Here is a 72,089-nt window from a genome sequence, read left to right as displayed (position 1 = left end):
AATAACCCAAGATTAACCGATTTTGAAATTCAAAATGGCCACCATCCCTGTGTTCACTCAAAGGAGAAAAATACAATTTTCGAATTTCGACAATGTTCGCCATGGTGAATTATGTCTACATATAGGGTTGAAGCATATGACAATGGACTGTCAAAATACATGTAAAAAATAGCGCATGTTTTTACTTTCTTTCACTTTGCAAATACTTTGTAAATCACATTTTGCTGTGTTGTCTATACTTGTTGATTGTAAGGGACACTTTGTGCCCAATTCATCAAATTTAGGGGAGACTTGACAGTTTAGGTGCAGTATTAATGTTGATTTCGCCTTCGTAGGAAGCACTTCCCCAAAATCATTACGATTGTCACCCAGTTCACTTAGTTGCGCTGTCTATGTCGTATGCAGCACCCGATGATGTTCGTCAACTTGTGATGTGCTCAGCCGCTCTCCGTCTTCTGTCTATTTGTCACTCACAGATTTGCCCGACTCAGAATTTAAAGGGAAACAGTCGTCAGAACTGCGCCTGTTTACAAACATTGTATTTCGTGCTCGATATCTAAATGCACCTCATCATCACAGCTGCAACATTGAAAATATATCGATTGTGGTAGTCATGTTTGAACTTTCATCAATCACCATCGTACCTTGGATACAGTGTTTACGTTGGTCGTATGGATCCCATACAACCTAAGAGCGCAGTTCCGACGACTGTATCCCTTTAACTTATCTGTTCCCTTGGTGCGAATTTGGGGAATTAAACCAAGGAAAATATGCGGTGATCAAACGATTGCTTTTCATTGCAATCGAGATCATCCCTGTATGCAGCGTGCCTTCACAACGCGTACGCTAAAGCTGGAAGTTTCCATAATACCGTCATTCATGATTGACACAGTTTCAAGTTCCGCTTTCGAAAACTTTACCGCTGTGTCAAAACATGAACATAAAATTGCAGTAGTGCGACTCTGTACTTGCATACCTATGTATCGATTGTCGTGAATGTCGCTAGGCGTGAGTGAGATTTGACCCACATTTCAGGACCTCTGACACTGTTCAACAAGTGACGCGACTTATACATGTAAATTAAACAGGCTTCATGAATATACGTGCATGCTTTTGCATATTTAATGAATGGTCTGTGTAGGCGAAGGCGTGAATGGGCCCATTTCTTGTTGTCTTGGCGTGCCCCTGCCTTTGCAACACTGCACTGCGCCATCCATTCCCACAACGGCAGATTGTCAAATTCAACATAGAATAACATCAAATCCCTGAGTCTTCCAGCAAGACCATCAACACATAGATGCACTACAGGAAGCATTAACAAGAGCACATGTCAAAATTATACCGTCAATGCCTGTCCCAAACCTACATACCATATTGAACAATGTCAATGTCAGCAATCTAGTCATGATTCAAACCGATATATATTTCAATGATCAATGCATTAAGTCAATTGATGGAAAATCCAAGCTGCCGCTCATAGCCTGGAATGTCAGATGTATCTGTAACAAGACCCCAGAAGTTATCCTTTATGATGAAAAAGTCAACCCCACCTTTGTGTTCTCTACATATATCCTCTCAAAATCAAATTGTCAACTGCTTGTAAGAAATAGTCTCATATGCTGGTCGACAAGAGTATTTTGGAATTACCATCGCGTATTTAATAATAAGCCGATAGTTCCTCGTCGACGGAAACCGTTTCGAACAATTTACAACCGCTGCTTTCATCAAAAATACTAATCCTTGTAAGTATTTAGGATACACTATTTACTCAATCTGGTGCTTCCACGAGATCTTGCAGTTCCTTTTATGTTACAGATTTGCTACACCTTGACATGAAGCGCATTTAAAAATCTGATAAAACAAACAAAAATTGTAAACTCGGTTTGTATTGAAAACTTTCGTTTCTTTAGATGTTTATTACCACAGTGGGCTGCACAAAGTCTTACAGTAACTGAACACGTACTAAATTGCTAATATTAAAATCTGACTCCATTCCAAGGGCCAAGAAGACAAAACTTCCAAGGCCACACTTCAAAATAAAGCAGTTATGCGTCCAATACTTTAGATGGACATTTGAATGACTCTACAGTTCATAGCATCATAGAATAGCATCATAGAGTCATACATGTCTTATTTTCGACCGACACAAGACATTTGGCATGGTACAAACAGATTGATAAAACCTGGATTGTTGAGTATTTCAATTTTGGTTTGTTTGTGGAACGCACACAGTATACCAAGATTTATTAGGTTGGTGCAACGATCCAGTGACTCCAAGAGATCAAATGAGTAGTGTATACACTCTGTTGCACATAAAAGTACTTCCACTGCAATTAGGTTGTAAACGCACACATGTGCTGAAGGCATTCAAGCTGAATTCTGTGTTCTATGCTTACAAGTATGCGTGTCGCAGTTCTGTTGATCTGCCTGGTAAACATAGGTGAGTTGGTGAGAATTTTCGCAGTTTACTGCACTTTTTTATACCGGTGAATACTAACGCTGGTTTTATTTAGCATCTGTTACTGTTGTCAACGTTTGTTTTGGCCATGTAAATTTTCGGGGCTCAAGAGGCGGAAGTAGACTGTGTACAATGTAATTGATGGTGAAGTACTACTTTACAGGCACTGAAGGACTCTGGCAACAAGTCGCGATAAACCTTATGGCTGTGGTCTTCAATATGACGACTCTTCAGCAGTACAAAGCTCTCCTCGCTGCAAACATCTACTTGAACTGCAACGCCATTTTCAACATCTTTATTAAGGTAGAACGCGCCTCGGGGACAGCTAGTTGGACTCATAATCACACATCGCACAGGCGTTACGATCTATCCCACGAACATCGCTAACGTCCTTATTCCCTCCAAAACCTTTTTAAGGTAGATGCGCTTCCGGGACAGATACTTTGACTCTCAAACTTTTACAATTCTTTCTGATCTACGACTCATTTTAGAGCTCTTTGAGAAAGAAAAACTTTCAGAGTCTTCGTTTTTAGAAAATCGAAAACTTTATTTATACCCCATTGAGTTAACAAAGAGATGGAAGCCATTTTGAATTTCAAATGTCGCAAAATGTTGAGTGATTTGTATCGCTAGTTCCAAACTTTGCACGGTGACCCCTGATTTTTATTGTTTATTTGATAAGAGAATGGTTGAAAGGTTCATTTAGGAAAGTTTGAAAAAAATTTAAAGTCTTTCACTGTCCAGGCGCATACTAACTTAAACGAACGATGTGATGCTGGAGATTCTAAAACAGCTGAGGCCTGGGAAGAGATGTGTTTGTGTTTTCTGTTGCACGACTCACCTCATTTGATACCGTGACATTAATCTTTACACATTTTAAAACATTATCCGTGGATTTTATAAACCGTTTCCGTGAATACACTCTATTACTTCCGTTTAGTATGTTGACATCGAACTAGACAAAACACTATTTAAGTTTGGCATTTTATTGCTTCAATAACATAGGCCACCGGCCTTTCGTTACACAAACTATAAAAGAAAATACATAAGTCTTTTGAAGGGGCAAAGGTGAAAACACTATCAGTAACAATTACAAATCTACCGAAAAAGAAAACTACAAAAAGACAGACACACTCGCCGTACTATTTACTAGGTAAGTTAAAAATAAGCAAAAACAGAATTCAGTCCCGACTGAACTAGCCTATATTTGAGCCATGGTAAAGGAAATACGTATTCAACAAGAAATTATAGACATCTTTACTAGAAAAAGGTGTCAAGGCTTACAAGTATCCGTTCTTTCTTCTTGTTGTTGCTTAGAGTACTGTACGGCAACGTTTATATAAAAAATATCCGGCAATGCTGTCGGTAGAAACTAGTTATTCAACTGTGCCTCGGAAATGCGTGCATAGTGCCGACTTTAAGCACTGTTCCTGACCCAATACCCATGGAATTTAGGTCGATTCTAATAGAAATTTGCCTTTGCCTTTGCCAAGCGTAGATTTGCTTTAGTGTTGCTATTTATTTTCAACCTTTCAAGAATTCTGTGTGTTTACTACTAACCAGCGAATCTACCACGAGCTTCAGGAATATATGGTTATAGGAATATGGTGAGAGCACTCCACTCCATTGTTAAACGGCCGAGAAAGCTTGTGGTAGTTTCGGCGGTTATTAGTAAACAGCAACACAAAATCTGATAGTGGACAGTTTATTATCAGTGATTCATCGTTTATGCAAGGATATTCAGTATAAACAAACGTTATGCATAAAACACGCACAGTCTGGTTTGAGTGTGTGTGAGTGGACAATGCCATACCCATCGAAAGATGGTCCCTTCTATGTCACGTGTGCAAGCTCCAAGCTTGGAGCTTTTTTCCCATGATTCAAATTATGGAGATGATAAAGCCCTAAAATGCAACTTCCCGTACTATTTTTATGAGTTTTTTGTAAAAAATCGCGTGAGTTATAAACGGCGAAAATAGCTTTTCCGGGGTAAGTGACCACATGTGAAAAATCATCCTTTGTGAACTTCCCCTTTAATCTACACGAACCTGTTGATAATATTCCAGTTTATGACATATCATGTGAGAGGACAGGAAACCACAGCCACTATGACGTACATGGCCATGTGGATTTGCCCTCTTCATATCAAGTCATAGTTCGTGAGGTAAGGTGTAAGTTATTGTTCGAAACAGGAAACAGTTTTGACGTGATTGGATTTTTTACTAGTTGCCACTCAATATCGAGCACTGAAATTCCGTCAGGTGTTTTACACACTACTATGTAAACAAAACAACCCTCATAACGGTCATTCAATATTTGAGGAGGAAAAGTTAAATGAAAAATTTACATTTTGTCGTGATTTTTGAAGCCTTCTTGTTTTAATAGTTGAACGTGTAAACAGTATCAGGAAACAAAGCGAATACAGGAATTGTCTGATAAGAGTTATCCACTGCAAAATGAATTTATGCTGCTACACCAAATATGTTACAAATATATAATATCAACAACATGGACGTGCAAGTGTGTACATACATACATGCATACATACAGTACATACATACATACATACATACATACATACATACATACATACATACATACATACATACATACATACATACATACATACATACATACATACATACATACATACATACATACATACATACATACATACATACATACATACATACATAGTACGTACACATATGGACTTACGTACATACTCACTTCCTTACCTACTCACATCTGCATCTACGTAGTACGTACAGACGCATGCATGTAGCAATTTAACTATTACCCATTTATCCATTTGTTTATCCATCCACCCGACTTAGTGTCCTGTACTTACACATCTGTTACAGGACACGCCTATCGGCGAAGTTATTTTCACTTTTCCACGAGAACAGGCAAAGCCTTTGCCAGAAGGTGACCTAAAGGTAAAAGACATAAGCACACAATTGCAGTCATAATTAAAGCTGCAAGCATAGACCCTCCAATGTTGCAAGCAGCGTTGCCAGGACTCAAGCAGTTAAGCAGTGATTGAGATATACAAAAGCACACATACTAATGACTATACGAATAACTAAAGGGAAAACTGATTTTTGAAAGGTTATGCAATTTGCCTGTCACGTGATAGTTATATAAATAATGGTGACACAATGGTAACCAAAATCTTCCCCTATATCTAGGCTTTCCGAAAATATATAATTTACGGGGTTTTGAGCTTATTAACGTCTAGAGAATTGTTCGCTTGAAAGGTTAATTACTTGTCTTGGAACCTTAATTAGAGCCACTATATCAAATCACTCAATCAATTGGTTAATATAATCAATGTTTGACTTGGTGCAACGAAGCATGAATCTCGAAAACACGCTTCATTTTAGATTTTTCAAGAAAGGAAAAAAGGAACCATCCCAGGAATCGTAAGATATCCTACTAACACAAAATGCTGACATCTGCATATGGTAGGCGAGGTTCAACTTAACAGTGACTAAAAGAATACTGATAGTAGTTGTTCATCACTGATTTGGACATAGAGATCCTCTGATGACTCAAAGACTAAACCCTTCAAATATTTGTTTAGTAGAGATGTTCATCGCATCACTTGAGCTGGAATAAATTACCACCTCATTTGAAATTTGAGAGCATGAATGAAAAATTGAGTTCGTACTTGGTTTTCATGTAGAGTCTAACCACTGGTAATGCAACGTCAGAGACTTCCATCAACAGAGACAGTTCTACAAGTTTGCTCCCTGCTTTTGAAAGTGTCAGGATTACAGATGGCAACAAGGTAAGCTGAATATCATCTATGCTTATGTCCATTGTAGTCGGACGAGTGGATAAATAAATATACAGAAAGATAGAAAACAAACATATCGTTAAAGAGCTAGATAAATAAAAAGATATGCATTCCAATAAATCGATAGAAACATTTATTACATAATGCGCACCAATGCAAAGTTTCTATAGAGCAAAGTATATTATCTAACATTACTGGGCTCTTATGCTTTGATTTGTCACAATAGAATGAGCGATTTCGAGTGGATTCACAAACAGGTGACATTTCTGTGCAGGGATACCTTGACCACGATATAGATTCCGAATATGTCCTACGAATCCTACTTCAGTCTTCTCAGGTATGATATTGCAATAACTTGATCATAAAAAACATGTTTTCCTAAAATTAATTTTGGCCTCAGACTGAGTATTAGATCATGGATATCGACTTCATGTAATTTTCTTGATAGTGTGTTTGGTGCGCGGTGCAAAAATACCCTATTCCCATATTGCGTTAAATTAATTTGTAGAATTGTGGTCATTGTAACGTATGAGGTAGACCTCTCATTTCTCAATGTGCTATTCTGGTACAAATGAACTTGTGATCTAACTGCATCAGTAACCTAAACTGTCCTTGTGTATTATTTTTGGTATTAAGGCTCCTACATACAAAATAGACACTTTCAGATTTTTATTTTTCTCAGTTAAAGAAGTCCAAAACTCTGATAAATTATATATGTTCTGAAAACCCATACATCGGGAAATCCGACTGTGCACTGTACACAGTTATTTTTTCAAGTTGCATAATAGTCACATGACAAGTTTTGCTGAACCTTCAAGAAATTGTTTGTTTTCCCTTTAGTGAACACCTTGCGAGATTTCCGGTTGAAAGTTGCGCATTAACAAGCCTTAGCAATATTAATCAAATCAATGTTTGGAATTTCCTTTGTTTTTTTGTTTTGCACTATTGAAGATGTTAGACTAAGTTGCTTTCAAGGAATGGACATTGTCGCGCCATATAATTTGAATGGGAGACTCGGAGGAAAAATCGTAGACATTGATTTGAAGAGTATTACCAAGGCTTTTAATGCACAAAATTCAAGCGGAATATCTTTGGACGTGTTCGCTAAAAAGAGGAAAACCCGACTTTTTGAAGGTTCAGCAAAACGCTTGTCATATTATTACTATAAAACAATGCTTTTACAGCAGCACGCGGCACTCTTAAAATGGTAAACCAACATTGTTTAGAAGCCAAGTACATGTGCACTTGCTTATTAACATTTTGTTCATGAACATGCCAATACGTTGTAGGGTTCGAGAACTCCAAGAGTGAATTCATGCCCGAGGTAGTATAACATCGGGAAAAATGTTTATATGACAATATACACACATATACTGCTTCTGTACATTTGTCAAATACATATACATTAAGTTTACATGTATGTATACAAATCAAGTAAATCAATACAGTGTTCACTTGGTCGGCAAAGATCTTTGTTATGTATGCTCTTGTTCTCAAAGATATATTTTGTTATGTATAACAACATATTGAGGTGTTCCAACATACATTACGCTCCATATACATCCATAAAACAGACTAGATCCATGTCAAGCATTTTACTTTGTGCTGATGTAATATGAATACACAAGACTATTCATTACATATGATATTTACCTTGTTCGTTCGACTGAATGTCATCACGTCAATGTCATATGTAGAACACAAGTCGTTCCACATACACCTTAAAAATAATCCTTGAAGACGTGGAGGGATGGCCACCATTCTACAACGAAACATGTGCAATGCCGACGAGGGAGTCAAGAGAAGGAATTGTAAGTACAGCATTTTTTCATTTTTATAAGACTCATGAAGGAGATTTACTGTCTTATTTTAATTATGTGTGATCAGTATTCTCATGTAAAATAAATATAGATCTTTCGACATTTTCAAATATAGGCATAACTCTTCATGACATGTTTACGGTAAATTTCGCATTAAGGACATATTTGCAGAATCAAGTCTTTACAACTCTGGCTGATCTGCTGCGTAATGACTCATTTTGAGCCGAGATGACCAATTAATTTTCTGTAGTTTAAATTTGTTAAAAAAGAAAAAAAATAATTTCTGCTATACCAAAATGGTATTTGTCTAAAAACGATCTATTAAAGTTTCTTTTAAGAAGGTTTGAGAAAACTTTAAAATCTTCAATGTCGAGGTACGTTCTACCAGAGTCATATGAACTGCTTAGTATTCTAAGAGTAGTAAGGGTCAAAAGCGATTATCTATGGATCTGTTTGTTGATGTTATAAATTAGGAGACTTTCCATTAATACACTGACTTCTTTCTCCGGATATTACACCGAAATGTTCTTATATTACTCGACCCTAACGAAATAGTTTGGACTGGTTACACACGGAAAATACCCTAGCAATGGTCAAACGAAATGATTTGTTCGTGTATCTTTTTTTAGCGAAACGCACACCTTAATAATTATTCACTAACAAAATATAAAACTGATAACGTCACACCACCAAGCATTCCCGCGCCATTTTTTCACTGTTTCACATCAGATCGACAAATTTCGTCAGTTAGGTTACAATCACATCGACATTGCGGAAAAGGCGTATTTGTTAGTCTTTTATTACGCGTTCTTGCCGGAGTCGATAAATAATGGTAAATTGCGGGCAAACTGTTCCACTTTTACATGTATAACTTTCTATGGCTATCAAGAATATCTACGTTGAATTAGAAGGACGAAATGAAATATACAAGCAGTACGTGTCCTGAAGGTTTGAATCCATATGCACAGCTAACGTTTGGTAAACTACTATTTATTACATAAGCATCGCCCATTAGTCAACACTTCTCCTGTCAAAATATTTGTTATAAAAAGGAGGCTATTAGTCAACGTTTCTCCTGTCAAAATATTTGTAATAAAAAGGAGACCATTATGAAATGAGTGACACACGGTTATTTGACAATAGATATCCCAATGCTGCTGTAATTAAAATAGTTCATCATTGTCTTTTCACAAGACCTTACCGGTTTCGTTCTCCTTTGGGAAGTCGAAAATGCCTCTTGACAGCCAGCTTATTGCACCATATATTAATCCTACAAGACTCAAGGCCGATTCCAATAACGGCAAATGTAAGTCACAAACGTCTGTCTTTGTCAATACCACGCTACTTGGGCCTGATTATGAGCCTGCCCCCTCTCTCTCTCTCTCATATATATATATATATATATATATATATATATATATATATATATATATATATATAATATATATATATATATATATATATATATATATATATATATATATATATATATATATATATATATATATATATATATATATATATATATATATATATATATATATATATATATATATGAATGACACAAGTGTTCTGTTACAACAATACACTTCCTGTCTCAACTTCACAGAATCTTACAATAAAGATAGCAATGAAATTATATATATTACTCTGTCGTGATCGATTATTTCAAGGGACACGAGCTACTTGATCCTAAACAGGAGATGCAATCTTTGCGTGTTAGAACAAACTGTAGATAATTAATGTTGATATCTTAAATGATAGATATTATCATTTTGTGTTTGACTTTAATATTTGTCCTTTATTGGATCACTAGAAACGAATTTACGCGGTGACGGCGTCAAACGCTAGCGCTCATTTGGAATTTGCATTCAATTCGTGATGTTGTCCGGTGGAGCGATACTTGCAACTAAGTCATTATTGTTTGTATGAGACCTCTGTAGAATCAAGAAGAAGGTTAACCTTTGATTAAGATTAAATTGTTATTGATATATCCGAACTGCATGATGCTGTTTATAAAGTTTATAACGTGATGATCAGTGTCGTAAATACTCGATTTTTTTGTAGGTATGTTAACAGTGTATCAACCGCTTGACACATGGTTTCACATAAACAACCGAAATGTCACAGCGTCTGATATTACACTAAAAGTGGACACGTCAAGCAGCCTTGAAGTCTACTGCAGCATATATTTAAATAAGGTAGATCTGTTTGTCATTAATGTAACATACAGTTCACACTTTGTGCTCACATACTGGTAAGTGGTGTTTATACTAACATCTAACAATGTGTGCGTCTTGCTTCATGTATACAGACAATTGAGAATTCGTTCGCAAATAAACAAAAGCATCCAATTCATGCGGTGTCCTCAGTACAGATTACATTGTCGAAGAAAGGTGAAATCAAAAGTGAAAAGACAAATGCACGGTGTCCAAAGTGATAGAATAATTAATAGGTGCCATTCATATTAATCATTAAACTGTACAATCTTCTACACGTCAAGTCGGGCTCATTATGCAGACAGAGAAGAGTGAATTCGCAGATAAACAAAAACATCCCATAATTGCGGTGTCCGTACAGGATAACACGATTAGCAGTCGCGTAGGCCGTAAGTTGTGAAGTGCCTATTTTAATGTTTAGAAAGAATTATTTGTCAATAGGAAATCGGTGGTTGCCACTCAAAGTCGATGTGGTACCAAATTTTAATCTCACATAAAGCGTAGTAACCCCCATAGTGTACGGTAATGTCAGACAACCAGTTCTTGCAAATATATAATTTAGTTTGAGTCGACTGTGAAGACATCTCGGTCGATCATTTTAACTCAAAGTGAAACTGTTTTGTCAGCCGAACCTAGCGACGAATAACACATTATTGTTTTTGAAAACGCACCCATCTAATGCAATTTACTCCTTATCAGCTTTTGTAAAATGCAATGTTGCTTGTATAAAGCACAGTAAAAAATTATGATTCGAGATTTAAAATTTCGCCTATCCTTAGCTAGTCACCTTCGCCTTGAAACATTTCTGAACACTATTCTCATGTTTTCTAGGTGTCATATTAGCTTTCGCACCTGAAGCCTAACCCTACACTAAATGCCATTGTTTTTCGCTAGTACAGGCAGATTTTCCACCAGATGCCCTCTATAATGAAGAATGGTTCAACAGGACCACTTATGGCAGCAAAGCTCTTCGCCCCACTGCATTACTGAAGGCAGTCGCTAAAAATATAAATACACGATTACCTTCGGAGCCAATTCTCCTGACATTATATGCGAAGACTGAACCATTCTTTACATATGACGTTTGGATGGATTATATAGGTAAAAATACGATACAACTATGACAATATAGGTGAGACTTGGTAATGAGAAAGACAGGTTACGGTATGGATATTCGAATGAATCCAATCCGGGAAGGACACTAACTGAGGGTCCCTGCTGAAGAGTGAACTCGTTGCTGCGCAACCAGTCAAAATACGGACAATTTACTCAAATACTACATACAGCAATTAGAGGTTATTACCCAATATCGCCTGTTCCTGTGTCGTATCAGCATGAGTGTCATTTGTGCTGCGTCAGACACGAGACGAAGTCGAGTGTCTGACGCAGCACAAATGACACGAATGCTGATACGACACAAGGAACAGGCGATATTGGGTAATAACCGATTTATCATATACCCATGCCCATAATTTTAGGGAATTTTTACTAATAGAACGAAAAACCTTTAATTTTGAGGCTTTACTTTATTACGCCTTGCGCATAAATATCAGAATGTTTATGTGAACAGGCTTCATTCATAAAGTATACGACGAAGATGTCAACATCACGCGCGACCCGACATCGCTGCAAGTCGTCCATATCTCAATGAAACCCAAGAAGAAAGACTCCGGGATACAAAAATCATCATACAGAAGGAACATTTTAAGGTGCAATATGCTATTACAACTGTCAAAAACTGCACAGCTTTAAATCTATCCTGATTTCGATCGTCGTACGCCACGGAGCTCGCGCGGAGAGGACGCCATTTTGTTAGTTTACCTTTAAAGTTGCCATGTCAACAGTCGTCGCGCGCGCGACATCGCTGTCACGCCACGCGCTCACTACCTGTTCGGTGGCGACCGTGCACAGTGCCGGCGCCGTGCGAACGGCAGAATGTTTGCTAGAACTGGACCAAAAAAATACCATGGGAAAACATTTCAAGACTCAACGTGATATTTCCGTATTTTGCAACCAGAAATACCCGTGTTCCTCGAAGCCCTTCAAGTTTTTACGTCGGCGATATCGCTTCGCAGGCGGGGAGCGGCAGCCATTTTGTTGTTTACGTTGTTTACCACAACAAACTGCTTATGTAGTTCGGGAAAACTCTAAAACTGATGACGTTCATCGTGCATATCTCGACGTTTACCGTGAAATATCACGGCTGATATTTTACGTTGAACGTCACTAGGATGTAGCAATAGGGGCATGGGTATATGATAATTTGACTTATCTTGAGACCCTAAAATGATATACACGTTTGACATTTTAGAAAGGTTAGGTCCGTACACGTTTAGTTGGTACATTGCATGATAGGTCTGCACGTCTAGCATGATAGAATAAGACTTATGGTGAGACCCTAAAATGATATGCACGTTAGACATTTTAGACAGGTTAGGTCCTTACATGTTAGGTCGGTACATTACACGGTAGGTCTGCACATTACACTGTAAGTCTGCACGATCGGCATGATATTGACTTATCTTGAGACCCTAATATGACATACACGTTAGACATTTTGGATATATTTCACACATCAGGTCCGTACACGTTAGGTCGGTAGTTACAGGATAAGTGGGCACGATTGGCATGATAGAATTTGACTTATCTTGAGACCTTAAAATGATATACACGTTAGACATATTAGATACGATAGGTATCATGCAAATCGTGGAGACCTATCGTGTAATGTGACGACCTAACGTGTATATCATTTTAGGGTCTCAAGATAAGTCAAATTCTATCGTGCCAATCGTGCAAACCTATCGTGTAGTGGTCTGGAGAGAAATAACAGAATGGTTTGCGGAGTGCGGAGTGCCGACTTAATATCCGCGGACCTAACATGTCTAACGTGTATATCATTTTAGGGTCTCAAGATAAGTCAACAAACGTCAAATTCCATTATGGCAGAACTACAGACCTATCTCGTAATATGACGACCAAATGTGTGCGGACTTAACGTGTCTAAATGTCTAACGTTAATATCATTTTAGGGTCTCAACATAGGTCAAATTCTATCATGCCAATCGTACAGACCTATCGTGTAACATGCATACCTAATTGGTGTGGACCTAACGTTTCTAAAATGTCTGACGTGTATGTCATTGTAGGTTGTCAACATCAGTCAAATTCTATCGTTCCAATCGTGCACACCTATCATGTAACGCCAAAACGTGTACGGAGCTAACACGTTAGGTGGGCATGTTACACGGTAGGTCTGCACGATTGGCATGAGAGAATTTGACTTATCTTGAGAACCTAAGATGATACACACGTTAGACAATTTAGACACGTTAAGTCCTTACACGTTAGGTTTGTATATTGCACGATAGCTTTGCACGTTTGACATTTTAGAGTTCGAGCTATTGTCAAACCCTGAAATGACATACACGGTAGTCACTTTAGACAAGTTAGCTCCGACCTAAGGGAGCGTTCAGTTTTTACGGCCGGGGGGGGGGGCGGCAAAATCTTGTCGCCGGTGTTCAAAAAAATATAGACCCCCCTGCATTTTTTGTGAAAAAAAGATGACCCCCCCTTTGTCAGACGAAAAAAATTGATGACCCCCCCCTGAAAAATAACCAAAACCCATATGTCAAATTTACCCGCATGGTTTGGATTTGAACTCCGTTACGCGGCGCACTTTATTCGTGTAGCAGAGATGCCAGTGCACAAACTTCTCAGCCACATCCATTGAAACGTCTGTTAATTAGGACGACTGCAAGGCAATTTTTAACTTCATTTCCATAGACAACTCATGTCCATGGACATTGTATAAAGTAAACTTTATTGGAGTGGTTCGCCAAAGGCAGCCCTCCGGTTAAGAGGGTCATGGGCCATTACGTAAAGTCAACTTTATTCTAGTGGGCCACCAAAGGTGGCACGCCGGTAAAGAGGGTCGATCATGGCTATTGCATAAAGTAGACTTTACTGGACAGGGCCGCTGAAGGCGCGCGGCCATTACCATTATTCAGTGCGTGATCCCAGGGGGTCCCTCAAAAATGTTTCTAATAGAAGCCGCGGCTTCAATTGGGAATTTTACGGTAAGATTGCCATGGGGTATTACATAAAGTCAATTTATTGCAGTGGGCCGCCGCAGGCGGCCCGCCGGTAAAGAGGGTCAATCATGGCCATTGCATGAAGTAAACCTAATTGGAGTGGGCCGCCAAAGGCGTCTGCCCGTTAAGAGGGTATAATACATAATGTATATTTATTGTAGTGGGCCGCCGAAGGCGGCCCGCCGGTAAAGAGGGTCGATCATGGCCATAGCATAAAGTGAACTTTATTGTTGGTATTATGTTTTTGAAAATGTGGTGACCCCCCCTTTCCTACCAGTGAAAAAGCGATGACCCCCCCTTTGCGGATTCCAAAATTACGATGACCCCCCCCTGGATTTTGCCGGCCCCCCCGGCCGTAAAAACTGAACGGTCCCTAACATGTCAAGCATGCACGACTAAAATGTAAAAATGTCTAAAGTGAAAAATCCAGACTTCTGCATGGCCATGGATGCGGTGCTGCCAAGTTCTAGGTACATTTTTTAGGAACAACACCACTTTAAACGTTCTTGTGTTCATCAGTGATATGTGTGAGCAGTACAAATTGTTAATATATTGAAGAGTCAATGGAGGCTGGTAAACACCCTGATTTGCCTAATCATTTATTTGATTCCCATATAAAGTGAATCAAGTGTATTCGACCCATATAAAAACATACAGCGACCCTATTCAGAATATGCACAAAATATCATTGCCCTTCGAAAATGATTGCATCAGTGATAACTGATGAGCCTCGTACTCCTTCTATAAAAACACTCGTCAGACCATTCTGTTATTTCTGTCCAAACCACTATGATTTCGTATGCAATCTAAGCACTGAAAATTATAGTACGATACAGCATTTGATGATACAACCTCCTAGGAGACGGCACAATATATTCGTCTCATACATATAACCTTTCGTTTTCTTGTGTAATCAAAAGGTTGCCCCAAAGGAAAATATGGTATCTTGTGCGACAAACCTTGCATATGCAAGAATGATGTTGAATGCAGTGTTTTCAATGGTGCTTGTAAATGTAGAGTCGGATGGTATGGACCTGCATGTGATATTCGTAAGTTGATGCCCCTTATGTCGTTGAAAAATGTTCCTCACAAGCAAAAGTGATAAATCACTTTTTTACGCCATTTGATTATAATATGTTTCCTAGTATGTCAAAACATAGTCCCTACCAGCTGACTACTCAATTATATGTAAGATGTGTGATTTAGGTTATCAGAGAAGGCATCTTGCGATTAATGACGATAAACCACAAATGCACTATTAGGTTTAAATAAGTCTCACGCAGAACAATAAAATAGCGTTAGCTCTGACATAAGGTATAACATGTGTTCAAATGCAAAATTTGCAAGAAATGGCTGAAGCTTGCACAAGTACGTGCAATACAAGTAAACGAACAATCTAATAATGCTGTTTACCTTACCGTCTTGCTTTGTGAAAGTGAATCGAACATCATTGACCCCGAGACAATCAGCTGTTCAAAAATATCTACAAGATCTAATCTTTGTTAAACAGAGAAATTACTCATAATTAATGATCTCAATGCAAAACTGCTAAAGTAGCTTTCTAAATTGGTCTCCCAATATCAATATGAAAATAAATCTTACCTCTCGACTTGCAAAAACCCGTAACTATCCGATATAGGTGTATCTTGTATTCATCGTCTCTAACTCAAATTTTCACACACGTGAGCTATCGTCGTAATTCTGTCAGTCTGTTTGTCAGTACCTATTTCTGTGTACGGAACTTCCATTCGGATTCGAACCGAATCTGCTGCTTAGATTTTGTTCGGAAACCTTATTTTTTGATGGGCTTGGCATAATTATTGATAATTTGAATAAAAACTTAAATACATGCCTGTGAACCCTCGCTCATGTGTAATAGGTTCGATTGAGTCGATTATTATTTTCTTTTTTACAGCGAAGCCTATGATAGAGATATTTCCAAAGCATCAAGATGTTGAATACGGTACTATAGCGTTCTTAACCTGTCAAACTCGTAATATACCATTGCCCGAGGAGATTGAAGAATGGTGGCATATGACGTCATGGTCTCTCAATGATGAATATCTTGTCTACCTTTCGAAGTATACTAAACAAGGATTCTCCAATGATCGTCACATTATTGGGTAAGACTGTACACGTCGCAAAGATAATGCAATTTCAAGACTTACGTATTTTACCATCTACTACTTGTAAAAGGATATCTGCTAAGATGTAGTGTTTATTAAGTTGCAACTTTCTTTTTACTTTGAGTGTCAGATATACCCATTCGTTAACATCATATAACGCCCATTTGCAATGTATTGTTCGTCAAACGATGCCATCTTAACAACCTTGTGAACTTGTAGTAGTCATATGTATGTGTGGTACGAGGATTGGTGGCTTGAAGCATCCGATGGCATGTATGTCCGCTGTGAAAATGAGAAGGCCGCTGCACGTATCACCAGATTTTTGCCTGAAGATGGATAATACATAGCAGATGAGGTTTTATTCAGGAATATTTTTGGCCAAAATTTGCAAATTAGCTTAGACAATAACAAAAACTGTCAAAACGTGTCCAATGTTTTGACGTGAGGTAAACATATTCCTTGGAATATCTTGAATCTCGTTGTTTAGAGTTTTTAGAATTTCTCCCATTGTTCTAAAATATCATCAAAATTGTTATCTTTTGAAATCTCTGAAGCTACTCATCAGATAGCTTTCTAATTCATTGAACGGGTTCCAAGTGGATGCTTCACCCTTTTTTTTGGAAATGATGATGACATTGACTTGTGTAAATTTTTGGGACAGTATATCTATTTAAGCATAAGCTTCAGATGTAATTTGCCAATGGGAATGTTTCGGGCTACTTTTTGCATTTTTGGTCAAACAACTTTATTTGAACCTTTTATCCAAGGAATGACGTATAGCTGAATTTTTCAAAGAATGAAATTTGTGACGTATGTCATATTTTGACAAATATCGTCAACATTTCGTAGAAAGAGTTTTACTTGAAAAGTCCTGTTAACAGTGCAGGTTCCTGGGGATTAACTTTTACTATTTTACTATTGCAATGGTGATGAAATTTGCACTTATACATTTCAATAACCAATTTGCTCATTTTTTAAAATTTTATATAATTGTCCCAAACAAGTGAATTGTGGAGTTCAAAGTTGCATTTTAGCTGCCAAAGGAAGACTGCATTCAGATATGATTCATGGTGGAATTTGCTTATGAAAATTTGTGCTGCCTAATATATTATTTATGACCAAACAATTTTCTCTGCAAGTACAAAGTTTCCTTATATGGCACGATCACATCTACATACATATACTCTTGAGTTGTTTGCAGGACCTCTGACCTGCAGATAACAGTAGGAATCACTGATGAATGGACTGGCCACTACCAATGTGAGGTAACTGATAAATACAATCGCAAATATGTTGCATCTGCAACTATTTCGACGGGTACGTATTCCAAAATGAATCATCATAATAAACCTACCCACAAATAAGTGTTTCGCTGGTGACTGTTCACTTTGTCAGACACAGCTATTCATCGACATCTAATTCCTTTGCTACAAAACCTTCCTGATCCGATGTCCGTACATAATCATTTAACCGAGAGTGGCGGTCAACTTTTGTCGTATTTGAAGAGGTTGTATGAACTAGCGAAGTTCATCGTTAATCTGTCGAACCACAAAAATTACGATGCACGTGGAACATATTTTCAGCTGTGCTTGAATATTTGCCGAATATACTTGAACGTTCCTTTACTTCTACGGACCTAACAGCTTCCAACATGCGATAACATGGCTCACGATATCACCATAACATATGACACGATGAACTTCACCTTGATGAAAAAATTTATACAAATACTATACCTATTATTGCTAAACTAACTTGGACTTCTAAACAGCATAACTGCTATTTCACTTTTAACTTCACCTTGATGGAATATTTAAATATATCTATTAAGTGCGTCACATGTTATTTCTTGATATTGACATTGCATTTTTGATTAAAGATAATATAAACAAAAATTGACCTGAAGGTGTTCCAACAAGTTTTAGAAAGTTCGTTTACTGTTTTGATTACTAGAAAATTTCTTTCGTTAATATGCTACTTTAGAATCTGTTTGTAAAGACATGATTGCTACATTCTCTTGAAAGTCGTAATTGGATCTGATTCACGTTTAATGTCAATCTTCCCATGTATTCTTTATTCTTAACTTCACGTTGTGGTTCAGTTTGTCCAAAGAATCTTTTCGGACGATACTGCAACATGTCGTGCGACTGCGTCGCTGGTTCGTCGACTTCCTGTGACCGATATCTCGGATGTGTCTGCAATCCTGGCTGGACAGGAAGATACTGTCATATAGGTAGAGTATGGTTTATTATATAATACGTCTTAAATTCTACTAGAAGTGGGCAGAGAAAGAGCTTTGAGTGAGTCGTTGAAGTTACGGAATACAACGATGCTATTTTAAGAGAAGGAGTGATATCGTAGATAAAATGCATGCTCATAATGATAAGTTAGAGACTGTTTGCCGTATATAAATATGATTGACAGTAATTAACATTTACGTGATAGAAATTTGCCGATCTGATTTTGCTGAGACCATTAGTTGGGTATATGAAATAATGAGTATAGAAATGGACATCCATAGTAATGGGGTCATCATGAACCACTAAACTGTAAAGTCAAGCAACTATAACTTTTGACAAGTTTCACTATTTGTTTTTCTTAGTACGTCAATTGCGAGACCTTTCTCCAAAGCATGTTTAGACAACCACTATTAAGCTTGTCAGCAGGGCATAGACACATCTGTGAAAAGCACTGTTATCCTTTACATGGGAATTCTAGTCCGGACGGAAATTCACATGTTAACAAGAACGTAGCATTCTACACATTTACAAACTGAGTTAACGAGTGGAATACCATATACAAGCTCTGATAATGGGGAGTAAAGCAATAGGCCTAAATTGTAGGCGACATTAAGCTTACTATTACCTATCGCGCTGGATGTATGCAAAGTCTGAGCATGCGCTTGCGTAACCCAGTGTACTTATATGCCATTTTGCAAACACACTGTAATGATTATTTCCACACTTGCTCGTAAAGTTCGACATAAAGAGGTGTACACAAATACAATTGTTCTCAGACACGGGAATTTATTTGCTCATAATCATGCCCTTCAGTATTGACGTAGACGCTGTGCATTCATGTATCTCTACCCAAACTATGAATTTGCCTAAAAGTGTGTGATTTCGTAGAAACAGAAAATGGTTTCTGTTTTATCGGTCACTCATACCTGTAGAAATAATATATGTTTATTTTTATGTTCAGATACAATCCCACCAACTTTTTATGGGTGTCCAAAAGAGATTACAAAAGTCACAACAGGTGATGAGACAAAAGCCAACGTAACTTGGCTAGCACCGACTGTGGATGACAATTCGGATAACGTCACTGTACTCAACAATTATACACCAGGCGATGTATTTCACATTGGAACGACAATTGTCAGATACACAGCCATAGATTCGACGAATAACACAGTATATTGTAACTTTAAAATCAAAGTCATGAGTAAGTAGCTCCATATTAATCAATCTATGTATCCATGGATGGATGGCTCAATGGATGGAAAAACGCATTTATGTACATATGAAAGCACTCACGCAGGCACGCCCTCTGTCTGTCTGTCTGTCTGTCTGTCTGTCTGTCTGTCTGCCTGCCTGCCTGCTTGCCTGCCTACCTGCATCTATCTATCTATCTATCTATCTATCTATCTATCTATCTATCTATCTATCTATCTATCTATCTATCTATCTATCTATCTATCTATCTATCTATCTATCAGTCCGTCGATCGATTGATCGATCGATTGATCGGTCAATCTATCTATCTATCTATCTATCTATCTATCTATCTATCTATCTATCTATCTATCTATCTATCTATCTATCTATCTATCTATCTATCTATCTATGGATGGATGGATCGATCGATCAGTGTTTCCGTGTTTAAACAAATAAATCGTAAAATTCTTTTCAGTAGTTTTATTTTAAACGTTTTTCTGCAGATCACGAAGAGTTACGGGTCGGTCTCCTGGTTGGGATTGTTATTGCTTGTCTGGTTTTCATCGTTCCGTTATGCATTTATCTTGGATACCGCTACAGGCTTCAGCTGTATTTGTTGCTAACGGTAGAAGTAGATGACTTTGATGATGGCGGTAAGTGTTTTGAATGGTTTTGCACAAGGGTCTTGGCGAAAGATATATGCTCAGTGGGTTGAATGGACAGGAGGATGTGACGACACATTTTGAAAATTTTTCTCACTCATTCTTATTGTATGACGTTAACATACCCAATGTTTCGGCAAACTCTCAAAGTAAAATAGATAATGGCAGAACGAGTACGTCTTTGTCGACTCTAGAACACAACACAATCAGAGAGATGTTATAACATTCATGCAGCCAACTTGTACGATTATTTTGCAGGTGACAAGGACTACGACGCCTTTGTATTGTACAGCAGCAAAGACGAAGATTTCGCCGAAGATATTATGAAGAGACTCGAAAGAAACGGCAAATACAAACTCTTGTTCCATCATAGAAACTTTATAGCGGGGAAGTGTAAGTATTAAATATCAGCAACTTCATTTTAAAGGCAATCACATTTGTACTGAAACAATGAGGTACCTAGGGTAAGTAAATAAGTTTTTCCCGTCATATCATCAGTGACTCTGTCTTGTAAAAGAAAATTGCCACCGAACGCGAACCTTCAGGTTCTATCATTCTGTGCGAAGGGCTATAATCAATGATTAACATTGTATTTCTAAAGGTCTTAAGTGGTAGTGTTTGCATATGACTTACTTAACTTCAGAATACTATAAGTCTGTCATTCTTCTCGTTTGCTGAACAGCCATTCTTGATAACATCGAAGACTCGTTCGACAACAGCCGTGCTGCCATTTTGGTGATCTCGCCAAACTTCCTCGAGAGTGGCACATGCGAACACGAAGCAAGGATTGCCCTGGACAACTGGATCAACAGAAGACAGAAATTGATTCCCATTGTGAAGGGGAACATCGAACAAGCGAATCATTCCCAGGTTATCAACCGAATTGTCAAATTCATAACATATATGCCATGGCCTGAGAATGGTTCACAGATAGAAGAAGATAGGTTTTGGATAGAGTTAGAAAATGCCTTGGATAAAAATATGCAGAAGCAATCAAGATTTTGTCTTTTCAAAAGGATATTAGCAAGCTTGTTCAGATGCAATGGAAAAGGGTATAGAACCTTACCAAATCACGTAGTATGAGTGACGCGTTTTCTGGCGTTATTGCACCATTGTAGTTGTCGTTTTTTGAAGAATTGGAAGAACAAATGTGACTTCTAACAATGAGAAGAAAGCCTTGTCTTTTATCCAATGTATTAATAATCTGTTAACCTTATAAATCTCAAAAAGAAATGTGTTAAAGGTTTCATTTACTTGGACAGCACGGTTTACATTCTATTACTATTCATTCAATGAATCAATTAAAGTCAACTGTGCAATTCTCACACTTTGTATCATAAGATTAACTTTCGAGCAATACTTTGTTTGAAAAAAAAGTAGTATCAAATTTTTGAGCCAAATCTTAATATTAAATTAAATCAAAATTTTACATGCGACGCTATATAGGAGCTCTCCAGTGGCAAGTTGTCAGTTAACTGACCTATAATATAGCTATATAATAAGAACTTATCTTTTTAGATATTTGATTATGTCGAAAGTGATACGTATACAGAATTTCATTATATAAGCATGAAATAGAATTAAAGGGAACGTTCGCGCAAAGCAACTCGTAAGCTCGCGTGTAAGCGTAAATCCTTTTTTATACAACTCAAGATTGTTGATTCACTATGATCTCACATGTTATTTCATGTAAGAATATAATTCAACCTCTATTTTCTCAATAATTATACAAAGCTTTTTGATATTAGTGTAAGAAGGGTATAGTTATTCAATGATTCTGCTATTGAAACATGTGTAGTGTATTCTGCATATATTGCCAATTACAAATAAAATAAAATAACATAAATTAAGAATTAGCATGATTTGTGCAGAAGACACACAGAAGACACGGATCCAAAGAATATTTGAATATTTCTAACTTTTTATGTAAGGCACATAGTTTGCAAAGATATATAAACTTTATGCAAAAAACCATTGATTCCTTTCATCATAAACTGGACTCAAGGAGATCACATGTTTGTACTTCTGTTGCATGTATAGACGAGAATTACGCTACCAATGTGCATTTATCAGATACTTGACTTCTGATATTACCAATGGATGCCGATGGTAATAACACTAGTTTACGAATTGTGTACATTGACAAAAATAAATTTGACATGTGCCCAACTGTTTAACTATCGCAAGTGGACATCACGTATCGAATCAAACCTGTCCATTTAAGGTAACTATCGACTGTAATTGAGAGAATTTCAGTTTAAAATTTTACACAATATCCTGTATACGAATGTTGACTGAGTTAAAATGAACATACCCACATTTGATAATGCTCTTTGTTCTTTCTGCAAAAACAAAGACGAAACTTTACTCCATATTTTACATGATTGTCAACATGTGCAACTATTTTGGGAAGCATTTTCATGTTATGGGGACAAAATTAAAATTGAGAGTAAGACCAAAATATGGCAGATCATACTAGGTGATCCCAAACTTTCTAGTATTGTGAATTTCCTACTGCTTATTGGTAAAAGGTACATTTATATTTGTCGTTGTAAAAAGACCTTGCCTAACTTTACAGCATACAAAAGATTTGTGAACTCTATACAAAAAACTGAGTATCACATTGCCTTGAGAAAAGATAAAATTTTTGCCCATAATAAAAAGTGGAGAATTTACAGTACTAATATCCACCAAGACCCTAGCACAACAGACATACACAATAATGATGTATGATCACTACTTTATTGACTTCTGTAATGTCTTTTTTTTTCTCAGATTTAACGAGACATGTATTTGAAAATTTTTGATAACTCCAATAAAAACGTTAAAAAAAAAAAAAAAAAAAAAAAAAAAAAACCTGTGCATATAAGAAAGGTTTTTATGACAAACAACGGTCAGACAATTTTAGGTTTAGTTAAAAATTTTAACTGGTTTCAAATCCCTGCACTGTGAAGCTTACTAGGGGGATCACTTTGTCTATTCATTGTTTATTCACAAGCACTTTTGTAACATTTTAGGGAGTCATGTATTATATCACGTCAAATTTGCATCGCGAAGGTCATATTCATGCCTCTTACCAGCTCTTTCACTGTCAGTCTCTTGACGATGCAAGTAAGCTTATTTATTACGAACTCGGTAGCTATCTAGCCAAAGTTGACCTCAAGTCTGCCTATCGTTCCATCAAAATTGACCCTTCCAACTATTAGCCACAGGCCTTGAATGGACTTGTCAAGGTCAATCTCATCCTACTTACCTCTATGACACCCGCCTGCCATTTGGTGCAAAACTTTCTCCAAACATTTTCCATGTACTAACTCAGAGTGTCATACGGAAGATGGCACGGCATGGCTTTGATGCTATGGTTGTTTACCTAGATGATTTTCTCCCGATTACAAATCTTTCTTAGAAGCTCTAACTATCCTTCTCAGTATACTTAGAAAGCTAGGTTTTCGCATTGCCTGGAACAAGGCAGAAGGCCCTACTCAGCGTTTAGTTTTCCTTGGCGTGGAAGTTGATACGTAGCCTACTTTAAGTTTGCTGCCGCAAAATTTTACAATCTCCTTCATTCCTTTCCCGTTAGCAAATGGGCTAGCCGCCTCCAGCCTGAAACTCTTGCTTGTAAATTAGCATTAGCACGCAGAGTTATCAAAGGAGGTAAAAGTTTCCTTCGCCGTATTCTCTGCCAGCTAAGCAAATACCATGCTTCTCTTCGCACAAAATTATCTTATGTAAGGATTTCCACCTTGACATACAATACCTGCCTTTTTTCAATGGTGCAACTAAATTATTGACCCTAGCCCTATCACAGATGTTCATATCGATACGTCTAATTTGGCCTCTGCTATCTTCCACAAAGGGTACTGGTAGTATACTCTTTGGTCTTTGGACTGGTCAAATGATGCTTCTCTGCATATTGATCATAGGGAAGTTTTGTCCATTATTTTAGCTGCTAGGCAAAGCATTTGATGAATTCTACAGTCCATATCTTCACAGATAGCACTGTCGCCATGACCTGTATTGACTATGGTACTTCAAGTAATCCTGTGGTTATGTCTACCCGAAGGTATTTGTTTTGGTTGTCAGTCCGTTACAATTTCAATATTAAAGCGATGCATGCCCCAGGTGAAGATAATGTTCCTGATGCAATATTTCGACAGCATCAACCCGGACAAGCTTAGCGTTTTTATTTCCTTCTTTGCTTTCAGTATAGCCCAGCAGTACCTTTCTCGGATTTCATTTCAACATTTCACAACCATATGTCTGTTTCTGCTGCGGTAATTCTTCATCCTCAGATCTTCAACTCGTGCTGGTTTGGTATATTCACTCCCGGTTATTTGGTCTGAACCTTTGATTTAGTTTTCTTGGCAGTTTGTCTTGTAATGTGAAACATCATGGGTCTTGCAGTGTGGAATTTCTCCTTAACTTATTAGTTGTAATTGGCTGGATAGGTGACTCTTACAGAAATTATTTACAGCCACCCCTCCCCCTCCACATTCAGTCAATTAGTCTGCCCCCAACGTACCTATGTCTTATTACACCCACAGATATTTTAGGTTTTGGGGAGTTTCGTCCATAGATTAGATATCTGTTAGTTATAGTTAGGTTAGCAGTGTTTACCCATAAGCCAGCAAACCTCATCTGTATTGTTTAGCTGCATTTGCATTCCAATTGGGTAAAACACGTGACCTGGAGTTAATTAGTTCGTAATTGATTATTCTTGAATGAATACACCTACTGATCCAAGATACCTGTACGTGTGTGCGTATGCTTGTTGTCTGATCATTGATCCCCCTATTTTGCCATTCTCAGCTTAGCCAGTCTTCCTCTGGTGCAACAAGGATTTGATGCTTAGTGAAAATCTTTAACTAGTTTCAAATCCTTGTGGAGCTTGCTAGGGGATCACTGTGTTTATGCATGGTTTATGCACAAGCACTTTTGTAACATTTTAGGGAGTCATGCTATATCATATAAAGTCACATTTGCATCGTGAAGGTCATCGCCTTTCATGTCACATTTACATTGTGAAGGTCAGGTTTACATTGTGAAGGTTATTTTTCCATAAGAAAATGTATTGCATTTCAAGTCACATTTAAATTGTGAAGGTCATATTTCCATATGCAACAATTTGCCTTTATAGGCGGGTCACTTGACCCATTCCTAAGTCTGTTTAGCAGCAATTTTCGATGCCATCCTGCTAAATGCTGCTTCAAGCCGTCAGCCTTTCCCTTCCTACCCACCCTTGCTTACATACGTTTGTCAGTGACTTCATATTTTTTTTAATAATTGTAATGTTTATAGTTTCTTTACTAATGTACCTATGATTTCCGATTCATTTCAGCTCATTATCACATGAGTTTATACCATTAGCGATATTTACTATATATTTTAATTTTATTTGAAATAAAGTATTTCTGCTATTCAGCACTGCCTTGGCCGCAGTGCAAGCTTTATGTAGGTACTCGATGCTCTTTAAGTGGCTAACTGACTTTCTTTATGAGAATTTATATTGCTTGATTTTTATCTTTATCTGTAGGGGAGTTTTAGGACTTTGGTCCATAGGTTAGTTATCTGTTGTAGTTAGGTTAGCAGTGTTTGGCCCGTAAGCCCTTACCTCATCTGTATGTTTAGCTTCATTTACATTTCAATGGGCGTAAAACACGTGACCTGGAGTTTATTAGTTCGTAGTTGATTGTTCTTGAATGAATACCCCTCCTGATCCAAGATTTACCAGTGTGCATATGCTTGTTGTTTGATCAGAGACCCTTTTTTGTCATTCTCAGCTTGGCCATATAGTCCTCTGGCGCATCTAGGATTTGAACGGTGTTACCACTCCAACAGGTAGTGAAAAAGGTGCACATGCGCAATAGTCCGAAGGTCCTTGGGGCTAACTGCTGCGCCAAAATGGTTACTGGTATACGTGTCGAAATTCCGTTGGTCTTCTTGCTCAACATAGGTGAGTTGGTGAGAATATTCGCTGTTTTTCAGTACATTTCATACAAGTTGAATGTCGACATTAGTTTTTGTGTAGAACCTTTTATTATTTTCACAGATATGTACGGTTTTAGTCAAAGGAGGAAGTAAATGTTATCGACGGAAAAATAGCAGTGTAAAGTCACTGAAGGAATTCAGCGATTAGTCTAAAAAAACCCTATAAATCCAAAATCTCTCCCCATTGCAAATATCTATATGAACTACAGCATCATTTTAAACATCTTTTTAGCCTGGTGTTGGGGATTCTGAGACACATAAGGCCACGAAAGAGATGTGCATTTCCTGTTTTCAAACCTACGCATTTGATACCATCGCAATAACCTCTGCCAATATTTCAGCTCTATCTGTAAAATAATATTTTATTCTGTTTCTTATGGTCTGATAGATCTTCTACAACACGACAATCATGTTGAAAATTCTGTTCCGACCAAACCATCCGATTTTAAGCCCTGCAAAGCAAACCACAATTGTTTACTTTGGCGCGGCCAGGCAAAAAATCAACAGGAGATCAGAAACAACTTTATCGATAAAGGGAGTTTGTTTTTAAGTCTCATTTCCTTGTTTACAGTGCCGTAAATCAACGTTTAAAAACACAGTGGAGAACCGGCGATGCTACCGGAACGAGCTAGTAGTAGTTTGGTGGTGTCTCCGTCATTACGGCTTTATATAGCTGTCCATGGAATTTTAGCTCATTGACAATTACAGTGGTTTGCTTTGAAGCATTGGCATTACACTAAGTAGACATATTGTCTAAATTGAGGTGTTGCCAACACTGTCAGATGTAATTATCAGCTGAGCAGTAATTACAGTCAACCACTGAGAAATCAACTCGGCCAAAGTTGAAACATTGCCTTGCAGCAGGTCAGACGTAGTCAAAACAACCACACCTGAAAGCAAGTGATAAGACTTTGACAGTGATTGGACATATGTGGTGGTGTTGTTTAGACTACGCCTGACCGTCTGCTAGACAATGTTACAACTTTTGCAGAGTTGATTCCTTTATGATCGACTCATGTTACCGCGTAGCTGTTAATTGCATCCGACAGTGTTGGCAACACCTCGATTTAGACAATATTATTGTCTAGTTTGTCTAATGCCAATGCTCCAAAGCAAACCACTGTATATGTGAATATGTCTTTTGCTTGGCGTAGGAATTGCTATAATGTTAGTTTATAGTTAAATATCCAAAGAGTTTTCCGTCAAATAGCTTTATTAAATCTTAGTGAATCTGTCACTATTATTTCAGTTTCTGATATAACATGTGAAAGAGCAGTAAACCACACCCACTCTGACGTTGATGGTCATATGGATTTGCCTTGTTCATATGAAGTCATCGTTCGTGAGGTAGGTGTAAGTCAACATTTGTGAATGGGTCGCAATTCAGAAAATAATGGCTTTTTACGATTTACCATCCGATATAGAGCACTTACAGATATTTCCAACTTTCATCTACACTATATTATCCCTTATCCACTGAGATAAACATCATTAAAATGACACATGAAAGGTAATATTTTGAAACTTCCTTGTTTTTTCAATACAAAACAAACAGTATCTTTGAAGGGAAAGTAGAGAGGAAAAATTATCGTGTAAAAGTCAAACACAGGAAAAAATAGGCTGCTTAGCCATCCAGGATGTTACCAATGTCATAAGCAATGCATGTACAGGTACATACATACATACATACATACATACATACATACATACATACATACATACATACATACATACATACATACATACATACATCCATCCATACATACATCCATCCATCCATCCATCCATCCATCAATCCATCCATCCATCCATCAATCCATCCATCAATGCATACATGCATGCATGCATCCATGCATGCATTCAGGCAGGCATGCATGCACGCACGCACGCACACACACACACACAAATACACACATACATACATACTTACACACATACATACATACATACATACATACATACATACACACACACACATACATACATACATACATACATACATACATACATACATACATACATACATACATACATACATACATACATACATACATACATACATACATACATACATACATACATACATACATACATACATACATACACATATACAACAAACAGACAAACGGACAGACGGACAGACAGACAGACAGACACGCACACATTCACTCATGCAGCAATTGATCCGTTCGGCCATTTATTTGTTTGTCTATCGATCTGATGTTGTAACCATAGTTATCTATTTCAGGACACGCCTGTCGGTGAAGTTATTTTCACGTTTAACCGTAAACAGGTAAAACCCATGCCATCGGTGGTTATCTAAAGCTTAGATTCCGCTAAAAGCACATACTTGCGGTAATCACGAGTTATTCAGAGGCCAGCATATAAATAAACGGCAACTGCTTACTTGTTGATAATTTCATTGGAATATAAAGCATTGAAAATAAAGGAATCAGCTCTTCGAACAGCGCAAGAAGCATGCCATTGATTTTGACTTTATCTAAGAGAGAGAGAGAGAGAGAGAGAGAGAGAGAGAGAGAGAGAGAGAGAGAGAGATTTAAAAAAAGACTCATTTTTGGTTGCCAAATTTTCTGCCACATTGTGAATGTTACAATATCTGACCTTGATGAAACGAAGCATGCAACTAAAAAACAATTTAAATTCAACGTCCGTGCCGGTAGATGTCATAGGACACATGGCGGATAATGACGTATATTACCTATCTCATACTAACCCACTGAAAATTCTGACTCCTGCGCATGTTGGGGCGAGGTTTCATTTAACACTTCAATCACATGAAATAACTAAAGCACATGCTCATCGCTGACTGTATAAAGGTGTCTGATTAATGCAATGGCAATCTTATAAGAGGCTGAGCTTTTACCCTCCCTGCGTGTGTTAGGTAGAGATGTTCATTGTGTCGTTCGGGTTCTCATATACTGTCAAGTCATTTCAAATGTTGACACATGTACACATGAAAAGTTGAATTCGTATTTGATTTTCATGAAGAGTGACGTCATTGGTAGTGCGATGTCCGAGTCGTCCATTTACAGAAACAGCTCTTCGAATGTGCACCAAGTCTTTGAAAGTATAAGGCTTACAGACGGCAACAAGGTGAGCTGAAATAATTTACCGGAAATACTTACAGTGTACTTTATATGGATGTCTGCATACATACATGAACATACTTTGCTGGTCACTCACACAAAATGTCACATATGGTTGTGTTTCGATCGATTAGTGAATGAATGGATGGAGAGAATGATGGAAAAAAGTAAGACTTATAAAGAGATAGACTGATCAAAGGCTAAATAGCCAGCCAGTCAGCCAGCTAGATAGACAACTATACAGGTAGATATAGATATCTACATTAGATAAATAGCTAGATACACTAATAGATTGAAAGTGAGGAAAATATATATCAATATATAATTATAAACGTATCCTGAGTATTTTTATGATATAGATATATACTAATTCCCATACCCCGAAAGAATGTCTGTTGTAATGGCTGTTGTTCTTTGTTCTGTCACAACAGAATGAGCGATTTCGAGTAGAGTCAGAAACAGGTGATATTTCTGTGCTTGGATACCTCGACCACGAGATAGATTCCGAATACGTTCTAGGAATCCTACTCCATACTTCTCAGGTATGATATAGCAATAATTTAATCAAAGCTGAGTTCGTTTTTTGTTTATTGAATTATGACTCACAATGAGTTGTAGGTCATGCTTATTGACATACCTGTAATGTTCTTTATTTCGTTGTGTGTTTATGCCTGCATTTGAGGTGTCTTAAGTGAATCGAGGTCATTATTGCTTAAACACGTACATCCCACCTTTTACTTGTCAAAAAAGGAAAATACATGTACACTACCCGTATGCAGCTTTCTGGTTCTTATTGTTTTTACGATGGAAGTTCATCATTAATATAAATTAAGCTGCACTCGTTCTTGAGGGTTTAAAATATTTGTGCTATCATATAATACTAACTTATACCTTTTTGCTAAATGATCATCTTATCAATCTGATTATCAATTCCAAACTATACTGTAACATCAGGAAAAGAAAGTGCATCATGTGATGTTAATGGATAGATTTAATCCTCTGAACGTGCCACCATGAGGCAGTTTTAATGGACTTATAAAAGCGGTATGTAGCCGGGTGATCAAGGGTTGCAATTAAAATGTTAAAAGAAAGGGTAGAGAAGACCATAGGCAGATAGTTTTTGAAAAATCTCAAATCGAAGATGGAGTATAGCCCCTTCATAGAATAAATCTTGGACTGCTTCGCTCAATTTTGCAAAGGGCTTTCACCCCTATTCTAATTCTTATTCTATTCTAATTCTCTACTCAAATAATCATGCAAGACATACTCCATGAATTTTAAGTAAATTCGATTTTCCGAAAGTTCCCATTTTCCGAATTTATACTAAAAGTCTGAATACAAGTTTCTGCATTTTATGTCTCATACGCCTCTGGTCTTTGCAAGCCAAGAAAGGCTTGTCTTACCATATATTTTATAAGCAAAATGGACAAAAGAAATTTACATGCTAACTTTTCTGACAGAACGACTATAACTTCAATTTGTGGTAACGCGTTTCCCAAAAGTATGATATTTGTAGTGCCTTGAATGTGTGACTTTTAAGTATAGTATTGAACGGTTATTCTGACAGTGTTACTGAAATATAAACGTACATTTTCTAGATATGACTCAACAATTATTTAAGTTATTTAGACACGTAAGATTATTGCTTAGCAGCAGAACTTAAAAAGGTTACAAGAAACGTTACCTTCATTGTATTATTGAAATATAAGGGAATTGTTTATAAATTAGACTGTGAGTTGCAATGGCGGACAATATACTTCATATTTTAATTTGCCGTAGAAATGAGACTAAGAAACTGAAGTTAATGTATGTAACAAAATTACCAAACATGTCGAAAACATACAGTTACCGTTACGATAGTTAACACAAACAAATATAAATACTTGAATATCGATGTATCCGCTAGCAATGACGTGATCGATTTTTAAAATTATTTTCTCAAGTGGAAGAAGTGGGGAGGGTCTGTTACAACCGATAACGTAGTAACTAACCGATAACGTATCAAACCCGATAACGTAGTAAAAATATACCGATAACGTAGTAAATCAACCGATAACGTAGTAACGAACCGATAACGTAGTAATTTTTTCTAACCTATAACGTAGTAAAAATTTACCGATAACGTAGTAATTTTTCCTAACCGATAACGTATCAACAAATTTACCGATAACGTATCACATCAACTGATAATGTATTGGATCAAGAGATTCATGGGAATAGATTCATAGGGATAGATCTATCTTCGATCCATCGATCAATCTATTGATAAATCGATAGATCGACCGATTGATCGATCGATGCACTGATCTATCATTCGATCCATATTTCTATCGATTGAATGATTGAATGAATTGATCGATTGCTCAACTAACAGAACGATATATATTATATATTTTATATATAAATATATATATATATATATATATATATATATATATATATATATATATATCGATAGATAGATCGATGGACGGATAGATAAATAGAGAGATACTGTATCAAATCAACCCATAATGTAGCCAAGTGAACAATAACGTGTCAAATCTACCAATGACGTATTAAATCAGCCTATTATGTATCAAATCAAGCAATAACCTAGCCAAGTCAAAGAGTAAAGATTCCAATCAACTGACAATGCATCAAGTCAACAAATAAATTATTAATCGACCGATAAAGTATTAATAAATGGAAACTAACTGACTATAAATGAGTGTTGTATCTTTCGTATTTTGTCAAAATCAATCAGTCACACCGTCAGGGTTACATATACTTGGAGTATACTGTTTTCGTGATATAACTCAGACATCACGAATTTCATCAATTTTGGAAATGCGAACTAACTAATAAGTATTCCTGCAGGATGCATTCAAGATACGACACACATGTGAGTGTCTTTATCGACACACTTTCTAAGGAGGACTTGGAAAAAAGTTTCCAACATGACCGATTATAGAATTTCGTTACTTGCATCGTCATTATATCAAAATGACAATAAGTCTTTACAATGTAACTCTCATTCTGGGACTGAATTACAGGTATATCAATTGAATTCCTTATAATCAAAATTCATTAATTTTGCAAGTTACTCCTGTAAACAAGCCAAGTCAATAGATTTTGTATACAACATATAACTTTTTCTTTCCTTTTAATCCTTTTTGTCGTGATTCACGTCGTCACATCTTATTTGAAGTAGGAATACGAAGACATCGCAAAATAAAAAAAGTTTGTTTCTCATCCTCGCGCTAGTCAATTGAGACCCGCCGCGTCAACTTTTTTCTGGTCATTGGAAACAATGAAAACAAAAACAAAAACAAAAATACACGACGATATTGCATAATACAGTGCTTATAAAACATAACTGTAAACAAAATAACTCACACTAACATTTCATTCAGAACTATACAGATGTCACTGTTATATTAAGTTGACAAAACTGCATTGCTCAACTAAAAGTCAAACCGCAGAACTGTTGCTGTAAAAAATACTAAAGCAACACTGCTGTGCATTTATTTCTTCGTGCATTCCTTTGTCGTTTTCATGTTTTTGCGTTCTTGAAGGTTAAAGAATTTAAAAAATTGAGAAGAACAAGAAACCGCGTCACCGCATCATTTCTGCAATATGTCCAGGATGAGAAACAAACTTTTTATTTTTCTTGGCCTTACCAGAGTTACTAAAAATATTAGGTTCCTGCATATTAATCACTGATATGCTTACCTTTTTCAAATACACCCGATGGAGATTTTCAATAACATGAAATATCGTCAATTGTACGAATAAATCATTAATATTCTTTGCTTAATCACTTATACGCAGTTACTTCTTTCGCTTACGTATCCAATATGTGTGCAAAATTTGCGATGTTGGCTGTCGGTGATTGCGGTATTGCATTTGATCTGCTAGAGCCAAAAAACAGTCCCGAAGGAAAAAAGGGTCTTCCGTTTTGTAGCTGGTCAGATTACTTTGCTAAAAAATGTTTTGTGATAATCACATGTATATGCGAAGCAGAGTATTCCCACGATTTGCCTGTATAACTTTTGTTGCAGTACAAACGACTAACGTGATCTAAATGTTGCTACACTTCTGGAATGGGGTTGGAAAGTTGTTTCTAATCTTGTTATTACAACCAACAATACTTTCTGTCTGAATACATACACGTCATAGTTTTCTTTCTCGGTAGGGTTCTCTGTGTAAACCAACAGCCGCTCATTCCCCTGCCTTTGTTTCATCAGTACTTGTACGATCTCTTTGAATTTTACCCAACTTCAATTAAACTGTATAGCTACTATAGCAAGACTAGAAACAACTTCCCAAACCAATTTCTGTAGTTTAACAACATTTAGATAAACTTAGTCGTTCGTACTACTATGAAAACAGTCGAAGCACGATTGATTTGCTGCAGAAATTTGTAACAATTTAAGCTAAACGGAAAAAATAAATTGTAGAAAACAAAATTGAGTACGAGACAATGTGATAACAAATCGATCTATAGGTCTATCTATATATCTATTGACCAATTTATCTAATCGATTGATCGATCTATTGATTAATTGATCTATCTATCTTTCTATCGAATTTATAGATTCTTCGTTCTATCGATCGACCTGCCCATCAATTTATGTATCGATCGATTGATCGATCGATCACCCGACCATCTATCCAATATTGATAGATAGATAGATCTATCGATTGAGTGATCGATTTAACTATCGATACATCGATCGACCTATTTATCTTTCTATCTATCTATCTATCTATCTATCTAACTATCTATCTCTCTGTCTATCTATCTATCTATCTATCTATCTATCTATCTATCTATCTATCTATCTATCTATCTATCTATCTATCTATCTATCTAATATCTATCTATCTAAGTATGAATCGATCGTTCTATCGCTCCCCATGACTCGCTTAATCAGATATTATCAGTTACTTGATATGTTACGGTTGTTTTGATACGGTAATGGTTGACTTTTCTACGGAATCGCTTGATTTAATCGTTATGGGTTCATTGATACGTTATCGGTAAATTTGTTGATACGTTATCGGTTAGGAAAAATTACTACGTTATCGGTAAATTTTTACTACATTATCTGTTAGAAAAAATTTACTACGTTATCGGTTCGTTACTATGTTATCGGTTGATTTACTACGTTATCGGTAAATTTTTACTACGTTATCGGGTTTAATACGTTATCGGTTAGTTAATACGTTATCGGTTGTAACAGGGTCATTACATTTATAGAAATAGTGGTTAACTTACTTTTGACGTTGGCATAATGATTTTGGATGCTTATCCCGGCAGTAAAAAGCTGAACAGTCCCTAACATGAAAATCTCGAAAATAGTGATTAACTTACTTTTGACGTTGGCATAAGAAGATTTTGGATGCTTATCCCGGCAGTAAAAAGCTGAACAGTTCCTAACATGAAAATGTCGACTTAAAATTATATATGCCATTGATGTGTTCTAATCAACGTCATGTCAATGTTATATGCAGAACAAGAGTCAGTCCACTTGCACCGTCAAAATAATCCTTGAAGACGTGGAGGGATGGCCGCCATTCTACAACGAAACATGTGCCATGCCGACGAGGAAGCAAGAAAAAGGAGTAGTACGTCTTAGGCTTGGTTTTCAAACCATAGTGATGACAATGTTTAGATCATGAAGGAAATTTGCTTTAGTTTAGCATAATTTGTAACTACTTCGCACACAGGCTGGAAGCAATGTTTCAGTATCGGAGGCACTGTTGCCTAAATGTCATTCTCACTGACGACTCTGGCCGCCAAGATCATTTGTTTGAATACAACATCAATATGTAATAAGACAGATAAATTCACACTAATGTATTGCCTGTATTATAGAACAATACACGTGAATGCACATGAGTTCACATGAATACAGGCTTGCTGATTACAAGCAATGGATTATTGACTGTATTCATCTGTATATGCACTGTTCAGCTAAAATACAGGCAATAATCCATGCGAATACTGTAAGTATTATACTTTTATTATGCAGTATTGTCGGTGCACTACACGGTTACAGTAAAAAACGTTTCGCGAATACATTGTGGACGGACTCTCAAATCAGTTTGCTAATCTGTTGCATGTTAACTCGTTGAAGTATGGAACATATAGGTCGACCATTTGAATTTTTAGCACTTTTTGTTTGAGAAAATACAAATCTATATGAGCCATAGAGTTCACCAGTCACTACACGTAATCCTACAACTTAGTCCTCTGCATCACCATCACACTGACTTTGCTGAAAGGGGATTTTTAAGAAGTTAATGCCAGATTTGATAAATAATGATAAATTGCTCTCAAAAGTTTCACTTTCAATACTTGTATTACATTAACTGTCTGCTAAGAATGTCCTAATAAAATTCGATTAGGCGAAACATATTTACTTGTTATAAATGGAAATCGTTTGCATGTAGACGTCAGAAAGTGAGGAGCTCACGTCCCCCATGAACAAAAGATACACAAGTGCATCCATTTTTTAACATATCCGTGTTTGTTCTGTTAATATATTCTTATGAGCAGTAAAATCTTATTCATGATATTGATGAACATTTACCGACGTTTGCGTCTCTGAAAGTAGGCATATGTATGTTACAAGGATAATATCAACTATATTATATGTATTATTGTTTTATAGAACATACCGTTTTCATTCTCGATTGGGGAGCCGAAATGGAAAGTGGACATGACTACACAAAACATTCAGCCTTCAGAATTCAAGGTGGATTCCAATAATGGCAAATGTAAGTCAACAAAAACACCCTTTATTTCATGATTCATTAGTGTGGCTCTTAGTAGTAAATGATATAGGGAGGGAGGCATCATGGGCCAGTGGCTAGAGCAGTGGACCCACGATCACAGGATAGTGAGTTCGAGCCCCGGCATGGATATGGTGTTTTGTCCTTCAGCAAGGCACCTTATTCCTCACTGCTTCTCCCAACTCAGGAGTGATGGGTACCTGATAGGACAGTAGTTGTAATGTGTGCGTTCAGCTCTGCTGCGCTGATTTGCTGCACATCAGAGCTTTTGAATGCTTCCCAGTAAGTTGAGTGGTAACATATTAGGTCCAGTGACCAGGGGTAATAATAATTGTAAAGCGCCTAGATCACATGTACTTGTGGATATGTGCGCTATATAAGAACCTATTATTATTATTATTATTATTATTGTAAATATAATATATACATGACAGAGCGTAATTTTAGAATGTGATATTAAAGCTTGCATGTGGTTAAACCAATTAATAGTCTTTCCAAATACTCAAGTATTCAAAACATTTAAGTCGTTTGCAAAGTTCTTTTTCTTTATAACGATCATTCTGTTTAAGTAATTAACTCAATATATTTTGAAAAACCCATTAACCTTCGTTAATGCTTTAGACAATATGGTTGAATCTAAAGAAAGTAATTTAGCTGATTGTAAGAATGAGAGGATAAAAGGTTTTAGAAAACATCCTAATTGTAACGTTATTAATTTTGAAAATTATGCAATAGCATATCAATTAGTATTATTGTAAAAATAACATATACATGAAAGAGCATAATTTAAGATAGTCGTATTAAAGCTGGGATGTAGTATACCCGGGAATATTTAAAACTATGACATAAAGTAAAAGAGTAGCCTACTAAAATATTTAACAGAAGGCATTTCAGGAATTGTACGGTTGTACGCAGAAGTTTTAGGAATGTTATTGAAACCTTCAAAAATACACTCAATACATTTTCAAAGTCTTCTAAACAAGCAATGTCATATTCAAAGTTTTCTACACAAGTAATGTATTTTTGAAGGTTTCAATCACAATCATATAACTTCTGTGTACGCTCAATTGAACAAACTTCACTGTTATTCGTTTACAAGACTACTGAGATGTGTCTATTCAATTGCCCTCTTTAGATGTACCTGAAGAAGCTCTAGCTATAGAGCAAAACGTCGTGCGCAAGATATACACACACGCACACACACACTATCTATCTATCTATCTATCTATCTATCTATCTATCTATCTATCTATCTATCTCTCTCTCTCTCTCTCTCTTTATATATATATATATATATATATATATATATATATATATATATATATATATATATATATATATATATATATGTATATAAGAAGTTACATCGTAAGGAATTTTAGCATTATGCAAATGTTATCTCTACTGCGTCATCTGTGGCAGAGGTCACAGGTCTCCCACTGCTCTTGTCCTCTTTTTCACCAGGACGTCCTCCAGGCAATAGAGCCATTTTTCTGCTACCTTTCTATGTATAATATTACGTTTAATTGTCATTATTTGAACTAATCTGCAAGATACTGGTTTGGAAGGTATGTAAAGTAATGCACAAATTCTTGATTTATTATAGGTATGTTTACATTGTATAGAGCAGTTAAAGCACGGTATGTTATTGAAAACCGAATCTTCAAAACATCTGATGTGAAAGTACAATTTGAAAGTCACTATGGCCTTGAAGTAAACTTCAGCGTATATTTTAAAAAGGTACATTTCTTTGTCTCTACTTCGACAGAAGCTCAACAAGTCTGCGCACACGCAAACGCATAAGGTATTCATACCAACATCAAGCGCTGAATTGATCTTTTTATTCAGTGTGGAGAAATGAAAGGCTTACTCAACCAATTTCTTCAATCTTCAAACGATCTTTATTAATAAAACCGACGTTTCGGCAATACACAGATTGCCTTCCTCAGGGTAAAAACTAATAGATAAAAGCGGATAAAATAGAACGTGTCAAAGGAAGGTGGAACGACTACAGGAAAGTAAAATCATGATGACAAATCCTCACAAAGACTCAAAAAGGCGATAGAAATACAGTACTCGGAATAAAAACACTGGAATGATGTAAAATACAGGAATAAAAATGAGAATGTGAAAAACCCCAAAGACCCAAAGCTGTGATCAATCTTTCCACCATTAAACTTAGTGACTCTGACATCAGCGTTCTTTCAAAGGGACTCTCTTTTTGCCCCACACCGAAAACAATTAATATCAACGAACTCAAACTGGGCATTGCAGAATTCAAAAGAAAATGCAGACTTGCATATATATACCGGGATGAAGATGATACCACTCAGGCCAACGAAGTACACAGAATATTCCCTCGAGTGAAATCTTCCTACATCCCCCCTGCCAGCAACAATCAAAATCTAGAGAGATTTCTTAACATGGTAGAAGGTGATATCCTTAACCGCTACAATTGGAACAAATCATGGGACAACCTGTCGGCCAACGAACGGAAATCATTTACACAACTTAAGAACAGAGAAGATATTGTCATCAAACCGGCTGATAAAGGAGGCAGCATCGTTGTCATGGACACCACTTGGTACGCCACTGAATGCCATAAACAACTCCAAGACACACAGTTCTATGAACAACTTCCCTGTGACCCCACTGAACAATACACCGACCAACTCCAGAAGAAAATCAATCGCTGGAAGAGAAAGGGCTGGATTTCTAACAAGACAGCTTCCCAACTCCTACCTCCTGAACCCAAACCCGGTCACTTCTACGGACTCCCCAAAGTTCATAAGAAAGATACCCCACTTCGTCCCATTATCCCCCAATGTCAAGCTCTTACTGCCCAACTCGCAACATTCGTCGACCACCACCTCCAGCCTATCGTCAAATCCTTACCATCATATATACAAGACACCAACCACCATCTTCAAGACATCGATCAAGCCAACGTTCCCGACAATGCTCTTCTCGTCACCATGGATGTCAAATCACTATATACCAACATACCACATGAATTCGGTCTCAACGCTGTTCGTGACTTTGTCACATCATCCAATATAGACAATCCGGAACTTCTCATAGAGATGTTAGATTTCATTCTCAACCACAACTACTTTGTTTTTCATGATACCTTTTACTTACAGAAACATGGTACAGCCATGGGATCAAAGGTCGCACCGTCATACGCAAACCTTGCCATGGGTAAGATCGAAAAATCTATTTTACACGGTCACGATTTCAAACCCCAGAGATGGAAAAGATTCATTGATGATGTTCGTTTCATCTGGATACATGGCCTGACTAAACTACACAATTTCCTCCAATTCTGTAATCAAATTCACCCCACAATTAAATTCACTATGGAATATAGTTCACTCAGCCTGCCCTTTTTAGACACTCTCATGACCATCCAAGACAACCAAATTTCCACCTCCATCTACAGCAAACCCACCGATCGCCACACCTACCTGTGGTTCACCTCTTGTCACCCCAAACATACGTTTAAATCAATCTCATGGAGCCAAACTCTTCGCTATCGCCGAATTTGCTCCAACGAAACCCTCTTTGACAGTGCCACTAAACAGATGAAAGAACATTTTGTCAACCGCGGTTACAATGCTAGGGAGATTGATAAACAAATTAATGTAGTGAAAGAAATTGACAGGAAAGAATTAATAACGCCCAAATCCACAAACGCCGATAAACGTCAAAAGAGAATACCCCTTGTTGTTACTTTCAATCCCAGTCTACCCAAAATCTCCAACATTCTTAACAAACACTGGGGAATAATTGCACACGATAAAGAAATCGCCAAAGCCATTACCGATGTTCCTTTCACTGCCTATAAACAACCACCTATATCAGGAAATCTCTCGTACGGGCTAGACTCAAAAGGCCCTCAAACTCCGTTAATCCTGGTTCAACAAAAAGCTGTGGTGAATGCAACCAATGTAAATTTGTTGCTGAAACCAACACAATTACCAGCACAAATAATGGCAAAGTTCACAATATTGTCGGTAACATCACCTGTAATACACGCAACCTAATATATGTCATCACCTGCCGAAAATGCCTTCAACAATATGTTGGTGAAACGAAAAGAGAGTTTAAGAGACGTATATATGAGCATGTCTACACTATTCGCAATAGAAAATCCACTCCGGTCTCCGAACACTTCAACAAACCCGGTCACAATCTTTCTCATTTTCAAGTAAGTGGCATTTGTAAAATGCATTCTATTAGTACCCAACTCAGAAGAAAAACTGAACTTTCATACATTACTACACTTGAAACGCTGTCACCCATTGGTATCAACCGTAAAGAAGGGTAATTTCTCTTCCACTTTTCTGTAAGCCCCCCCTCTCTGTTCTCCAGTTAGGGGGTCTTTTGCTCCGTCTCTTCAACATGTACATTAGGGTTCCCTTGACAATGACATTTCATTTTCCATCCAGACCTCACACGATCTAGGTTAGTAGAGTCCCTTCTCCATTTTACCTATGTTGATTTTCACATTCTCATTTTTATTCCTGTATTTACATCATTCCAGTGTTTTTATTCCGAGTACTGTATTTTTATCGCCTTTTTTAGTCTTTGTGAGGATTTGTCATCATGATTTTACTTTCCTGTAGTCGTTCCACCTTCCTTTGACACGTTCTATTTTATCCGCTTTATCTATTAGTTTTTACCCTGAGGAAGGCAATCTGTGTATTGCCGAAACGTCGGTTTTATTAATAAAGATCGTTTGAAGATTGAAGAAATGGGTGAGTACGCCTTTCATTTCTCCACACTGTGTCAAGACTTTGCTGTACTCCCGCTCTTCCTGATGACTTCAATAGTTGCAGTTGGACTGACTCTATTTCTTGGAATTCTTTTATTGTTACCTTTTCTAATGACAAATTAAATAGTAGAAAAAATGAAACCAAGTGTCAACATACAGCTTCTTCATAAATCCTATGAAATCGAATTATTAGTCGAAATATAAACAGTTTTTCAACAAAAGGTAAGTACATTCATGCTTTATGTCGGCTCAACAGAATAATTAATTCGACTTATCATATTTTACATCTAATTGCCAGATCTTTTGTGCGGCAAGTAGGGTGCATTTGATATTTGCGCTAACTGCAATACTTAAAGAATCGTTTCGCATTTAAGCATAAATATCCTGCGTGCAGCGTTCGTTTTCTAATTAGAGGTCGCCAGTCGCCAAATGTGCATTTTTCAATTTTTATGCTAAAAAGTATTACTTATCGACAGACGATCAGTAATAACTTCTGAGAGTCAATATGGCGCCACATTTTGACACCGGCAAAATCATAGCCACTCCGCCAACCGTTTATGGTAATGTCAAACAATAAATTCTTGCAACAGTATTACAGTTTCCATACCACTATTAAGATATGAGGTATGTTCATGTGTAATTTGTTTTTTTTTTGCATCTCAGACGGTTATTTTAATTCAAACGCAAACAATACCTCTTGCTGACATAACACATTTGCGTTGCGAATTGCTAAAATGACAACTTCGTCTAAACAATTACTTCATATCAACGTTTTGTAAAATAAAGTGTAGCTAGTAAATACCACAATGCAGAAATGATTGAGTGAAACTAACATTTCGGGTATGCGAAGCTCACGATCTAGGCCTTTAAGATATTTCTAAGCACCAGACATTTTTTTTTATAACAGACAGATTTCCCACCGCATGCAATGTATGATGAACAGTGGTTCAACAGAACCCAAGTTGACGGTATACCTGCTCGCCGAAGCGCACTATTAAAGGTAGACGTCAAAAACATAGATACACGAATGTCTACGGTGCCAGTATTCGTGACAGGATATGTGGGAACTCAAAAATTTATATCATATGGTGTTTGGATCGAACATATAGGTAAAAATTTATGTTTTCTTCAATACAAAGAAAAAATGTCGATTTCAATTTAAAAAAAGAGAAAATTATCGAGAAAGACATGTACTACAGTAACATTGTTGATAAGATTTTGGATGGATTCTTAAGGGACAGATTTTGTATCGTTTCACGATTTTTGATGAACGACAATGAATTGTATTATGAGGTAATAGGTTTGAACGACTTACATTCCAAAGGAATATACCATTAAAAGTCATGAACAAAGTGTGCACTTCTTGCCTGTGCAGACGTGACATTAAAATTTACAGGGTGGCAGGTCGGCGTTTTTTAAAGGGTGGTTGCGCGAAAATCATCCCCATACTTGGATACAAGATATAGATGACCCTCCCTCTTGATGCGAGCGACTCAGTCCATCACGAAAGCGTGAAAACATCCGGGCATGTTACAAATGACCATATATTTCCCTCTCCTACATGACAAGAAAGACATCTGATTGAAATTTTCACGGGGCCATCAGAAAATACTCAGACAGGAATGACGTGTTTTCTGCTTTGTTGTTATGAATGTAGTAAATGAAGCTGTAAAAGCATATGCAAAAAGACACGACTATAAATTACTGTAATGAAGACAGGTCACAAAGACGATATTTGTCGAAAAAGGCCGAATTTCGATATGGAGCAATTAATGTCGCGCAAGCTTAATGAGTTTAAAAGGTGATCAGCAGTATACACGAGGTAGAATTTGGAATTAGTGTATCAACGTTCTTTAAAACCACATGTCTCTAAATCCCTTCCCAGGGCTACCAAGGCATCAGACATCCTAGTGTGAATGTTTAAATGGCCAGATTTGCCAATGCCATAATACGATGGGCATGATATTTTAGCAAAGGATATCAGTATCATGAACCTTGTCTTGACACTTCACTTTCAACATTAGACATAAACTAGCAAAAGCAGGTGACAGTCGACTTTCTGGCTCTGCTCTGGCACAAGCTTGAGCAAAACAATTTTTCTGGGACGAAATTCTTTACCTCGCCATTGTTTCACATAGACGTGCTTTAGAACAAATTAGAAAATCTTATATATAAGTAATGATTCAGGATTTTAACAGTATTATATGGCGTATTCATCCACTTCTGGTCTATAGCCGATTGAGCTGTGTGCTGTATTACCCCTATTTGTAACAATCAATCCTATTTGTAACAAAATCCAATTTTCAAAAAAAATTGGCCGTATTTGTTGAAATCTTAATGAAATATGCATATTTGTATGTTTCGGGGCAATTTTCTTTTTTTCCTTGTCGAAACTCATTTTTTCTTAAACTGCCTTGTTACAAATTGGGTTGATTGTTACAAATAGGGGTACTTGTTCGGTGACATGTTCACCCCTCTTTGTAACAATCAACCCTATTTGTAACAAAACATAATTAAAAAAAAAACTTTGCTGTATTTATTAAAATCTTAAAGAAATATGCATATTTGTATGTTTGGGGGCAATTTTCTTTTTTTTCCTTGTCGAAACTTATCTGTCTGAAATTGCTTTTGTGAAAAATTGGGTTGATTGTTACAAATAGGGGTGACATGTTAACCCCTATTTGTAAAAATCAGCCCTATTTGTAACAAAAACCTAATTTTCAAAAAATCTTGGCGTACTTGCTGAAATCTTGATGAGATATGCATATTTGTATTCTTGGAAACGATTTTCTTCTTTTTCTTGTCAAAACTCATTTTTTTCTGAAACTGCTCGTAAGATTAAATTTCGTTTTACAGTTCCAAGGGATAAGAGGCCTATTCGTAAGATATAATCAAGTCGTGCAGATACATACCAAACGTTTGATTCGGGGCAATTTTCACCAATTTCGGTCAAAAATGTAAAAAAATCTTGTTTTCTGACAGAAATGATATTAACACTATATGGGGTTAACTTTTGTTACAAATAGGGTTGACATGTCAACCCTATTTGTAACAATCAACCCTATTTTTAACAAAAGCTAATTTTCAAAAAAAAATTGGCCGTATTTGTTGAAATCTTGATGAAATATGCATATTTGTATTTTTGGGAACGATCTTCTTTTTTTCCTTGTCCAAACTCATTTTTTCTGAAACTGTTCGTTCGATTAAATTTCGTTGCATAGGTTCCTTGGGATAATAGGTCTTCTCGTGAAAGATAATCAAGCTGTGTAGATACATGCCAAAAGTTTGTTTCAGGGCAATTTTCACCAATTTTGGTCAAAATGTCAAAAAATCTTGTTTTCTGACAGAAATCATACTAACCCTCTATGGGGTGAACTTTTGTTACAAATAGGGTTGACATGTCAACAAATAGGGTTGATTGTAACAAATAGGGTTGACATGTCAACCCTATTTGTAACAAGCAACCCTATTTGTAACAAAACCCAATTTTCAAAAAATCTTGGCCGTATTTGTTGAAATCTTGATGAAGTATGCATACTTGTATTTTTGTGAACGATTTCCTTTTTTTCCTTGTCGAAACTCATTTTTTCTGAAACTGCTCGTCAGATCAAATTTCGTTGTGCAGTTCCCAGGGATAAAAGGCCTATTCGTAAGATATAATCAAGTCTTGCAGATACATACCAAAAGTTTGTTTCGGGGCAATTTTCAGCAATTTCGGTCAAAAATGTCAAAAAATCTTGTTTCCTGGCAGAAATGATACTAACACTACATGGGGTTAACTTTTGTTACAAATAAGGGGTTGATTGTTACAAATAGGGTTGATATGTCAACCCTATTTGTAACGATCAACCCTATTTGTAACAAAACCTAATTTTCAAAAAAACTTGGCCGTATTTGTTGAAATCTTGATGAAATATGCATATTCGTATTTTTGGGAACGATTTTCTTTTTTTTCTTGTCGAAACTCATTTTCTCTGAAACTGCTCGTCAGATTAAATTTCGTTGCATAGGTTCCTTGGGATAATAGGTCTTCTCGTAAAAGATAATCAAGTTGTGTAAATACATGCCAAAATTTTGTTTCGGGGCAATTTTCAAAAATGTCAAAAAATCTAGTTTTTTTGACAGAAATCATACTAACCCTATGTTGGGTTAACTTTTGTTACAAATAGGGTTGATAGTTACAAATAGGGTTGACATGTCAACCCTATTTGTAACAGTCAACCCTATTTGTAACAATAAACCCTTATTGTAACAAAAGTTAACCCCACAAATCACAATCAACCCTATTTGTAACAAAAGTTAACCCCACAAATAGGGTTGATTGTTTCAAATAGGGTTGACATGTGAACCGTATTTGTAACAATCAACCCTATTTGTAACAAACGTTAACCCCACATAGGGTTGGTATGATTTCTTTCAGAAAACAAGAGTTTTTGACATTTTTGAAAATTGCCCCGAAACAAACTTTTGGTATGTATCTACACAACTTGATTATCTTTTACGAGAAGACCTATTATCCCAAGGAACCTATGCAACGAAATTTAATTAAATGGTACAGACCCGTTTATTCTTTCCGCCAGTGGTTTTATTCATCGTGTCTAAAACCGAGATGGAAATTCATTAGATTCTTAATCGGATTCGAACTCACAACGTACGGCACCCAGTCACCTAGCGAAGACATCACGGTCAAACCGCTCGGACAAATCCCCATCTGTAAAAAGTGTGGTTTAACACCAAGTGCTTAAAGTACTTGTGAGGTATAAATTAATGACTTGCAATCACTAAAACACCAGTAGCAGCATTCACTTGACCTTTGCAAATATAGGTTCCCTATGTGATGTACAAGATATTTAGTGGTTAACCAAGTATTCCATGATTGGGACCTCGATTCGAAATAACATGATGAATCTCGACGACAGACAGACAAGCAGAATCTATGTGTGATACATACCAGAGAGTAGAATGCCTGTTAACATCGTCCACTGTCTTTGCATTGGATTAGCCAGAACAAAGAACATTATTGAGCTCTGCAGCTCCTAAGGGTTCAGATGTCCTCTTTACGCGCTGGAATGAATTATTATGCTTTTCTGGTTAAAACAGTCACCATAAGTGATATCTTTGCAGCATCCAAGGTGACATATGGCCTTATAACGCCAGCCATGACGTAGCACTAGCAGATATCGATGATGGGCAGCAGCATGAACAATAAACAATTGGGGTGACAGCGCCTCTGATTATCTTGGTCCAACATGTGTCACTCTCATTATCATATTTCTTTTTTTGTGTGATATTCAGATTGTCATGCAATATGTACCAATGCATTTGACTTTCGATGACAGAAAATAAGGATTCCTATCCTGATGCTTCGCACAATTTTATACCCGTTGACCCTACTTAAACGTTTGAAAGATAAATGATGATACCCCCCTCAAAAAGGAAGCAAAACATCGAACTGCCATCCATTTCTACATGAACAATACATTTTTTGATTGTAAACATTTGAAATTATAGCCATGTACCATACAACTCTCCAAGGTACCACTCGTTTGCAAAAGAAACAAATTACACCATGTAAATACTGAACTCTTTCTCGTGTCATCAAAGGCTGTCCCGAAGGAAAATATGGCTTTCTATGCGATAAGCCTTGCATGTGCAAGAATGATGCTGAATGTAGTGTTTTCAACGGTGCTTGTAAGTGTAAAGCGGGATGGTATGGACCTGCATGTGATATCCGTAAGTCTATCCTATTTTTTCTATGAACAGTAAAGCCTCCTAATGATGAATAGTGATAACACATTTTTTTCCGTTCATCTGCTAAATGTCTTTTGAAGGAACCAAGCTACAATCTTGACTCTTACGGTGGTCGATCATTTTCGCGCGCCGCGCCTAGACTGTGGAATAAACTTCCTCTTGAAATTAGACAGAAGCCATCAGCCACCAGCTTCAGAAAGAACCTGAAAACTTACTTATTCACTAAAGCTTTTGCTTAATTCTGTCCAGCGCCTTTGAACTATTGATTTATAGGATACAGGCGCTTTATAAATAGATTGATTGATTGATAGTGATAACACATTTGTTTAGTTCATGTTCTCAGTTTGCTTCCCCGTTAGATCTAGAAAACCATAAGCTTATAATCTGCTTGGCAGCTAGCAACTCAATAATACATGAAAAATGTAGTCTTAAGAAAGATACTACTTAAAAACTTAACAATGACAAATCAAAACTATTTATTGATCATTCCGAATTGTTCTTTACTTACAAAACGCTGTAACAAATTATACCTGTGAAGCGTCGTATCTTTTTACTGTCAACAATCGTTTGATTCTACATAGGTATGCCGTATTTAAACAAAAAGGTTGACACGAAATCTACCTGAAGATCGCATGACTGAGTAAAATATGATTACATCAACAGTCTGGGAAAATTCTAAGTACTTAAATTCTTTATTATATCCAGAATGTTTGCGATACTGCATCGAGCATATCATCTTAAAAATCTAGGGACACTTCACAAGAAGTATTGTATATCTGACTTTAATAATAATACTTTCAAACAGACAAGGTATTTGATTCAAAAGTAGATCACAGTAGATAGCTTGACTTTTCTTGATATTTATGTCAAATTTAATCAAATTGACTTCTTTATACCCGTTGTTGTTCTTTATACCCGTTGTTGTTCTTGTTGCGTTGTATCCGTTTATCCTACGTTATCACCATTTGGTTGCGTCGTAAGGCAACGGGTAAGAAAGCCGGCCGCTTTACACTAGTCGACGACGGGTGTTATGCGGTCGCATCTTCGATTCAGCGGTAGCCATACGACCCAACCAAATGGTGAGAGTGTGAAATTACTATTTGTTATATGGCTATGAATTTATTTATGATAAAGCCTAATTGAGAAGCGAGCTATAGTTTATAATTTCGCCCGAAACTTAAAGGCACTATGCTTCTCTATTCAATAAACTTCGCGCATTAAAATTACTGTACTTCACAACAGCTGATCATCAACATATTATTTCATTTGCTTCCTTGACTGTTGATTGCAAATGTATAATGTACTCAACTCGCGGTCTTGTCTGTCTGTCTGTCCGTCTGGAGAACAGGTCATTCGTTTCTGCAATGGAAAGAACTTATGTTTTGATGGGCGTTGCAAAATAACTTGAAATGATAATTTGCAAAATGATTTGAATGCATATGTACATGTGTTTGTGTTTGTTTGTTTGTGTGTGTGTGTTTGTAAAATGATTTATATTGAGTGTCTTCATCAGCAGCTTTTTTCTTTTAAAAGCTAAGCCGGTGATTAAGATTTTCCCAAAGCACCAAGACGTTGAATACGGCACTACGTCGTTCTTAATCTGTCAAGCTCGTAATATAGCATTGCCAAAGACGTTTCAAGAATGGTATAACATGACAGCATGGTCTCTCAACGATGAATATATTTTCTACCACTCGAAGGTTCTAAAGCTAGGATTCTCCAACCATATTCGCTTCTTTGGGTAGGTGTTTACTAGTGGCAAAAATAATGAGTAACTTTTAGCTATCTGACATTTTAAGACTTACTTTTTGCCCACTTCGATCGTAAAAGAATTACTAACAGACAGAATTACTTTTTTCCGTATTGGAATTGCCCATTCTTAATATTATGTATTGCTCATTTCATCTGCATTATTCTTCAAATATAGGGTCATCTTCACAGCCTCTTAAGCCTAAGGGATTAGACAGATATTACAGGGTCGGTGTTCAAAATGACGCTAAGCGAAAAAAGGGATCCTTAAACAGTGTTTGTCAGGTAAAAGTGATCGTCCTCCATTTTCATGTCCAAAAACCAGTGATCCTCACCCTGCATGTCAAAGGCGAATAACATAAAATCTCAGTTGACCTTGCAACCTTCAGCTAATAATGTTGAACCTTTACAAATAATCACTTTTATTCAAGGTTTCAAGTAATTTGATGACAAAAGATCACATTTCACAATAAATAATTTTATCAACAATTCGCTGTACCATTGGATACTCAAAATCAAAAGGGATAGTAGATGTGTCATAGTTTTGCTTGTTATTGTAGATTGAGCACTACTGTTTGTCAAGAAACTTATTGCGGCCTATAAGTCACTATTGAATAGTATTTACCAATAAATACACAGATATAGCACGTTTGTTCGGTAAAATGTTTAATAGTTTACCCCTAGACAACCAGGAGAAGTGAATTGATATTTTTAGGTGAAATTCCAATATCAAAATTGCCGTTCACATCTGCACTTTAAACACCCTATTCTGATCAAGTACACTTGCATCACTTGTCAAACACTTATACGAGTACAGATTTAGTTAGTTTAATATAGTATAGTAATTATAATTCAGAGTTTTCTCATAGATTACCATGTATAGCAAATCAACATTTTCAGTGAAATCCCAAAATCAAATATCTTGCACACATATGCACTTGTAACCATCCTATTTTAATCAAATACATTTATGTTAATTATCCAATGTCTATATATGCACAAATATTGCAAGATTTCAATCAGAAAAAATAATATTTTCAGTTTTGTCATATACTCCCTTCAACCCTACTCTAATCAAGTGCATTTATGTCCGAAAAACCCAGATAAATGCACAGATAGTGTTAGTTTTATATTGTTAAAAATTATTCACAGTTTTATCATAGACTCCCATGTATAGTAAATCAACATTTCCGCCGAAATTCCAAAATCAGATTTCTTGTAGGCATTTGCTCTTGTAACCATCCTATTCTAATCAAATACATTTATGTCAATTATCCAACGTCTACATATGCACAAATATTGCTTGTTTTATATTGAAAAAAATTGTTCACAGTTTTATCATAAACTCCTTAGTAACAGTAGATCCACATTTTTGGTGAAATTAAGAAATCAAATTTCTTGTACACATAATCATGTACATTTATGTCAAGTATCCATATGTGCACATATATTGTACGCTATTAATTGGAAGAAAATTATTTTCAGTTTTGTCAGAGACTCCCATGTATAGTGAATCAACATTTTTTGTGAAATTCGACTCTATCAAATTTCTAGTAAACACATTCACTTGTAACTACCTTATTCTAATCAAGTACATTTATGTCAATTATTCAACGTCTGTATATGCACAATCATTATTGGCAGTTTCATATTTGAAAAAAATGTCCCAAATTTTGGCATACCATGTATTACCAATGTCAAATTTCTTGTACAAACATGCACTTTTTGCGCCCTCTTTAAGTAAAGTACATATACATAAATCATCAAAAATATAGAAAGAACAGATGTAGTCTCTCTCGTAGGGAATGATTGTTAATAGTTTGCCCAACAGACTCCCTTTGCTATAATTTGATATTTGTGTATAAAGCACTGTATCGGCCACATCTTGCTTCTTATAGTTTCGCAAAATGGTGACCCTCTCCAAAAGCATATGTAAAATTTTATGACTCTTATAAATGTACCAACCCAACCCCCAAAACACCGGTCCCTCTCTGTAATTTCTGCCAAGTCCCTTAGTAGTGAACACCAACACTTTTGTATGGCTTTGGATTGAGTTAGGATCCGTGTAGGGAGTAGGTAGATAGGTTGGTAAGTAGGTAGGTAGGTGGATGGGTGGGTAGGTGGGTTTGGTGGGTAGATTGGTGGGTGGGTAGCAGGCAGGTAGGTATATAGTGCTTATGCATATTGCGTTGATGAAAATCGCAAATGCAAATTTTCATAGCCAAATCTCTTGTCTATGTGGTCATGAAATTACACAATACCTTTTTCTTTCAAATATATATCTTCACAGATATCGTTTTCCCAAACACACTAGGCTAATGAAGTACAGATTTGGCCTTTAGGTGTCAAATGACGACTACATTCAGATTTGGTTCATGCTACAAGTGGCAAATGTACATTTGGTAATCAATTATGAGTCAAACATCATCTCTAAAATTGATAATGTTATAGCTATCGATTTGTTTGTCGAATATACGTTGGATCTGATCAGAGAACGAGTGAATGTTTTCGTAACTAGCCGGAAAGTGTCATGTCGGATATATTTTTATTCATAATATGGCAAAATCACGTGCATACATACACGCTTTGCTTGCAGGACCTCTCACTTGCAAATTAATATAGGCATCACTGATGAATGGACTGGTCGCTACCAATGTAAAGTAACTGATAAATATAACCATGTGTACGTAGCATCAGCAACTATTTCGACTGGTACGTATTTTTCCGTTGAATTTGAATCGTATGAACCCAACAAAGTTATTTTAGCCGCGTAAAGTTTGTCAGATACACCACTCATTTTTGAAGATCTTATTGCATTCGTTTATGTTCAATAACATTTTTCTTTTATTGACGTACACATTTTTAAAACAATAACGTAAGCTAATTCTAAGTTACTTTACACCTCCGATTTACAAGGGAATGTCTTCCTTTTAATGGCTACGTTGGAATCTATATGTACAGAAATGATGATAAAATACTGGTCGAAATCGTACCTAGACCCGATTTCATGATGTTGTCATCCTTTCCATGGATTCTTTACCCTTTGGTTCAGTTTGTCCCAAGAATCTCTTCGGACAGTACTGCAATGTGTCGTGCGACTGTTTAGATGGTTCGTCAACTTCCTGTGACCGATATCTCGGCTGTGTGTGCAATCCCGGTTGGACAGGAAGATACTGTCATATTGGTAGAGTATGGTCTATTTCAGGGAACTAATTACGTTAACTATCAAATGCAATTAGATGTAGGTAGAGCGAGCTGGGAGTACATGTACATTCATGTAAATAATACTGCTGAAATATAATTTCTTCCCTCGTCTTGAGGCTAACACAGGACACTAAAAGTCAGAGCCTGCATCTATCTATCTATCTATCTATCTATCTATCTATCTATCTATCTATCTATCTATCTATCTATCTATCTATCTATCTATCTATCTATATATATATATATATATATATATATATATATATATATATATATATATATATATATATATATATATATATATATATATATATATATATATATATACACTCACAAAATGTATACAATGTGCCCTCCCGGTTATCACCATAATGGCTTTATGGCAACCTCTGAACTTGGGCACAGAGAGTACGGTTACACATTGTTGAGGATTGAAAATATGAACTCACCAGAGTGCTCTAACGGCAATACGTACCATGAGCGAAGCATAGTGCCAACAGTGAACGCCCCTTATATTACGCAAGAGGCTGTCCAACAATCTCAGAGTGTTCTAATTACTATTAAAGCAGTGAGCAAAATACACAAAATGTATACAATGTATATATATATATATATATATATATATATATATATATATATATATATATATATATATATATATATATAACTTTATGTGACATTATTGACAAAGATTACTTTTCCAGCAATCATGAAGCATTCGTGGCTATAAGCCTTTCTTTGTACTCTTAGTTTATTTTGTCTTTCGATGAAAAATACGAGTCTCACAGCATTTTTTTACCCTGAAGATTTGATACCACCAGTCATACTTAGATGTCCACAAGATATAACACAATATATAGAAAGCGGAAAGGCGTACACCAACGTAACATGGCTGGTACCATCTGTTGAGGAAAATTCTGATGACGTCATACTGTTCAGTAACCATAACCCAGGCAGTGTATTCCGGAAAGGAACAACGTTAGTGCAATACACAGCTGTGGACTTTTCAAACAATACTGACCATTGTCGGTTCAAAATTCATGTTATAAGTAAGTTAATCTAACCGTTTCATGTTTGCATATTTTCTTCGGATTGTGTTATCGCAGAACATCACAAAAGGGGAGAGGGGCTGTTGACTACGACCAAGACTATGTGATGATAGCGACCCTGAATAGAAACAACAATAGTGAAAACTTTCCGTACATTGAAGTACATTTTCCCCTGCTCCCAATTCCTCAGGCGTTTATCACCTTATAGAAGGCTCAGATCTCGTTGTCGAGAAGAGATCGCAACTTTCATCCGTGAGGTTTACGGAAAGATCGTATATTTATCACAAACACGTACTATTTTTTCCTTCGCAATAATGATAGCCTCTCCGGTATGATTATATTCGGTGTAAGTGAAGGAAACACGACAAGTGAGAATGGGTTCACGTTGGAAACCTAAAACTTTAGTTTGGGAGCTTGTGAATATACATCCTGAGCCAGTTGCACTAACAATATGGCCTGTGTGATTAAATAGTATATTAACTGGGGACAATTATAAAGATCGCACAGTGACATGTAATCGTCTCTGATAATAACATAAAATAATGATGATAAATCCACAAAGTTCAGTAAAATCTCTGATTCGTCTCAAAATGTCGCCACCGAAAACTATGTTATCTGGAATTTCAAGCTACCCAGGATAGTAATGGAACGATTCAAACATTTATGCCTCTATGGTAAAGTTACTCTGTCCGACGTCGATGAATGCAAGATGCATGAAACCAAAGCAGCAGATATTACTAATGTAAACATGAAGTAAGCCATGACATGTCTATGTTTGTAAGCGCTCTCGTGACATCGAGCTCTCCATTTGCATGTCAATGTAAAAAAAATCAAAATAAGTATGCAGTCCTTGTAGCAGGAATATGATACGTTCTTGGTACAGTTTTTTCATTCTTCGAAACTTGGAGATACTTTAGGGAGCATTCGTATTTTTACGGGAAGAGGGTCGGTGGAAATCAAGTGGGGTCAACCTTACGAACCTGTTTTTAAGGGGTCAAATTTTACAATCAATGATGTTGGGTGGGTCAAATTTTACGAAGGTCTGTATAGAGTTATTGCAAAAAACTGATTTTGTAATTTCACCTAAATGTTGATTAACTATACATTGTAGTCTATGGGGAAACTATGAATAAGTTTTTTTTTACTTCAAAACTAACTTAATTTGTGTATTTTATAAACTCATTATTTTGATATTAATGTACTTGATTAGACTAGGGTGATAACAAGGCCATGTGTGTGCAAGAAATTTGATTTTGGAGTTGCACCAAAAGTGTTGATTCATAGTGATCTGTGAGGAAACTATGAATATTTTATACAGTACAAAACTAGATAAATCTGTGCTTCTATAAATGTTTGACAATTGATATAAATGTAAGTGATGAGAATATTTGTTTGAAAAAGCAGATGTCAAAAACATAATATGATATTGGAATTTCACCCAAGTGATTATTTGGAAAGTTCAAAAAGGATTTTTCAAGTTCAAAGGTGAAATGAGGAATTATATGTCGATTAGATATTATTGATACGGACTGTGACATCTGGGGGAGGCAGCTGTTTTTTAATTTGTACGTGAAATCAGAAATTGGGAAGAGTCACTTTTTTCTTCCAAACACTTTTGAAGGGCCCAATTTATTTACCCCAGGGACATAGGGTGCAAAAGGTTAATAAATCAAATTTGATGAATTCTTTTTGATGGGAATCACATTTTACATTTGATGCATTGGGATGGGTCGAATTTTAGAAATTTAATTTCGAGGGGGTCGCTTTTTGCGTTTCATTTGACACTTAAGTTCCATCCCTCTCCCCGTTAAAAAACGAGTACTCCCTTACGACTTGAATATTGTATCACAGGATAGCAAAATAAAAGTGAGGCACACTTAGAAGCATACTCAACACATAAATGTGTAAAGAAACACTTTCAATTATCACAAACAATTAATAGCTGTATGTAAACACTTTGTACAAGAGATATTCAGGTTAGTGGTTAGGAACTTCTGTTGATCGGTCACTATCTTTCTGCAACAGGGGTGCCACTCAATTACATGTACTCTGTATTTAGAGTAACTAAACCTTCAAAATTTTTGGTAGAAGTCGTCTGAGCCCCATCCCTCATATGACTCTATTTCCTGGCATACGTAATACAATATCTTTACTTAAAATTACCCTTTAATAAAAATAGTTCTATCGTTTACAGCCAAGTCGAAACTAGGGCTCAGTCTAGGAATATCTTCAGCTTGCCTACTGGTGTTTGTCATCCCAGTCTGTGTGCTTCTTGGTTTTCGGTATCGGCACAAACTGGTCAAGTTCTTTCAAGACGACGATGATTATGACTGGGACGGTTAGTTAAACATATAATACCCTTTTCGTGTGACAAACAGTCTCTATCGCAAGAGCCAAAATTACAACATACATTATCCCTCCTATTTCTTTCATACCGAGATTTCGCACCACTGTTGACGCAAGTACAAGAGTAACTCGATATTGCAGATTTTGTTTTAAACAAAATCAAAATTTCATTTCTGATAATATTGATCCCAAATTAACCACAATCTAGTTGGTTCAAAATGTAGCAAGTACCATCTGGCAACTTGCTGCGGTTTATTATCGAGGTGTTTTGCTTTGTAGATTGTCAATTATCTCATGGCATGCATTTCTCGTATATACATAAAAAGTCATCACTTAACCCATTCTTTTAGTCGCCTGGGGTCAAAATTTAATGCAACCGCTCTATCAGTAATTTGTAAACTACCAAAAATTCGAAGTTACTTCTTAAATTAATAAAATAAGACCATATATAATGTACACGGAAATGTTTCATTTTACCTCCTTTAACACATAGCTGATGCCTTCTTCATTATAGAAACCAAGAAATACGATGCAATGGTGTCATATAGTAGCGAAGATGGAGACTTTGTCGAAACTATAGAGGCCCGTCTCGAGAAAGAGAAAGAACGAAAATTGTTGCTACATGAGCGCGACTTTCCTTTAGGAGAGGGTAATATGACTCTGAATTTTCCGATGGTCTAAAACAACATTGTAGCATTTCCACTTTTTTCCAGTGTTCTCTTCAACAAGCCTCACATTTGTATGTATTTTTCGATTAAGAGTAATTACATTTTTGTATTAGAATACCATATCATATGCGGACCCCTATTTTAATACTTAGTTTTTTTTTCCACTTTTGAAGATATTTTCAAAAACATCAATGAAGCCTTCGAGAACAGCCGTGCATCTATTTTGATCCTATCAAAGGCCTTCCTTGAAAGCGGGTATTGTATGCATGAAGCCGAAATGGCAATGGATAGCTGGATCACCAAGCGACAGAAACTAATCCCAATTTTTAAAGAAAACATCGAAGGGAAAGATATTTCACCAGTCATTCACGACATTATGAGTTCCATAACATACCTCGAATGGCATCGAGTTGAAACTGAGCAGGATGAAGATGAATTCTGGAATAGGCTTGCAAATGCACTAACAAAGCCTAAGAGGAAATCTTCGCTTTTGTCCTCTGTGAGAAAGGCAACTGCTCGGCTTATTGGCCGACATGGAGGTGTAAACTATACGAGGTTACATAACCAAGCCGTTTGACAGACGCATCACTGTGTTCTCTCGCATGGCGTGGTCGCTACTTGTTAATCAATAATGAAAGGGAGCTGCAGCTCCAGTGAAAGTCACGAAATGCCGTTATTTTTGGCCCACGCGGTGGTTGTAGTCCACCAAAGTGGGCCTATGCCATAGGTTGGCGTGTGTTAGTCTGTATGTGTGTCTGTGATACATGCGTCTGTAAAATATGTATCTCTTTATGTCTGTGTATGCGTGTTTTGAATGTATGTCGTCGATATCTCCAAAAGTTCTTCATCAAAAGTCACATAATTAAGTATACAAATCTTTGTGATGTTAACCAGGTCTGATTAGGTTTTGGAGGACGTGGGTTGCATATTAAAGCAAAAATTAAGTTCTGAAGTAATATTTTGACTTATATTAACTCATTGTTGACCATTAATATAGCAAGGGAAGATACATTGAATTATCATGATCAGTGGGGCACAGAGGACTGGGAAAAATAGTGTTACAGTGACTAGGGTGTTTATCTTGTGTGTTCATTCGAATGAGCTATTGTGGTACTGATGTATTTAATTCTCTGTGTATGTCTGTCTTTGTGTTTGTATGTGTATTTGTTTATCTGTCTAAGACTTATGAAAATGATACCATGTTTGTTTGTATATGCAATGAAGTTTCTTCATTACACATAATTAGATATTTTGATATTTTGACAAAATTTGATTGAAAATACTCTGGTATAAAAATATGAAAGTAGTATAGCATTTTACATAACTAATAAAGACTATCGTTATTAGGAATGTATATCTGTGTAGACTTTACCAAAGTTGACAAAATGCCATGTACATTGATGATATCCTTTGATATGGCACTAATAAGTGGCCATTAAGCAGTTTTATATTCTGCACTAGGGTAGTTTGCATATTTACCAGTTCGGAGCAAGAAGGAATGAAGGAAGAATATGACAAAAGTTTATGAATTTTGCTAGTTTGATGATACGGATACGTAAAGTGATGAAAGATATAATGTAACAACTTAGCCGGCTATTGAACCACTCTTTTTTGGGAGTGGAGATTTAGCCGAGCGGTTCTGTCTGTGGCCTCTCAGCTAGGCGACTGATGCCGTATGTTGTGGGTTCGAATCCGATTGAAAACTAGCCGTATATTAAGCAATTTGATGTCACCTATGTATACTGACTTGTACATTTAACTACCTTAATAACTGTAGAAATGAAGGAAAATTTTGCAATTTTACGTTCAATTTGTAATTCGCATATTTTCTGACCTTTCACAATTTAGATATTAAATTGAAGCTATAGACGATGGATATTGCTAGTCGTGTAAATACCATAAATACAATGTGAATATGACAGGCAAAGTTCTCAATGGCCAAAACCTTCACAAACTTTTAGCAATCTTTCTAACACACGTAACTTAAATTGCTCATATCAGAGTGTTCATGTCTATTTTGTGACACCAGACCTTGAATCAAAGTAATTGTCTAAAAGTAAGTAAACAGCCAATAATGGCATAAAAACACTTTCATTTATTATTGACTTAAGGTAGGGAACTACTCAATACCAAGAATATTGCCATTTTCTAGAAATAACATATTTTGTAGCCTGAAGGGTGGGGATTAAAAATATGACCAGAAAAATATGGGTGTTGCTGTTTTTGTGTTTCGAAATAATTTACATACAATCACCCATTACCCCATAATTTTGAGCAACACTCATGCCTTTATTACAAATTTAACCCTTTCAAAGAAAATTGTGGTCTAAAAAAATTAAATTACACTTATGATTCTAAAACGTGTTTACGTGTAGTATTTCCCATATGAACAACAGATATGAAGTTATTGAATCCGTAACAAAGATACCACCTATTCAATACATCAAAACTTTACAGCACTTTTACATCAGCGGCTTTTCAAAGGAAAACCTATAATTATGATGCTCTCTTACAATCAAGTATAGTGACATTGAAATTGTTTTATATTTTTCAACAAAGCATCTTAAACTAGTTATGTAGGTCATTTTTCCCCATTCATGACCTGAGTTTTATTAGTCTGGAACATTCTTAAGGTCACTGTCCTCCATGACCTTGAATTCAATTAGTCAAGTTTAGAACTCTCTGAAAATTCAATTAGTCGTGTTTACTACAATATTTTTAGAACAATATTTATTACAATATTTTTTAGAACAGTAATAAGCATATCAATGGAAGTTCTAAATTTTTCTTGTACTCTCTAGATTGAATCATTGAGTATAAATAGTTGACGGCACAGTTTTCAGTCAGACATTTTGGATTTTGTCACTGACGTGTCACTACAAGACTTTGGAAACTCCAGCAGTAATAATTTGAAGATTTTTAAAGACCTTCACTGCCCGCTGGATTTATACTGTGGACTGTGCACGGACCAACCTCAAACCTGTAAGCCAAGGACTGTTTACTCATCGGTCTGTCTCACCGTCTGACTCACCTCTGGAGCTTTGTGCCGTCCCAACTATGATAAGTAGCCTTTAAACAGTCTGTACTCTATCCCTTGACTTAATGATTTGGTAATAAATTTTATTTTCAAGAAAATTGCTGACTTTACCTTTTTTTCTCACAAAAAAACTAAATAATTTGTTGAAACTTCAGGAAATTGACAATCTTCCTAGTATGTCTTCTGACATCTTTACATGCAATACTATGCCATGGCTAATTTTGCATAGCCTCTGGGTAGTCTAGGGTACTTAGACTACCTTAAGGAAGCATTAACAGACTGGTGAATCTTTTTTGAAACACAAACATCAAAAATAAGGAAATTGTAGGAAAGATCCTTTGGAGACAAAAAGTTATACAGTATTAAAAACTCCAACCTACAGTACAAAACTTTCAAGCCCTAGATCATCTGCAACATCAAGTGCGCTGGCCCATACTGTCAATTGTGTCATGGAGACAGAGATAATGACAGTATTCGGCGAAATTAATTTTTATTTACAAACGACATCCGTATTTCCACGAAATGAGCAACGCTAAGTGTTTTGGCAAAACCGCTCTTCCACAACTGACAATATTTTTGACACGCATCTACGATAATACACGAAAAAGAAGGGGACCATCGAAAAAGCAAACCATTCTCAGAGTATCAACCGAATCGCCAAATTCATAACATACATTCCGTGGCCTGAGAATGGTTCACAGAAAGAAGATGACGGGTTTTTAATGTAAGACTTTGTCTTTTCAAAAGGATATTAGCAAGTTTGTTCAGATGCAATGGGAAAGGGTACAGTGCACAACCTTACCAAATTACGTAGTATGAGAGACGCATGTTCTGACGTTATTGCACCATTGTAGCTGCCATTATTTGATGCAATAGAAAAGCAAATGCGAATTCTGCCAAAGAGAATGAAGCCTGATCTTGTTGTATCCAATGTATTAATAAAATGTTAACCCTACAAATCTAAAAATTAAATTGTGTGAAAAGCTTCAGTACGTGGACAGCACGTTTGAAATTCTATTACTAATCATTCCATAAATCAATTAAAGTCAACTATGCAATCCTCACATTTTGTGTCACAAAATTAACTTTCGAGCAATACTTTGTCTGAAAATAGAGAAGGGCAAAACGTTTGTTCGGCTCTACTTCATGCCAGCTCTTCAAATTATATTACATCAAAATTGTACATGCGATGCGATTGAGAAGCTTTCAAGGTAACAAGATGTCAGTAATTGACCAATAATATTACAGTATGGTAAAAATTATCTTTTCAGATATTTAATTATGCCGAGAGTGATACGTATATAAGCAGAAAGAAAAATTGAAGCAAACGTTTGGGCAAAGCTCACTTGTAAGCGAAAATCCACTGCTTTTTTAAACAACGCAAGACTGTTGATCCTCCATGATTTCATATAGTATTTCATGCATTAATATAAATTAAACTCTGATTTTGTCAATAATTACACAATTTTCTTTCGGTATTCTTGTAAGCAGGGTAGCCATTCAATATTCTGTTATTGAGACGTGTAGTGTATTTTGCATATATTGCCAATTACAAATAAAATTAAATACCATAAATTGAGAACTAGATTGATTTGTACAGACGACACACAGAAGACACGGGTGTAAAGTTGGCTGGTTTCAAGGAAAGGAAAAATTTAAAAGTTAAAGGGTAAGCTGAGCAGTCCACACCGAAGATTAAGAAGTCACAGCAACCGGCCTGCTATGTCATAAGATATGACATTACTGTCTTGATACCTTAACGTCCACTTTTCGTTTTCAATTGATTTTGGTCCAATGGTATGTATTCTGAGTGACAGCGGACTATGCCGATTCTGAAAGTACCTTCAATGTGGACTGCCCAGCTGACCTACAACGTAACAACAACAACAACAACAACAACAACAAACAACAACAAACAACAACAATAAAGTCACTAGTTATAACAGCAATCGTTAATCTTTCACGTATTAGTGTAAAATGTTTTATAAAGATTGTTTACACTCCAGGAAAGACTGTCTCAATAATCGTTAACATTTCTTGCTTATTCATAAATTTTATGAACTTTTTTATGAGTTTATAAGTATAAAGTAAGTTCATTGAGCATGCAATCCTTCTTTGAGTTCTGTCACTTTGCGATTGCTATTTTATACAACGCTTCCTGTGTAGAAAAGATTCTGTACTGTGCAAAAAACGTTTCTGTGTGTGACCATCCTCTCAAAATCTAATAGCCCACTTCTTGCCTGAAACCGTCTTTACTTTGCTAATCGGTACGGGTGTTTGATGTTTCTTGTCGAATTATAAGGTCCCTTTCGAGTTCACATGTAGATCATTTTGACCGTAGCACTTCTCCAGCAACGTGAGAAAAGTGACCGTGAACGTTATGACATTACAGTCAGCTAAATGAATTCATCAAATGGGGACGCACCTCAAGATCCTTGTAAGAGAATCACGATCACGAATTTGAAAGAAATAGACTTTCCATGAACAGCCAGTTTTTTAAAAATAATTCTCACGTGATACCTGTGTGAAAACCTCAGGACTGTAGAGCAAAGCAAAACAAGATGAATTCGTTTGTTGTGCCGATAGATCATTTACTTAATCTGGTACTCCCGGTTGACTTGACAGATCCTTTTGTGTTGCAAAATGCTACCTCTCGATATACATGTGGATGAAGTGCATTTCAAATCGAAAAGTGTCTTTAATTTGCATTGAAAAGTATCGCGTCTATTACCCAAGCTCATATCCTGTACATAGGGGACTGCTGAAAGTCCTTGTTACGGAAATTTAAGGCAAATTAAGTTGCTGAAATTTGATTTGATACATTACAGGTATCATGACACGGAAAGCTTGCCAGGGCGCACCTCAAAAAGAAGCCATCATACAAGTTCACAGCATCGTTAACACATCTATTTCTTATTTTTTGACTCACAAACAGACATTTTCCATTGTACAAACAGATCATAAAAGTAATCATTAAGCTAAGTAAACCATTTGAATATTTAAAAATAAACACACAGTTTGCAAAGATTTATTAAGTTAACTTCGTGCGACGAGTCATTGATTCTTTTCATCATAAACTGGACTACAGGCGATCACATTTTTGTACTTCTGTCGCATGTATAGGTGACAATGACGTACCGCTCTGCATTTGTCAGGTATTTAGCTTCCGATATTGCAAATTGACGCCGATGATAATAACACAAATGTACAAATTGCGTTCATTTATAATAAATAAATTGGACATGTGCCCTATGGTTTAACTGGCAAAGGGGGACATAACGTATCGAAACGAACCAATGCAAATAAGAAAGTGTTTTATGACAAAACAATGGTAAGGCTATTTTAATGGTGTACCACTCAAACAGGTAGTAAAAAAGGTGCACATGCGCAATTGTGCGAAAATCGACATCCTTAGGGCTAACGTCTGCGCCACAATGCTTACTGATATACATGTCGAAGTTCTGTTGGTCTTCTTGTTTAACATAGGTAAGTTGGTGAGAATTTCGCTGATAAGCAGTATATTTTCGTACCAGTTGAATGTTGACTTGAGTTTTTGTTCAGCACCTCTTATTATTTTCAAGGTTTGTTGTTTAGGCCATATAAGCTTACAATTTAAGGCAAACGAGGAAGTAAATTTTATCGACAGGAAGAAAACAGTGTAAAGTCACTGAGGGAATTCGGAGTTAGCGTCGACAAAAACCTATCGGTCTTCATAGATCCAAATCTCTCCCCACTGAAAACATCTATATGAACTACAACACCATTTTAAACATTTTTATAACCTGGTGTTGGAGATTCTCAGACACAAGAGGCCACGAAAGAGATGTTCATTTCCTGTTATGAACTTATTACGGCATTTAATACCATTGAAGTAACCTCTGCCAATGTTGCTATACTATCTACAAATACATAATGGTCAGATAGATCTACAACAAAACACCTATCGCGTTGAAAATTCAGTTTCGACCAAACTACTACCCGTAACACGAAAGCGGAGCGTTTCGACTGTTTGCAACAGTTGTTTGTTTTGCACGCAGTGAGTGTAAAAGTACCAACGTTTGGTTGTTTTGACGTTAGTGGGAGGCCATTGATACGCATATTGTAACATTTTTCTCCGTGCTTTGCTGTCAATCAAGTCGTTTCCCGCAAACAAAAAATTGTCACTATCGCCTTTACCACACGCGAGAAAATACTTCCGACCCACTCTCCAATGAAAATTCCTGAATCATTCGATTTGACCACTCTACATATCGTCATAGTCGAGGCAACTGTTGGTGAAAACCTCTCCAGCTGCTTCAAATGATTGAAGGGTCTTCCGTCTTTAGATTCTCCAGAAAAGCGATTTCATTTTCCAGAAGTTTCCAATGTAGTCTGACTTGTTTCTTCATGGCTGTGCAAGTTCCATTTTCATACATAGCGATCCCAGATCCTTTTTACACAGTACCCGGAAAACGAGAATTTTTTGCGGTATCCTGAATCACCCCTCTTGGCACGTTACCAGTACATTTGTCGCCACCATTTTGTCTGTACTAGCTAGATCTTCACTCTCAGGTTTCCCTGAGCGGTATTCCCTACGCAGCAATTTTACCTGCAACATTCGGTCGGAGTATGTGCAAACGTGTTTGTTGAACTCGTGTGAGGGGCCTTGGTATTGTGAACAGCGTTTTGATAGAAACTGTCATTGTAGCAACTTTTGTCGCCACTCACTGCGCTAACCGTCTAAACAACTAAAACGTTGATACTTTTACACTCACTGCGACTACAATTTATGATTTTTGCAAACAGTCTAAAAGCTCCGCCTTCGTGTTACGGGTATGGAATGTTACGTCTTGCACAGCAACACACACATCTATGTTTACCTTGGCCCAAGGCCAGAGCTAAAAAGGAGATCACAAACAACTTTAACGGGAAAAGGAGTGTTTGTTTTTGAGTCTCCTTTTCTTATTTACGGTGCCGTAAATTAACGTTTCAAATACTGTAAAGAACCAGCAATAAGCTTACGCCCGAAACTAGCTCGTAGTTCGACAGTGCCTCCCTTATTAGGGCTGTGTATAATGACCATGGAGTTTTAGCTCAATTATATGTGAATCTGTGCTTGCTTGGTGTATAGGAATTGTTATTTTAGTTGTACTGTATGATTAAATATTTTAAGGCTTTTATGTCAAATCGCTGTAGTAAATCTTAGTGAATGTGTTACATATATTCCAGTTTATGACGTAGCAAGTGAGAGGACTGTAAACCACGCCCATTCTGACGTTGGTGGTCAAATGGATTTGCCTTGTTCATATGAAGTCATCGTTCGTGAGGTAGGTGTAAGTGAACGTTTGTAAACGGGTTATTAGAATTAAAAAATGGTGATGTTTTACGGTTTACCATCCGATATTGAGCATTTAATGCAGTGGATTATTTGAAAACTTTCATGTGAACTATAGTATCCCTTTATCCACTGCGATGAACATCATTAAAATGACACGGAAAAAGGTAAAATGGAAAATATATGGGGCAACATTTATTCTTTACATTTTGAAGCTTCCTTGCTTTTAAATATCAACCCAGCGGTATCTTGAAACGGAAAGCAGAGATGGAAAATTGCCAAATAAAAGTCACACATAGCATAGATACATACATATATACATAGCTAGATACATGGATACATACATACATACATACATACATACATACATACATACATACATACATACATACATACATACATCCATCCATCCATCCATCCATCCATCCACTCCATCCATACATACATACATACATACATACATACATACATACATACATACATACATACATACATACATACATACATACATACATACATACATACATATTAAAGAACTCCAAAGAATTGTTACATGTTTTACAAAATAACAAAAACATGTACAATTCAATCCACACATTTGATTTTTCAACGTTGTACACAACCATCCCACATAACAAACTTAAAGACAGGCTATCATCTCTCGTCAAGAAAGTCTTCTTTTACAAGAATGGTAGTCGTAGGTATGAATACATTGCCATCAAGCGCAACTTGGGCTATTTCACCAACAACAGCGATGCCAAATTCAAATACAGTGATGTTGAGGTGATTCAAATGCTACATTTCCTAATTGACAACATATTTATCAAGTTTGCTGGCATGACATTCAGGCAAACCATTGGCATTCCCATGGGCACAAACTGCGCCCCACTTCTTGCAGACTTATTTTTGTATTCGTATGAAGCAGAGTTCATACAATCACTTCAGAAATCTGGGTGTAAAAGGATTGCCAAGCGATTTAGCAACACCCACAGATATATCGATGATCTCATCAGTTTAAACAATCCTGGTATATCCAATTATCTACACCACATCTACCCAGATGATTTAGAAATAAAAGAAACAACTGAAAGTGTGGACTCGGCTTCATACCTAGACGTATTGTTTGAAATTAGACAAAATACACTATATACTAAGCTGTATGACAAAAGAGACGATTTCAATTTTGAAATCATAAACTTTCCCTTTTTGTCGAGCAATATACCATCATCTCCAGCTTATGGTGTGTATATTTCACAACTCCTTAGATACAGTAGAGCATGCAATTCATATGAAGACTTTCGAGTTAGACACAGCCTATTAGCTCAAAAGTTAGTGAGGCAAGGATTCTCAGAAAGTAGATTAGTGAAATCATTTAAGAAGTTCTACGGTAGATACGGAGATGTTGTATCAAAATATGACCTGTCTGTTACTCAAATGATGAGTGACAGCATACCAAATTTTGACTCACAAAAGTAATTTGGTGAATTCACCAAATAACAATGGATTTGTCGCTTTGGGTCAATCTTGACGGGTGTGGCTAGCTGGTAGGGTACGCTTACCCATTCCGGACACCTGGTACCACCACTATTTTGTGGTTCAAGATGACCCCATCGCCTTTGTCATTTTCAATATGTTCCTTTGACCTGGTAACTTTCTTAGTTACCTTGAATGATAACGATTATTGAACCTGATTTGATGTCTATACATACATACATACATACATACATACATACATACATACATACATACATACATACATACATACATAAGACAGACTCACAGACAGACACACAGACAGACACACAGGTACACATTCACTCAAGTAGCCACTTATCCATCCGACCATTTATTTGTTCCTCTATTTATCCGGCGTACATCATGTTCTAAACATAGTTATCTATTTCAGGACACTCCTGTCGGTGAAGTTATTTTCACATTTCCCCGTAAACAGGTAAGGCCTTTGACAGATGGTTATATAATAGAAAGCTTACATCCTGCTCAAAGCACATAATTGCAGTAATCATGGGTCATTCATAGGCAGCATTTAATGAACGGCAAATGCTTAAATTGTTGATAATTTCATTGGAGTATATAAAGTATTACAAATAAAGGAAAAAGCTATGTGAACTGCACGATAAGCATGCCATTGATAGTAGCTTTACTGAGAAAGAATCTCTAATTTAATCTTATTTGGCCAATACTTCGGAAACAAAAGGGAAGTACTCGTGTTCCTGGCGCGTTTTAATGCACGGTATAAACTATCAACAAGCAATGATTAAAAGTACCTTCTAAAATATATCCCTAAAGTTCAAAAGACGGACGTCGTTCGTAATGATGGCCCATGGTGGTGGATAGGTTGGAGTGAGGTTTCAAGTTTAATTCCATGATAGTACCTCATATTCAAGTGTACATTGGTTTTGACCATTTTGTAAGTAATATCTGCAGATTACGTCAAGATCAGGTCAAATTTGCTTTGTCCAGGTGTTCTACGGATTATGTGCTACTAATATACATGAATCTCGTACATTCATGATTAGTTTGATTGCTTGCTTGCTTTCTTTCACTGTTATGTCATTTTAGTCGAAATACATGTTTCAGGACTACATATACACGAACAACTAGGATAGATGTAGCGTCGCAAAAGTGAAGTTAGAGCGTGCGATAAGAAGATTAAGGTAGTACGCACCTCGAAAGTGAAAGACTTAAACTTTTGCTCAAACCTTCCTCAATGACACTTCCAGTCATCCTCTCATCAAATCAAGAATGAAAATGGGGGCCATCGTGTAAATTTTGGTACTAGAGAAACAAATTACCCAAGATTTACCAATAATTAAAATTGCATGAAAACCCAATAATACATACTGTATTTGCATGGATTATTGCCTGTATTTTAGCTGAAGAGTGCATATACAGATGAATACAGTCAAGAATCCATTGCTTGTATTCAGCAAGCCTGTATTCATGCGGATTCATGTGAATTCACGTGTATTATTCTATAATACAGGTAGCTAATTAGTGTGAATTTATCTGTATTATTGCGTTTTCATGCAGTGTAAAATTCAAAATGGCCGCAATCCCTGAGTTAACTCTACGGAGAAAAAAATAAAATAAAATGTTCAATTTTCGAAAAAATAATCCGGTGAAAAGTTTTTTACACCAAAAGCTTTAAAAAACCAGATATGAACTGAATATGCTCACGTGTTTTAGAACAGGTTCATCAATAGTACGCTTCACAGAACAATAAGATGTTATAACTATATGTAGCAGGGTTTTTCAACTTCGCACAGTACTCTCAGAGTTTAATCACTAATTACAAAACTTTATTTAATATGCAAATGAGCTGTTAATTAACTTGACACTGCTCAATGCTTTATTGGACAATTAGATATCCATCAGATCAACATTTGTAGCACGTTTTATTTAATTTAATGCTGTAATTTTAGAGTAATGTCACTAATTACAAAGTTCATTAAATATGCAAATAAACCCTAAATTAACTTGACACTGTTCAATGATTCATAGCACAATTAAATATTTATCAAATCAATATCTGTAGCACGTTTCACAAAAATTTGGTGCCGAAATTTCAGAGTTATATACCTAATTACAAAGTTTATTAAATATGCAAATGAACCCTTAATTAACTTTACACAACTAAATGCTCTACACCACAATTAGATATCTGTCGGATCAGTATCTGCAGCAGATTTCATCACATTTGGTGCAGTTATTTTGGAGTTATATCACTAATTACAAAACTTCATAAAATATGCAAATTACCAATTTGTTAACTTGACACTGCCAAATGCTTCTCAGTACAATTAGATATTTATCAAATCAATATCTGTACCTAATTTCACTGACTTGGGTGCTGTAATTTCAAAGTTATATAAATAATTACAAAGTTCATTAAATATGCAAATGAACCTTAATTAATTTCACACTACTAAATGCTTTACACTACAGTTAGATATCAGTCGGAATAGTATCTGCAGCTGATTTCATCACATTTGGTGAAGTTATAACGGAGTTATATGACTAATTACAGACCTTCATAAAATATGCAAATGAGCTTTTTATCAACTTGACACTTCCTCATGCTTCTAAGTATAATTAGATATATATCAGATCAATATTTGTTGCAAGTATCATCAAGTTTAACGCAGGAAATTCAGAGTTATCTCCCAATAACAAAAGTTCATTAAATATGCAAATGAGAAGATAATTGACATGACACTCACAGTATCATCATAATGTTCTTAGATTGTCATCTGTGAAAAGTTTCATGAAATTTTGTGCAGTATTTCTTGATATATGTCTACACTGTAATTACCGTCTCCATAGGGAAACCATTGTATGGAAAAAAACGATATTGCATAACTTCATTAATATGCAAGCCACACTAACCAAAATCTAATCAGTTCTTGCAAGTAGCATATGGTACCTGTGTACCAAATCTGACTTGAATCCGTTCAGGCGTTGTTGAGTTATCGTGTAAACAGACAGACAGACAGACAGACACACACACACACACACACACACACACACACACACACACACACACACACACACACGGACAGACAGACAGACATCGCTACGACAATAGCCCACGTGTTTACACACGTGAGCTAATGAACCCCACCAATGGTATACCAGAAAAGAATTATAAAAGTTTGAGAGTCCGAATATATGTGCACATCTGTGCGCATAAAAGCTCACAAACCAAACACACGGCTGTAAGTAGAGAGGTGTAAGCGATGAAAAATGTTAAACAATAATACCAACTCACAAGGCGAAGGTAAGGCATTACGCATAGACAATGATCGCAACATTTTTTAAGCTGGAATGTGCCTCGGGGACAGATATTCCGACTCCCAAACTCTTATGATTCTTTTCTTATATACCACTACTTGTGTGAGCTATCTTTAAAGCTTTTGGAATAAGAAAACTTTTCACCGTCATAGATTTTCAAAAATCGAAACTTTAAATTTCGCTTTTAGAGTAAACGCAGATATTTCGGCCATTTTTGAATGTAAAATAACGGTATACGTCAGGTATATCTATCTGTAGAACCAAAATTTGTTCGGCGACCCCTGAAAGTTTCATTAAGGAAAGATTGAGCTAATGTTTAATATTTCACGTTCGAGGCGCATACTGCCTAAATGGAAAAATAAAAATAAGTTTGAAACTTTGATATTTTTTCTTTTGAGATATAATGTTTATTGCTAAATGCCGTTTGACTTGAATGTTTTGTACTGCTGATCTTTGTGTGTATTAATGTGTGTTATTGATATTCACTATACAATAACTACAGGATTTGAAGAAATACAGCATTGGTGAAACGAATCATGCAACCCGAAAACATATTTTCATTCAATATCCATGCCTGTAGATGTCACAAGGACACATGATGTATATTACTTAGCTCACACCAACTCACTCAGCATTCTGATATCTGCGTATGATAGTACGGCGAGGTTCCATTTAACACTCCAATCATATGAAATAACTAAAGCACGTATTCATCGCTGATGATATAAGGTGTCTTATTAATTCCATAGAAATCCTTGAAGATACAGAGACTTTAACCCTTACGACGAGTGTTAGGAAGAGTCGGTCTGGTTCTGATTTATGTCAAGTCATAAAAAGTTGAATTCGTATTTGATTTTCATGTAGAGTGACGCCATTGGTAGTACAACGTCGACGTCCGAGACGTCCATTTACAGAAACAGCTCTCTGAATGTGCAGCCAGTCTTTGAAAGTATAAGGCTTACAGACGGCAACAAGGTGAGCTGAAACAATTTACCGGAAATACTTACAGTGTACTTTTCTCTGAATGTCTGCATACATACGTGAACATACTTTGCTAGTCACTCATACAAAATGTCACCTATGGTCGTATTTCGATCGATGAGTGAATGAATGAAGGCAGAGAATGATAGAAAAAAAGACAAAAAAGTAAGGTCGATAAAAAGATAGACTGGCCAGCCTGCCCGCAAGATAGACATATAGATATATCCGTTAGATAAATAGATTTATTAATGATATTTATGATGAGTTTAAAAACGACCCATGGGTAGGTGGTTGCTCACTTGGTATGGTCGAACTTTTCTATATTTTATTTGCTGATGATTAGTACTGTTGGCAGAGAGTGCAATTAAATTGCAAAGACTTCTCACCAACAATGGAAGTTTACTGTAGAAAATACAAACTTACTGTTAATCTTAGTAAAACCAATATCATTGTATTCAGAAATGGTGGCCCCCTAAGAAACTATGAGCGTGGTTTTACCAGGGAAAACGTGTACGAGTCGTTTCATATTTTAAATATTTGGGTGTAGTATTTTCTTGTAGTGGTTTGTGGTGTAAAGCCCAGAAGTTTTGGCATCCCAAGCATCAAAAGCACTTTTCTCATTGAATTCAAAATTGTACTTTATCAGTAATGAAGCTATTCATATTTGCCTGAAAATATTTGACACAAAAATACTGCCCATCTTGAATTATGGGTGTGAAGTGTGGGGCTATGTAGAAGGTTACGACATTGAAAAGGTTCATAATAAATTCTGTAAACAAATATTAAAACAAAGAAACATGTTTCAAATGCAGCAGCAAGAGCAGAACTTGGAAGGTTTACTTTACGAGCAATGAGACTTTATAGAATTGTTAAGTATTGGCTGAAACTTTTAAGACTTGGGCATGAGCGGTACATTTATCATGCTTATCAAATACAACATGGTATGGCAGAAAGTGGTAAAAAATTGCTGGGCACTAAAATTAAAAAACATTCTGTTCTCATACGGTTTTGCTGAAAGCTGGTATAATCAAGGTGTTGTAAATGAAAGAATGTTTTTATCACTGTTCAGACAACGCTGTATTGACATTGACCTACAACGCTGGCATGAACAAGTCCACAACTATAATAGATTAGCCACGTATGTTCTTTTCAAAAGTTCACCTTCATTTGAAAACTATTTGAATGTCAAGATGAAACCCATTTTTAAAGTCACATTCACCTCTTTTCGTATCTCCTCACATCCATTAAATATTGAACATGGCAGACACGTAAAAATACCAAGAGATCAACGTGTTTGTAACTGTGATAATTTTTCTGTAGAAGATGAATTTCACTTTTTGCTGGTTTGCCCGATTTACTCTGATCTGAGAAATGTATACTTACCTTTATATACACTTTCTATTATTACAATTTTCCTAGTTTTGATAAATTTATTCAATTAATGCAGATTGATGACCATTCCATCATTCGAAATCTTTGTAAATTTGTATTTCATGCATTTTAAAGAAGAAACGACCGTTTAATGCAGTTGTAATATTTTTTTTTTTTTTATCTGTAACTCCTGTACATTTGATCTAAATGTATATGCTTTGTTACCATTATGACACAAAGGGCCGGTGGCCTAAGGTGTGAATAAAGATAATTATTATTAATTATTATTTATAAATAGATAGATACACCAATAGATCGATAGATAGTTTGGATAATATACATCAATATATATAATTATAAATGTGTCCTCTGTACATTTATGATGTAGACACTGTCAACTAATTCTCATACACCGAAACAATGTCTGATGTAATGGTTGCGGTTCTTTGTTCTGTCACAACAGAATGAGCGATTTCGAGTAGAGTCAGAAAGAGGTGATATTTCTGTGCTGGGATACCTCGACCACGACATAGA

At 36.3% G+C, this 72,089-nt stretch overlaps 2 protein-coding genes across 2 annotated transcripts in view; both read left to right on the top strand.

Moving 5' to 3' along the window:
• Nucleotides 1-26,494: 26,494 nt before the first annotated feature.
• On the top strand, nucleotides 26,495-59,169 carry LOC139118806 (uncharacterized). The gene is made up of 17 exons (XM_070682283.1): nucleotides 26,495-26,571; nucleotides 27,856-27,953; nucleotides 28,855-28,899; nucleotides 29,616-29,720; nucleotides 30,145-30,255; nucleotides 35,213-35,326; nucleotides 36,376-36,481; nucleotides 38,103-38,236; nucleotides 42,181-42,382; nucleotides 46,878-47,006; nucleotides 48,558-48,765; nucleotides 51,370-51,485; nucleotides 51,826-51,957; nucleotides 52,784-53,026; nucleotides 55,221-55,364; nucleotides 55,887-56,021; nucleotides 56,214-59,169. Exons 1-17 carry the CDS (start codon nucleotides 26,520-26,522, stop codon nucleotides 56,615-56,617), a joined length of 2,478 nt encoding a protein of 825 aa, XP_070538384.1. The 5' UTR covers nucleotides 26,495-26,519; the 3' UTR covers nucleotides 56,618-59,169.
• A 3,308-nt stretch (nucleotides 59,170-62,477) lies between these two features.
• Nucleotides 62,478-72,089, top strand: part of LOC139118805 (uncharacterized) — a 33,147-nt gene continuing 23,535 nt past the window's right edge. The window contains exons 1-5 of the mRNA XM_070682282.1: nucleotides 62,478-62,563; nucleotides 64,286-64,383; nucleotides 66,298-66,342; nucleotides 70,068-70,178; nucleotides 72,019-72,089. The exon at nucleotides 72,019-72,089 is cut by the window's right edge and continues 40 nt beyond it. Of these exons, the coding sequence (XP_070538383.1) occupies nucleotides 62,512-62,563; nucleotides 64,286-64,383; nucleotides 66,298-66,342; nucleotides 70,068-70,178; nucleotides 72,019-72,089 (377 nt within the window). The 5' untranslated portion in view covers nucleotides 62,478-62,511. The remainder of the gene's footprint in view (nucleotides 62,564-64,285; nucleotides 64,384-66,297; nucleotides 66,343-70,067; nucleotides 70,179-72,018) is intronic.

Source organism: Ptychodera flava, chromosome 19, assembly GCF_041260155.1.
Source record: "Ptychodera flava strain L36383 chromosome 19, AS_Pfla_20210202, whole genome shotgun sequence".
Taxonomy (NCBI): Eukaryota; Metazoa; Hemichordata; class Enteropneusta; family Ptychoderidae; genus Ptychodera; species Ptychodera flava.
This window is presented reverse-complemented; position numbering and strand designations above follow the sequence as displayed.

Coding starts and splice junctions, on each gene's coding strand:
- LOC139118806 (XM_070682283.1), top strand. CDS start 26,520: ATGGTTACTGGTATACGTGTCGAAATTCCGTTGGTCTTCTTGCTCAAC. Junction 47,007..48,557: donor TGGACCTGCATGTGATATCC/GTAAGTCTATCC, acceptor TTCTTTTAAAAG/CTAAGCCGGTGATTAAGATT. Junction 51,958..52,783: donor AGGAAGATACTGTCATATTG/GTAGAGTATGGT, acceptor TTTACCCTGAAG/ATTTGATACCACCAGTCATA.